This window comes from Ursus maritimus, unplaced genomic scaffold (genome assembly GCF_017311325.1).
Source record: "Ursus maritimus isolate PB19 unplaced genomic scaffold, ASM1731132v1 scaffold_41, whole genome shotgun sequence".
Taxonomy (NCBI): Eukaryota; Metazoa; Chordata; class Mammalia; order Carnivora; family Ursidae; genus Ursus; species Ursus maritimus.
This window is the reverse complement of record NW_024426564.1, coordinates 46,969-107,916: the sequence shown is the minus strand read 5'-3', so window position 1 is coordinate 107,916 and position 60,948 is coordinate 46,969. Positions and strand designations below refer to the sequence as shown.

The 60,948-nt window shown below is 41.6% G+C and overlaps 1 non-coding gene and 1 gene segment (V, D, J or C); one reads left to right on the top strand and one right to left on the bottom strand.

Moving 5' to 3' along the window:
• Window positions 1-3,662: 3,662 nt before the first annotated feature.
• LOC121100621 lies at window positions 3,663-3,767 on the bottom strand. Its single transcript, XR_005832350.1, has one exon. It is a non-coding gene; the product is annotated as a U6 spliceosomal RNA (small nuclear RNA).
• A 358-nt stretch (window positions 3,768-4,125) lies between these two features.
• On the top strand, window positions 4,126-29,583 carry LOC121100619. The segment is given in 5 exon segments: window positions 4,126-4,209; window positions 4,374-4,677; window positions 17,794-17,907; window positions 23,733-23,838; window positions 29,495-29,583. Coding segments are annotated over 5 exon segments (662 nt in total).
• The last annotated feature ends 31,365 nt before the right edge of the window (window positions 29,584-60,948 follow it).

The window sequence follows — 60,948 nt, the reverse complement described above, 5'->3', positions numbered from 1 at the left end:
GTTGCACCAGGCAGCTGTCCTGACTTTGATATATCTTGTTTCCACGGATCAGGAAAATCAATCATTCATAATGATTCTTTACAAAATTTAGTGCCAAATTTTCTGTAACTAAGATTGGATTATTGAACTTTTCCATGCTTTTGTCTTTATCTTTTTAAAGAGGTGGTTATATCAGGCTCTTAGTTGGAAATGTATATTCAGATGACTTCCCAAGCATTTTTTCTTAGCTTTTACATTGTCTTTTTACTGTGAGACATTGTATTTCTTACACTATTTTTTTTGAATTACATGAATACATCAAATACTCATGAATTTGATGTGCATTTCTAATAGGATGCAGGAGACACATGAAAGGGTTAAGAAAAGTTAGAAAGTTAAGAGACCTCATCTTCTTTATAGTATTTGGAAGTTGTGACCAACATTAAAAACATATTGACCGACACTGACCTCATAATTTTTTTGTAAAATTACATATATATGAGATTTTCATTAATTCATCTTCTTGAATTAATGTAGCTTCTCCAAGGTTTGGATTTTATAAAGGGGTCTGGAGTAGCAATTGCATGCCCAGCCTCATGTTGTCTCTCAGTGTTTTAAGGACTCTGGCCAACATGCACTATTTCAGTCCCTGTCCACCAGGGGGCGCAGCTTCCCAGCACAATCCCATTTCCTGTGTGAAATGTGGGCTTGCATTGATCATTTCTCTGTCCCTCCAATGTTTCTTCATGGTACGAATGAAGAATATTATTTAGGTGACACTCGAAGATGAAATGTTCTGCAGGCTTCATGACTGTCGCACTCTTAATGCTTGGTGAGTAAATGTCTTTTAAAATTTGGATTCTTCCTTCTTTTGTATCAGCAAAAGCTTTGACTATAATTTTATCCAAGAGCTTTATGCCCAAGGTGACACAGGTCTCTTTTCTTTTTCCTCATGACAAACCCATGGAGACTCAGGGACCCAGACAGAAGGCCAAGTGTCCCTCTCAGAAGAGGCTTCCGTGACTATAAACTGTACCTATACCACAACTTTGTACCCCACTCTTTTGTGGTATGTCCAGTATCCGGAAGAAGACCCACAGCTCCTCCTGAGTGTGTCGAGGGACCAGGAGAAGGGAAGCAATAAAGGATTTGAAGCCACCTTGGACAGCAAATCCAAATCCTTCCACCTGGAGAAAGGTTCAGTGCAAGCATCAGATTCCGCTGTGTACTACTGTGCCCTGAGTGACACAGTGACGGGGACTGCAGGGGGAGCTGAGCACAAACTCTGAGCAGAACAGGGACCTGGATGCTGAGCATCTCTGACTGAGCCACTCTCGTTCCAGCTCAGTCTGTGCTTGTCTGTCCTCCAGTGTCTGCTTGTTATAAAATCATAGAGATGTCGAGAGTATAGGAACCAGAAGTCACATTCCCACCCCAGCTGTTCCTTAGTGACACTGAGGACAGTTTGATGCCAGGAGTCCCTCAGCCAGGGCGTAAGCGATTTCATGGTAAAACCACGTAACAATGAAGGGGTCTCTTGCTCATCCTTGCAGTGAACGTCCAGCCCCACAAGTTGTTCAGGGCACCCTGGTGGGTGTTGCTGTGTCTGTGACACTTTTAGAGACACACGGTGTCTGAGAAGGTGGTGATGTCCAGTGCCTTCCTGACAGAGTGTGGCAGGAGAGGTGATGGGAGAGCTTCAGCCCCAAACCAGGTTTCAGTAGAGAAAGAGGGGAAGGGAAGAAAGGATGAGGAACACATGTACCCGAGCAAGGAAAAGAGAGTCCGGGGACCTCTGCCCTGCTTTCTTTTCTAGTAAATCACCTGGCCAACACAGACTGATATTCACCATGAAGGGGTGGGGGCAGAAACAGATTTGAAGAAATAGGTCATATCCTGACCAGTTAAATAGGTCAGTTGGCTTTCTGACAGTAAGTACTCAAGTGAGATAATTCTCAGTGTCCAGAAAATACGGTGAGAGAAATGCTCTTGCACTGATGTTTCCCAACAATATAGATCGATACGTGACACTGGGAGGGAAATCCTATAGATTTCTCTACCTCCTGTTTTACAGCCTCTCACAGAGAGCCACAAATCATGGGTTTGGGAGACTGTATGGGAGTCAGTGAAGTTGTATAAAGAATAATAGAAAAGCAATATCTGTGTTGCAGTGCAAGACTTTGTCATTATTGTTCAATCTTCCTTAATTATTATCTCCTTATCTGCAGATTTTATGAATGAGCTATGATCAGAATACTAATATATTCCCTATTATGTTAGTTATATATTCTTGGTTTAAAGTAATTTTTTATTTACTTGGTTTAAAATGTAATTTTTATTTTCCAACCTGTGTAAATATAAATGCATGTGAAAAATATACTTTAAACAATTGGAAGGATATATAATAAGAGTTTTCTCAGACATTTGAATAAACATGGTAGACCTGGGTCCCTGGCTGGCTCTGTGGGTAGACCTGGGACTCTGCATCTCAAGCCTTTGAGTTCGAGCCCATGCTGGGTGTAAAGATTACTTAAAAATAAAATCTTTAAAAAAAACCATGGTAGATTAATAATACACCTTTATCTCTTGATTTCTCTTGTATTGTTTTTTTAAAGGATTCTTTATTTATTTATTTATTTATTTATTTATTTATTTATTTATTTATTTTTGAGAGAGAGTGTATGAACAGAAGCAGGGGGAGGGGCAGAAGGAGAGGGAGAAGCAGAGTCCCCGCTGAGCAGGGAGCAGGAGACAGGGCTCAATCCCAGGACCCTGAGATCCTGACCTGAACTTAACTCAGAAGCTTAACTGACTGAGCCACCCAGGCGCCTCTTTAAAAAATTTAGGAAAGACATTCCAAAGGGCAGAAAACCATAGGCACAAACAGAAACATGAAAGAAGCTATCAGCAGACAGTGATGCCAACCAATTCCAGAAAATGAGCTGTATGTGGAGAGGGGCAAACTTGCATGGAAGACTAGATGAGGGGAAACCCGGGGCTGGTGTGGAAGCCCCTCCATGTGTGCTGTGCCCTCGGGAAAGGGTCAGGGAAAAGAAGCACCACACATTTTTGGAGAATTGAGGGAGATGTCATTGCCCACACTGGTGCACGCCTGTGTGTGCACGGGTGTGCATGTGTGTGCATGTGTTGAGGGTACTGGGGGGGAGAGAAGGTATATAAGAAGACCGGGTGGTCCCCTAGAGGGCTCAGAACTGAGCGTACGAACCATGGAAGCTTACTAGGTTCAACTGATGTAATCGGAAAAATATAAATTCAAAAGATTGATAACCTAATGACCAAACTCTGCTGTCTATTCTGGCCTTTCTGAGCAGAGCTGAGCTGTGGCGACGAAAACAGTGAGGAGAAGGAGACTTCGGTGACAGGATGTATGGTCTGAGGGCTGCAGCCCGAACTCTTCGGCAAAGAGTGATTTGATTTTTCTGTCTTTGGGTCCAACATAGGCATCTGAGCAGACATGGGTCTTGAGGAGGAACGCTGGCGTAACAATATGCTACATTGAAAGAGCGACAGTGATTAGTCTAAACACTTTACCTTCTTATCATAAAGTGATTTATCTCTACCCTGGGTGAAATCACATGGTGTGAACATACATGACGCTTACATCTTTTTTCATAATTCTTAAATCTTATGTGGTTTCCATAATTCATTACATGTAGTATTTAAAAGTTATAGAGTGCTTCGTGACTTTGCATGTCATTCTTGCACCTGGGCCATGTTAATTTTCTCTGGATCATTCTAATTTTAGTATATGTGCTCCCAAAGGGAGCCCCACCTGTCGTATTTTTGGTAAGTGCCACGCACCCACTTTATCACACATGTAATGAATGAACATCACAGTTAAACCATCAATCCTCAAATCCTCATTTCAATATAAATTTTGCTCATACTTATTTTCAGATGTAAGGTTTTCAATTAAAGTTGCTTAATGGAAAAGAATTTTCGGTAGTGAGACTTTCAGCTGGAACATAATTACGACAGGACCCACACACTTGCTCCACCAGGAAACCCCTGATTCCTGTTCCGGGGCCACAGCAGCACATACCCAGCAATCCTTCCCTCACACTGTCAGGCTCCCCTCACTGTGCCAAGCCCTGAAATTGAAGAAGAAGAAGAAGGAGGAGAAGAAGAAGACATTTTCCATCTAGTGGGAGAACTCAAACATGTTGCTCTCCAGGCTTCTGAGGGTGCTCGTGGCTTCCGTGTGGCTAGGTAAGACGGTCCCTGTGGGAATATGCCTCCTCTATGACCTAAAATCTTGAGAGATAGGATCTTGCGGATACCTTGGGAAGGAGGGATGACAGTGAGTAAAATAGAAAGTTCTTTGTGCACATCACATATTCCTGAAGTCTCTGATTCTGTGCTTTTTCCTTCAGGATCCAGTATTGCCCAGAAGGTAACTCAAGCCCAACCGACAATGTTAGTGCAGGAGAAGGGGGCTGTCGCTCTGGAATGCACACTTAGTACAAGTGACCCAAGTTACAGTCTACTGTGGTACAAGCAGCCCAGCAGTGGGGTGATGATTTTCCTGATTCGTCAGGATTCTTACAGCAGCAAAATGCCACTGATGGTTGCTACTCACTGAATTTCCAGAAGACAAGAAAATCCATCCAACTTGTCATCTCAGCTTCAGAGCTGGAGGATTCCGCAGTGTATCTCTGTGCACTGAGGGAGGCCACAGTGAGTGGCTTGATGGAGGGAGGTGTACCCAAACCCAGGGCTCTTCCTGATGCCCCTCCCTGCTGTTGGGCCCGAGGGGGGGCATTGCCATCCCAGACAGGAAGTGGCTAGGGCTGTGGCAGCACACGTGTAGGCTTGGAGGGAAACCTCACTCTAGGAAAATACCTCTCTGGATAAGAGTTATCATGCATCAAACACTTCCTCATCCCTGAAAATTTATGTTGTAATTGTTTACTGAAGACTAGAATCGTCACAAAAAATAATTTGCCCTTTTGTAATTAGATTCAGCTACAATGATTGGCTAAGGAAATTTAGAAACCCTTGACTCAAAACTCAGTAACAATGTGTGGGAATTGCAGGATTTTTCAGATCAATTTGTTCAGTACATATTTATGTGTATATTATGTTACAGGCATTGTTTGAGTAAGAAAGGCCATGAATGTCTGTGTGATTTTCCTTTTCTTGTTTTATATCATGATGTTTTATACCATTTAATGACTTAGTTTAATTCGGTTTGTTTGCTGTGAGTCATCATATTCACATTCAGTTTCTCACGTGCCTGCTCTGTGACGTAGTTCGTACTGGTGTTCATTCCATCTTACTAACGCCTCCAGTGCAGATGTGCTCAGTCTGCATCCTGGACGTTTTCCTGCTTCTCACCAGTCTTATTTCCAAATGCTCATAACTAGGGGCTCTTAGGGGGACAGTGTGAAGGTGCAGAGGGTGAGTTTTCCTCTTTGTTCCTGCCCTTGACTTCAACACTCCTTCAAAAGCACTTTTGCCTGGTATTTCCCAAAGAGGCAGACGTAGTGAAGAGAAGGGCCGTATGCACCCTAATGTTCATAGCAGCATTGTCCACAATAGCTAAATCGTGGAAGGAGCCGAGGTGCCCTTCAACAGATGACTGGATTAAGAAGATGTGGTCCATATATACAATGGAATATTACTCAGCCATCAGAAAGAACGATTTCTCAACATTTGCTGCAACATGGACGGCACTGGAGGAGATAATGCTAAGTGAAATAAGTCAAGCAGAGAAAGACAATTATCATATTATTTCTCTCATCTATGGAACATAAGAACTAGGGAGATCGGTAGGAGAAGAAAGGGATAAAGAAAGGGGGGTAATCAGAGAGGGAATGAAGCAGGAGAGACTATGGACTCTGAGAAACAAACTGAGGGCTTCAGAGGGGAGGGGGGTGGGTGAATGGGAGAGACCGGTGATGGGTAGTAAGGAGGGCACGTATTGCATGGTGCACTGGGTGTTATACGCAACTAATGAATCATGGAACTTTACAACAAAAACCAAGGATGTACTCTATGGTGAATAACATAATATAATAAAATATTATTATGAAAAGAAAAAAAAGCACTTTTGCCAACATGTGGCTCAGTTTGCCCACTTCTGGGCACTGCCTGTTTGATCAATGCTCCACACTCCAAAATCCTCATTCTCTCCATTTTCCTACTTCCATCTCCAACCCCATTTCTCCAGTGTCTTAAAATTCGATGGTAATGGATGGTTGATAATTGGTCTTGCATTGCAACACTCTCTTATATTTGCTAGAAAGGCAGATGTGTAAAATAGAAATCTTTAGAATCTCTTCAAACATTTTTAATTATAAACTTGTACCATTTTAACATATATTTTTACCATTTAAAAAATTTTTCAGTGTAGAGTTCGGTGGTATTAAATACATTTATATTGTCGTTCAACCAGCAACACCATCCATTTCCAGAATTCTTTTCATCTTGAAAAACTAGGGGTGCCTGGGTGGCTCAGTTGTTAAGCGTCTGCCTTCGGCTCAGGGCGTGATCCCGGCATTCTGAGATCGAGCCCCACATCAGGCTTCTCTGCTGGGAGCCTGCTTCTTCCTCTCCCACTCCCCCTGCTGTATTCCCTCTCTAGCTGGCTGTCTCTCTCTGTCAAATAAATAAATAAAAATCTTTTTTTTAAAAAAAGAAAGAAAAACTAAATACTTGTACTCATTAATCAATCACTCTCCATCGCTCCATCCCTCCAGTCCTTGAGAACTACCGTTCTGTTTTCTCTTTCCATAAGTTTGATGACTTCAGATACCTCATAGAAGTGGAATTCTGCAATATTGGTCATTTTGTGACATTTCATTTGACACAATGTCCTCAGGGTTCATCCATGTTGCAGCATGTGACAGAGTTTATTTCCTTTGTAAGGTTGAGTAATATTACAGTGTATGTACCTACCACATCTTGTTTATCTATATGTATCTGTGGATGGACTTTTGGGTTGCTTCTACCTTTTGGTGGAAAGAAGAATCCATAAATATCTCAATATTGTGGGTATATAGCCAAATTCTTTCCATTTTTTAGTAGAATCCTGAAGTTGAATGTGGTTATTCTTAGAAAACATATTGGAAGCCCTAACGTGTGACTGTGGAAGCAGCTAAAATGTCAGCAGTGTTCCTGTTCTCAGGCTATTAAATGCAATGGCCCAGTAGGAGCAGGATCCCATGATCCCCAGGGGCAGGACATAAGCTAAAAGCTCATGTAATCCTCAGTCCCCCCTTTCTGCACCTGGCTACTGCTTGCCCAGACATCCCGCTCCTCCTTTATCCCATGACTGACTCACTGCGTGCCTACATGTAGGAAACAGTGCAAGCCTGCTTCAAGATACTTGCCATCCCCTTCTTCTCCTTTCCTATGCTTGGAGGCATCTGTCCCTGCTTTTCTGATAAAAAAACAAAATAAGAGCTATCTGCAGGATTCAGCTACTGCAGCTCTCCCTTGCAGAGGCAGCCCTGCACAGCCGCTCAGACGGGTGTCTGAGAACTTTGTTTCAGTGCGCGACAACAGTTGAGTTTCTGGATCATAAGGCCATTCTATTTCCAAATGTTTTGGAAACGTTTATAGTAGTTAATTGGAGCAACTATGCTCTGGACTGCATTATCACAAGCAGGTTTCAAGGAACAGAGAAAGAGAGTGACCACTAGTCATGGATGGGGCTCCAACATATTGGTGCATCAAAAACCCTGGAAGAGTTTGTCACTCTTGCTACCGTGCATTGCTTAAATCAGGTGTCTACTAACGGGTCTAAATGGAATGGTGAAGCCACTATCCAGTGGTCAGCTCCTGAGTATCAGGTTGGGTATCCATTATGCTACGTTTTCTTTCCTCTTTTGGTAAAAGAGACAAACTTGCAATTATTTAATTCTTCTCATCACTTCCATTTGCATAAATAAAGAACCTGCTAAAGGGCGTCTTAAAATATTTCAAGGGCTTGGGAAAAAGTCATTAGCGACCATCTGGTCTCTCTCTCAATCCTTCTCTGACAATAGTCTATATTGATCAAAACAGGGAACAGGCTTTTGCTATCATCCAGTTCTTTTTTCTAAACTATTAGCTCTGCCATGAACTTTCTTGATACTTTTGAGCTTTGTTTCATTATTTTTAAAATGGAGAGTGATATCTTCTTCAGTATTTTTTGTGACAATGTATCAATAATATATCCAAAGAGTTTGACGAGGTTACAACTAATGAGCAATTTAGGTGGGTAATCTTAACAGGTACAGAAAAAGTATTGGACAAATCCAGATTCATTCCTGAGAGGAAGTCCCAACAAATTAGATAGAATTAAAGGGAATCCTCACCTTTAAAAAGGGCTCAACAAAAAGCCTGCATCAAATGTCATACTTGATGGTGAAAGCTTAAATGCTTTCTCCTTAGTTTTGAATGTAAGAGAAGAATTTTCATCCTCACTTGTATATAATATTGAAGCAGAGTTTCCAGCCAATGCAATAAGACACGTGGAAGAGACAAAAGCCATACAGTTTGGAAAGGGTGAAGTGAACTTATATTTATCAATAGCAACATCACTGAGCAGAAAATGCAAGGGATTCTACAGAGCATCTACCAGAACAAATTGGTTTAGCAAAGTCAATTGTACACCTGCCATATGATCCAGCCATTCTCCCAGATATGGACCCAAGAGAAATGAAAGCTTATTTCTAGAGAATATCTTAAACACAACTGTTCACAGCAGTTTTATTTGTAACAGCGCCATGGGACTAATTGATAAGGTCATCAATTGGTGAATAGACAAATTGTTTTATAAGCACGTGACGGGATGCTACACAGCAACAGAAGAACCTGCCTTGATAATTATAACCCGTGAAGAATTTAAAGATAAATATGTTGAGAAGAAGCCAGACAAGAGTGCAATTTGTACAAAATTTATACAAAATGATGAAATATGTAGACTAATTCATGATTGGAGTGTTTCCTGGATATAGGGGCAGGAGAGGGTTGAGAGAGGGATTAAGAGACATGAAGAAACATTTGGGGTGATGCATGTGTTCGTTATCTTGATTGTGGTGATGGTTTTATAAATATATACATGTGTCAAATAATATAGAATTGTTTAATTTTGTGCAGTTTATTGTATGTAAATTATGCATTAAAAAGCCATTAAATATCCAAATTTACCATGCAGCATCTTCCCTCAACATTGTCCAAGGCTTCTTGTGTGACCTAAAAAAGCAAAATATTTCTCCTGTAGGCTTTCATTGGCCGGAAACTATGTTTTTTCTTTAAGGTATGTCTTTTGCATCCATGTGCTATATACTGTTTATTTTCTTTCTTTTTTTTAATGATTATTTATTTATTTGTTTATTTATTTATTTAAGAGAGGGAGCTAGACGGAGTGCAAGCATGGGTGGGGGAGGGGCAGAGGGAGAGGAAGACAGGGAGGGCGAGAATCTGGAGCAGACTCCTGGTGAGCCTGGAGGCCCATGGGGGCTCCATCCCAACATCCAGATCATGACCCCAGTCAAAACCAAGAGCCTGAAGCCCAACTGACTGCCTGTTTATTTTCAACCAGCATCATCCAACCTCTTTGGGATTCTTCCTTTGTACCTGAATACAGGTTTGTAGGGGCTTGTCCCAAATTCCCTTCTAGCATAGTTTTGTGGCAGGTTCTGACAATGTGATTTGGAAGGCGGAGGGGAAGGGAAGAGATACATGAACTGAAAGTGTTTCCAGGCCTGAGTTTTGTACTTCACTCTGCATCTGGGAAACCGTTCCCATGTTGGCTCTGGACTCATGAAGCCCCTTGACCTGATTCTCTGGAGAGTGGCCTCCAGGAAACAGCCTGAGCTAAGCTTCCATTTATATGTCTGGAGATAACTGTTTACAGGGCTTTACAGAAGATGTGCCCCTCTCCAGAACGTTATCCTCATAATCCTGATTTCTTACCTTGTAGGGAAATCTTTCTTTTTTAAATCTTGGCAACAATGTGACAGAGCCATGGTAATGGAAAGCATCCTTGAGGCTAAAACCTGTTAAGAGTGCAGCATTAGTATTTGCTGCCTGATTCCCATACACTAGTCACCTTATGTTGGAGTCAACAAAACAGTGAGAACATAAGTAAGAATTTCAGATCATTCTATGCAGATCTGACAACTTCATGTATGATGTTTCTTCTGTCTAGAACTCTTATTTTTCACTTTTTAATGATTCTGAAATTTAGGAATAGTTGACTATTAAAAATTTGGTTATAAAATACTGTTGATGTTTCTTCTAAAAAGCTTTTATTAAAAAGATAGTATTCCTTATGATTGGTATTATTTTAGGACCCAGTAAATACTGTATTTCAAGTAAACACCATTTGTTCATTATTTCTGTTAAATAACAAAGATTTAGCGAGTACTTAAAAACTGACAGTCACAGTTTTAAATATTAAGGCACAATGCCAAAAACACAGATTCTCTCAGCAATGACCTGACTTCCTATTACTTTCTCTGTATTCAACCCCATCCCCTTTCCTGGCAGTCGGGATTATACGCTGGCCCACATGACACATGAGAATATTGTGGAATATTGTAGTAAGATGCTTTAGAAGATTGCTACCCTCCAGCTACAGAAACACCCTGGGATGCTGTGTTAATGAACTTCCATATCGGGTAATGTCTTAAGAACAATTAGACCTGAGAGGACAGAACTGCTGTTGTTCAGACTTCCAAGGGCACCCAAAGACTGACATGTGCCTCATGAAGTCAGGGATGAAACACACGGCCATTTCCCAGAGTCCATAGTCTCTCCTGATTCATTTCCTCTTCTGTTTACTACCCCCCCTCATTCTTCCCTTGAGGGGGATGGAGGATTGGGACAGCCCAGTGATGGATATTAAGGAGGGCGCATATTGCGTGGAGCACTGGGTGTTATACGCAAATAATGAATCATGGAACACTACATCAAAAACTAAGGATGTACTGTATGGCGACTAACATAACATAATAAAAAATTATTATTGAAAAAAAAAGAAACACATGGCTGACTTGGGGAGGATTCTGGCCAACACGCACGCACTTCAGTCCCCGTCCACCAGGGGGCGCAGCTTCCCACCACAATCCCATTTCCTGTGTGAAATGTGGGCTTGCACTCATCATTTCTCTGTCCCTCCAACGTTTCTTCATGGTAAGAATGAAGAACATTATTTAGGTGACACTGCAGAGATGAAGTGTTCTCCAGGCTTCGTGACTGTGGTACTCGTAATGCTTGGTAAGTAAAATGCCTCTGAAAAATTGGATTCTTTCTTCCATTGTGTCTGCAAAACTTTTGACTATAATTTTATTCGAGAGTTTTATGCCCAAGGTGACACGGGTCTCTTCTTTTTCCTCAGGACAGACCCATGGAAACTCAGTGACCCAGACGGAAGGCCAGTGACCCTCTCAGAGGAGGCTTCCGTGACTATGAACTGTACTTACTCAACAACTGGGTATCCCACTCTTTTCTGGTATGTCCAGTATCCGGGAGAAGGTCTATAGCTCCTCCTGAAAGCCTCGAGGGACCAGGAGAAGGGAAGAAATAAAGGATTTGAAGCCACGTATGGCAAAGATTCCAAATCCTTCCACCTGGAGAAAGGCTCAGTGCAAGCGTCAGATTCCGCTGTGTACTACTGTGTCCTGGGTGACACAGTGACGGGGACTGCAGGGGGAGCTGAGCGCAAACTCTGAGCAGAACAGGGGCCTGGATGCTGAGCATCTCTGACTGACCCACTCTGGTTCCAGCACAGTCTGTGGTTGTCTGTCCCTCAGTGTCTGCTTGATAACAAAAATCATACAAAGGACTAGAGCACAGAAACCAGAAGTCACATCCCCACCCCAGCTGTTCCTTAGTGACACTGAGGACAGTTTGATGCCAAGAGTCCCTCAGCCAGGGCGTAAGCGATTTCAAGGTAAAACCACTAACAATGAAGGGGTCTCTTGCTCATCCTTGTAGTGAACGTCCAGCCCCACAAGTTGTTCAGGGCACCCTGGTGGGTGTTGCTGTGTCTGTGACACTTTTAGAGACACACGGTGTGTCTGAGAAGGTGGCCTCTGCCCGGTGTCTTCCTGACAGAGTGTGGCAGGAGAGGTGATGGGAGAGCTTCAGCCCCAAACCAGGTTTCAGTAGAGAAAGAGGGGAAGGGAAGAAAGGATGAGGAACACATGTACCCGAGCAAGGAAAAGAGAGTCCGGGGACCTCTTCCCTGCTTTCTTTTCTAGTAAATCACCTGACCAACACAGACTGATATTCAACATGAAGCCTTGGGGGCAGAAACAGAATGGAGGAAGTGGTCATATTTATATCACCCACTGTGCCCCTACTATTATTCTTGGTAAGTACATGGATCATTAACCTTCTAACAAGTAGGTCTTGAATGAGGAGGTTTTTCAGTGCCAAGGAAAGCTGCACCGTACGTGTTCCCCCTACACCCTCTGAAGCCCTATGAAAAAGATGGTAAGAAAATTATAAAGGGCATAAACCCACAAAGAGAACAGACAAAAATGACGGTGGACCGTGATGTTAGAGACATTTTAGAGGGTGAGCTGCATGTATAGGGAGCAATGCAAACTTGCTCAGCGGACCAAATAAAGAAGAAACCGAGGAGCACTTAGGAGAGAAGCGTGTCAGTGTGTGCTGTAGCCTCTGGAAGGGGTTAGGGAACAGAGGCACCAATTCCATTTTAATAATTATGGTAGGTGGTGTGTGTGTGTGTGTGTGTGTGTGTGTGTGTGTGTGTGTGTGTGTGTTTGGGGGACATTTAGAAGGTCATAGGAGGACAGAAGAGAGAATATGTAAGTAATGGACACCCCATGTTCTTTACAGAGCCTATATAACTGGCAGGGATCACTTTTCAAATTCTGCAGAAGAATGGAAGGTAGTCATTATGGACTGAGGAACACACATCAAAAAGTCCAAAACCCAAGAGCACCTGGGTGGCTCAGTTGGTTAAGCATCCGCCTTTGGCCTCAGGTCTTAGTCTCACCGTCCTGGGATGGAGCCAGGCATGGGGGCTCCTGCCCATGGGAGCCTGCTTCTCCCTCCTCCCCTCTGCCCCTCCCCTGCTTGTGCTTGTGCACTCAGGCGTGCCCTTTTTAAAATGCTTATTATTATCCTTTTGACTTTATGGGGTTTTTTTTGCCATCCAGAATTTTAAAAATAATATATAGTAAATTTAATGAATTTTTTAATGGATTCTGAATCATGTGTCCTGCTTAACAATCCATATTTTCTTTAGCTTCTCCCAAAGTATTTTTATCTTTAAAATTTTAATTTGGATGTGTGTGTGTAAGAAGTGAACTTGAGGTTCAAGGCTTTCTATTTTCTTTGATTTTGTTTCTTTATTTTGAAGCCACTAACCAGGCTCGACATCCATTCTTGAATGACTAATTAATTAATTATTCTTCATTGATATTAAATATTCTCTTTGGGTTTTTTTTCCACTTTTAAAATCTTCCTTATTAAGGTTTTCAACCTAGCCACTGCGTTTTCATCCACAATTTATACTTGAATATTTTGGTGCTTCATGCCAATAGCTTACTGGATATGCAAAGAATATATATGTCCACTCAGCCTGGAGCCCATTCTAGAACTTAATACAGAGAAAACGATGTGAATGGAAGAAATGCCATTAGAGAAGGAGGGAGAGGTAAACCCAGCCCATGACTTGACAAGATGTATAGCGAGAGGTCATTTCAGGCCATGTGCACAATCTGTCTGTTTTTCTGACTCTGTCAGTTGTTTTGGGTTGAGGGGACCCGAAGTAGCTGGTGTCATGCTCGCAAGTGATAAACCCAAGAACGGGAAGGGGCACCAGATTTGGAGAATAAATGCAACTTTGTATCTCGCGTTCTTCTCTAAGAGGAGGAATTAAATAACCGAGACTTGGGGTTGGAGTTGAGAAGAGGCCCAGCTACTTGAAATGCCTTGAAATCTGCTGCCGCCTCAGTGTTTTGGATCCTGGCGTTGTTTTGCAGGGAATTTCCTGACTTTTCCCCCATGACTGCATAAGCTTCTTGATGAAGTTTATGGAAATTCATTGTAGTGACTACCATTGCCTCTCTTGAGGGTGCTGCTTTAGATGGACTCTATTTCAGGCATCGTGCCCTTATTTTAAGCAGAATGGGTATGGACTGTTCTGTTGTTTGAGGTTCTCTCTTTCTCCCTCTCCCCCTATCCTCTCCTCTCTTCCCTCAGCCTTCTCCCTCCTGAGTTTGCTGGAGCGATTCTGTGTTTCAGTTCTTCCCTGAAGTGAGTGTCTCCGAAGGATCAACCATTTCTTGGGGCTGCAATATCTTCACCATCAATACTTTAAAAACCATTTTATTGTGAAATCCAGCAAATGTTTACAAAAGTACACAATGCAAGCAAACCATCTGCATTATTTAAGTGTATACAAATTAAAGACTGATTTTTTGAATATGAAATTTCTTCATTAATTTTTAAAAATACTCTCTGTATTAGTGAACATTCTCCAGAGAGACAGAATCAATAAGATCAACAGGGTGTGTGTGTGTGTGTGTGTGTGTGCATGTGTGTGCATGTGTGTGTAAAGAGAGACAGACACAGAGAGACAGAGATTTTAGGAATTGGCTTATGTGATTGTGGAGACTGGCAAGTCCAAATTCCATAGGGCAGGTGGGCAGGCCGGAGACCCAGGGAAGAGCTGATGTTGCAGCTTGTGTCCAAAGGCAGTCTGGAGGCAGAATTCCTTCTACATCCAGGACCTCCATATTTTTCTCTTAAGATCTTCAACTGATGGCATGAGCCCTACTCACGTTATGGGGAGTAGTCTTCTTTACTCAGTCTATTGACTTAAATGTTAATCTCATCTAAAAAATACCTTCACAGGGGCACCTGGGTGGCTCAGTCGGTTAAGCTCTTGATTTCGGCTGGGGTCATGATCTCTGGGTCGTGGGATGGAGCCCAGGGTGGTGTGGAGCCTGCTTGGAATTCTCTTTCTCCCTCTCCTCTGCCTCTCTCAAAACAAAACAAAGCAAAGATGAAAAAAACTTCACAGTGACTTCTAAACTGATGTTTGACCAAATATCTGGGTACCATGACCTAGTCAAGTAGACACATAAAATTAACCATTGCACCTTCTTTACCTCCAATAATTCTATTCCTAAAGCCTAGTTTGTTTTCTATGCATACAGTATGCCAGGTTTCTTTTGATAAGTGTTTCCACGGTATACCTCTTTCCATCTTTTGTATCCGGCCACTCTGTATACTATACTTCAACCTTGCAATGAGGCCTCATACATCTACATTCTCAACTATTCATTGAGAAAATAGAAGCGATAAGAAGAGAATTTTCACAAGCTTCTAAACTTACCACTTACCGGTATCTATGCTCAAATATTCTGCCTTTCCTCTTACTAGACTGTAATTCCATGAAAGCAGAGACTTTGCTTATTCTCAACACATACAAGCATACCTGACAAACAGCAGGCCTACAAAAAATTTGTTGAATTACAAATGAGTAATAAAAAATACCATCGGTACTGAAGAAAAAATTATTAATTCATTCAATAAAACTTTGTTATGTGCCCATTTCTACAAACTGAGGATATAGGAGCGAACAGAACAGATATCCTAAGGAGTTTATATTTTAGTTGAGCTCCAAATCCAAACTATTCCCTGCTGTAGGCACTTTATATGCATCTTCTCTTTCATTTAAAAATTTTTCCAGTTTTATTGATGTATAATTTGCCAAATAAAAATTGTCTTCATTTAGAGTATACCACATAATGGTTTTTATTTTTTTTAAGATTTTATTTATTTATTTGACAGAGAGAGAGGCAACGAGAGAGGGAACACAAGCAGGGGGAGCGGGAGAGGGAGAAGCAGGCTTCCCGCCAAGCAGGGAGCCCATGCAGGGCTTGATGCAGGGCTGGATGCGGGGCTCGATCCCAGGACTCTGGGATCATGACCTGAGCCGAAGGCAGACGCTTAACGACTGAGCCACCCAGGCGCCCCTCACATAATGTTTCGATATAGTATACGTTATGAAATGATTACAACAAAGCTAATTAATGTACCCACTACCTCACATAGTTACTGGGATGTGTGTGTGTGTGTGTGTGTGTGTGTGTGTGTGTTGAGAACGCTTATGATCTACTCTCTTGGCTAATTTCAAGTATGCAATACTAACAACTTTAGTCGCCATCTTGTATATTAAATCTTCAGAACTTTCTCAGCTGGCATGGCTGAAACTTTACATTCTGTGAATACATCTCCCCATTTTTGCCCACACCCAAGCCACCTTAACACCACCATTCTACTCTCTGCTTCTGTGAGTTTAACTTTTTAAGATTCCTCATACGGTTTGATTATTACAGTATTTGTCTTCCTGTGTTTTGCTTATTTCATTTACTATGTGTCCGTCAGGGACATCCATGTGGTCACAAATGGCAGGACTTCATCTGTTGGTGGACATGTAGGCTGTTCTCCATACCTTGGCTATTGTGAATAAAGCTGCAATGAACATGGGAGCACAGAGACATTTTGAGTTACTGATTTCATTTCTTCTGGATTTATACCCAGAAGTGGGACTGCTGGATTGCATGGTAATTCTATTTTTAATTTTTTGTGGGACTTCTGTACTATTATCCATAGTGACTATACCAATTTACATTCCCACCAACAGTGCCCCAGGGCTCCCTGCTTTCCTCTCTCTCTCTCTTTTTTTTTAAAGATTTTATTTATATATTTGACAGAGAGCACAAGTAAGGGGGAGTGACAGAGGGAGAGGGAGAAGCAGGCTCCCTGCTGAGCAAGGAGCCTGACTTGGGCTCAATCCCAGGACCCCGGGATCACGACCTGAGCTGATGGCAGATGCATAACCGACCGAGCCACCCAGATACCTGGCTCCCTGTTTCCTACATCTCACCAACATTTGTTGTCTCTTGCCTTTTTGACAAGAGCCATTCTAACAGGTGTAATGTGATATCTCATTGTGGGTGTGATTTGCATTTCCCTCATGATCTGTTATTCTGAACACCTTTCTATATACCTGCTGGCCATTTGTATGTCTTCTTTGGAGAAATTTCTATTTCGGTTCTCTGCCCATTTTTGAATTGTGTTATTTGTTTTCTCGCTGTTGAGTTGTTTGAGTTCCTTATATATTTTGGATATTAGTCTCTTATCAGATGCGTGGTTCATGAATATTTTCTACAATCCCATACATTATCTTTTCACTCAGTTGACTGTTCCCTTTGCCATGGAGAAGCTTTTTAGTTGGATGCTCCCACTTGGTTATTTTTGTTTTTTTTTGTCTGCGCCTTTGGGGTCATACCTTAAAAAAATTAGCTAGCTGGAGGATCAAGCTCCGTCCATTGCTCAGTGCTCTCTGTGAGATAGAAACTGGCTTATGGAGCATGGTTTGAATTATTGGGCATAAGGCCTCCTTCCCTTCCTTTTCCTCTTTGTGGGGGTAAAACCTCAGTTCTGCACTTATTCCCAATCTTCCAAGCAGTACCAGTTGTAGGATGATGCCCTTCCTTTACTTTTGTTCCCAGCTGTCCCAAGGGATCAGGCTCTGCCTGTTGTTCAGCATTCGTATGAGGCAAGATAGAACTCAGCCCCATGGAGGGGCCTGAGAGGCTAGGAAGCCAGGTTCATGCTCCATTCTCACTCCCCACCCTCCAAACACCTACCTCTCCGTGGGAGCAGTCACAGGCCCAGGCAATCTTCTTGGTACTGAGCTAACTTGATGCGGTGGAGGGGCAGACCTGGGTGAAGTGGAAGTGTTCTTCTTCCCTGTATCAGTGTAAACACTCTCAGTCTGTGCTCTTCTGGGCTGCTTTTACTTCTTAGCTAGATTCTGAATTTGTCTTCAAGGTACTAGTATCATTGTTCAGTCAGTGTAGTGGTTCTATACAGGAAGAGATGGCCTGCGTCATGTCTTCTAAATCTTTCCGAAATTGTCAGGTATGTGTTACTACACTTATTTTCAGACAAGAGAGCTGACGCTTAACTCTTCTATCCAAAATCACCTTTAGCCTGAACTCAGACTGAAGGGTTCAAACATGTTTTCAGCACTAGTCTACTGTGCTTGTACAGGGCTTATATCCTCTAATATTGCAAATGGCATGGAGAAAACCCAGCAAGAAGGTTCATCAGAGCTTCTGAGCAGCTGTAGCCACAGCCCCAAGATGGCAGTGTTCTCAGTGACCTTGCCTGTGGAAAGATGGTTTTTGGAGGGGCATGTGGTCTCTGATTGGCTGATCACACCCTTGAGAATCCCTTTGTTTAGTGTTAAAAAGACGTTGAATAGACAAGTCAGCCTTTGTGGGCAGCCCAGTGCAGAAGAAGGATGGAGAAGCACCTGAGAACGTCCTTGGTGGTTTTGTGGCTTCGTTTTTGGTGTAAGTGAACACAGAGTTTTAGCCGGGTTGATGTGGGAAGTTCAGGGAGCATGTTCTTAGGATTTTCAGCAAAAATGTATGGCATTGGGGTAAGAGAAGGGAAGAAAATGGGGCCATTTTATAGTTTACCTGGGATTCATTGTGGAGAGAAGGAAGGGCTGTAGATCAGGAAGCATTCAAATGGATGATTTGTTTCTTAAATCTCACTTTGCTTTCTGAATATGTGTGAGTGCAAAAACCAAGTGGAACAGAATCCTCCATACCTGATGGTCCTGGAGGGGGCGAACTGCACAATGCAATGCAACTATACAGTGAGCCCCTTTAGCAACTTAAGGTGGTACAAGCAGAGCACCGGGAGAGGTCCTGCTTCTCTGGCAGTCATGACTTATGGTGACAGCAAAAAGTCAGATGGAAGGTATACAGTGACTCTGGATGCAACCACCAAGCACAGCTCCCTGCACATCACAGCCATGCAGCTCAGTGACTCAGCTGTCTACATCTGTGTGGTGAGTGCACTGTGTTCCCTGGGCACTTGCAGCCCGTACCCAAACCGCACCTGCAGGTTGTGACGGCCGCCTAGGAGGTGAAGCAGAGCCTTGCTTTTTATGTCATATACACTTTCACAAGTGAGCTGGTCCTTCTTGCTGCCATATGACTGAGTTCGAACTTCAGCTGGATGTCTACATAGCATAAGGTTATCTTCACCCAACACATAAGGTTAACTGCCACATCCAGCTATTCCCCAAAGTAAGACTCATGTTGCATTACTGCTATTGAAGTAAATAATAATTTTGCTGTAAATGGAGAGATCAGCTCTGTCTGGGGTCCAGCGACTACTAGAATGTCAACCAAGTGGAAAAGCAACATGTTGATGGGGCTGAGGACAATATCTGATAAGCTTCCTTCCCCCTGACAGATTTTTATTCCTCACTTAATGGCTGTTCAAGTTCTTAGGAAGCGTTCTGTGGAGAGAGGTCTGCTTTACCAATTTATCCATGCTCCACATCCAGCCACCTTTCTAGATGGGGCACCAACTCATTTATTGTCTTCCACAGCTGCTCCTTTGGAGAACTTCACCGCTCATACTATCATGCCAGCATGATGCTGGCAGGCACAGTCGCTCCCAGGCAGCAGGGCAGCTGTCCCAGGCTCTTCAACTAATAGTGTTCTAGAAAAGAAACTTAGGGGACAGAATGTCTTCATGCTATGGGTAGTCTCAGATTGCACAAATTAGCTGTGATGTTCTTTTTTGAGACAGAGAAATTTGAATATGGTTTGAGAGTTAGATGAGACAAATATTTCTTTTATTTGAAAGGTACTGAGAAATAACTGAGAAAAACAAGAAGGATATATAATAAGATATTCAAAAAGGTCATCTCTGAGTGGTAGGAATACTTCATTTTTATTTTTGCATCTTTCCTTGTCTATATTTCTAATTTCCTATAGTTCACAGGTTCTGCTATGTCAAAATAAATGTTATTACAAAACGAAAACCAGGGACTTCCAGTTGGTTGTTCTGCATATAAGGGAGCTTTATTTATTTTTTGTCAAGATTTATTTATTTATTTATTTATTTATTTATTTATTTATTCCTTTATTTAAGAGAGAGAGAGAGCACAAGCAGGAGGGGCAGACGGAGAGGGAGAAAAAATCTTAAGCAGACTCCACGATGAGTGTAGAGCCCGACCTAGGGATCAAACACAAGACCCTGAGATCAGGACCTGAGCCGAAACCGAGAGTCAGATGTTTAACTGACCTGTACCACCCAGACACCCCTTCACGTAAGGAGCTTTAAAGTTACCACTTGTCCTAACAAGTAAAGAGCTGACAAGCCGAAAAATCAACAACTGTTCTTAGATCTGTAGAGGAGGAGAACACAGGACAAACTGCTGCCCCCATGACTGGAGAGACAGACAGTGAAAACAGGGAGTTGCAGCTTATTGGAGCAAAGACTCATGAGCACAAACTGCAGTAGGAACCAGTGCTGGACACGAAACCCCAAACTGTAATTGATGAATTGCTGGAGGCTTAGTGTGGACAAATTAAAAACTTCAGGGCACTCAGTCATAGGGGAACCCCACAATATTGTGATATTATGTCTAGGAGCTCATCAGGTACCTACAGTAAATACTGGAGAAAAATCCCCCAAATGCTAAAAGGGGTGGGGGAAGAACTACTTTGAAATGCACGAGGGAAATCTCTTCTTCCTTAGGGGAATAGTTAACCAGCACTTAACCTGCTGGGATACTATCAGAGCCTAACTAACCTAGGTTAAAGGGAATTCCCAACTCCAGCCAGTTTAGCCATCTTGCCCCTCCTAATGGGGGAGAAACAAATAGAAACAGAAAACTAGAGAAGTTCAAAATCCAGAAGTACAGGCTCACTGGAAGACTGAGCTCCTTTAACAGGACCACGGACACTTCCCTCTTTCCCCATCTCACCACCATATTCCCAACAGCTTACTTCAGCAGCTCCTTTTGCCCAGTACATCCTGTCTGGCTATTAAGGAGAAATGACAGGGCAGACAAAAAAAGAGCATACTTTGGAGAGACATAGCAAGCATCAACCAGACGTTGCAGAGATGCTGGAATTATAAGACCAGGAGTTTAAAACAACTACAATTAATATGCTAAGCCCTCTAATGGATGAAGCAGACAGCATGCAAGAACAAATGACCCATGTCAGCAGAGAGATGGAACCCCAAGAAAGAATCAAAACAAAATGTGGGAGATCAGAAGCACTTAGACCAGAAACAGCTGAAGGAAAAAATCTCTGACTGTGATGGTATCTGAACAGAAACCTCTAAAACTGAAAAGCAAAGAAAACAAAGATTGAAAAGAAAAAAAAAAAAACAAAACAACCCCAGAACAGGATATCCTAAAGCTACAAAAGTTGTAACATATGCTTAATGGAAATATCAGAAGGAGAAGAAACAGAGAGAGGAACAGAAGAAATAATTGTAACAATAATGGCTACTTATGTTCCCAGTTTAATGTCAGACACAGATTCGGGGAACTCAGAGAACACCAAGCAGGATAAATGCCAAAAAACAAAAACAAACACATTTTAAAAAACCACACTTAGGCATATCATTGTCATACATAGAAAATCAAAGATAACAACAACAACAAATCCCAAAAGAAGCCAGGCAAAAAAACGCCCTCCCTTAGAGGAACAAAGATAGGAAATACATCCGACTTCTTTCAGAAACCATACAAGCAAGAAGAGAGGGAAGTGAAATATTTAAAGTCTTGAGAGGAAAAAAAAAAAACCCACAAACCTAGAATTCTGTACCCTGTGAAATTATCTTTAGAAAGTGAAATAGAAATAGACTTCCTCAGACAAACAAAAATTGAGGGATTCTTTTTTCTGCTAGACGTGCCTTGCAACAGACATTAAAAATTCTTTAGAGAAAAGGAAAAGAATATAGGTCAGAAACTGAAATTGGCGTAAAGCAGGGAAAAGCATCAAAAAAAGAATAAGTGAATGTTAAATAGAAACTTTCATTTTTTTAGTCTTAATCTATCTAACAGACACACATTGAGTTTATTCATTATACAATTATTTATTGAACATAGAATAAGTGACAGATATTTTTGTAGATTTACAATGTAGAGTACCAAACAAAACAGACAAATGCAGACACCAAAAGACCTTCCCTAATGAGGCGTGAATCTAGATTGGTCTATGGTGTTCACTTTCTTTTAAGGAATATACTATTAAGTTAATTTTCCAATGTAGGCATTTTCCTTGCTTGCTTTCAGTGACTGGCACATTTCATGTGGTGATGAAAGGCATAGACATTGAAATCTTGTGCTTACTAAATGATGTGATGACAAAATTACTAAACTTAGAGCACCTATATTTCATCATCTATAATAACATATACCTCATCACATAGTTGTAAGAATTCAATTCAATTCAATTCAATTCAATTCAATTCACTGAATTAAATGAATGGGATTAGCAGAAAATGATTTTTCAACTAATGGTGGCTATTCTTGGACATAGATGGGATGAGGCAGGGAAGATAATTTAAGAAAAAACAACAAGAAAATATCAAATACAGATTAAGGCTTAGGTCTTCATCATTCCACCATTGATTATGTTACTTTACTATGGTGATGGCTGGGAGTCTCCATTTATTTCACATTGGACTTATCCCATCCAATTATCTGAAGCGACTGTAATGGCTTTCTTGTTCTTCTTCTTCTTTTTTAATCTCATAGGTGTAAGGCACAGCACAATCACCATTTCTTGCTTCTAGTGTATTTTTTTTTAAGTAGGCTCCACGTCCAGTGTGGAACCCAAAGTGGGGCTTGAACTCACAACCCTGAGATCAAGACCTGAGCTGAAATCAAGAGTTGGATGCTCAGCTGACTGAGCCACCCAGGTGCCCTACTGCTAGTGTATTTAATGTAACGTGTAGGATGGATCCACACAAGCTTTACGAAGCAGGGCTCGGATAATATGAGGTCATTGCACTGGGCTCCAGTGCCACCAGCTAGATTCCCACGTAGGGGCTCATCTAGCAGATTTCTTCACTGAGAAGAGAAAAAAGAACCTCTCTAGGTTTTCCTTGGGGGAGGGATGATTTTTCATTTTTCAATTTATAACTTGTACATGATAGATGCTGAAGAATTTTGTAAAAGAAAAAAGGAAAGCGAAGCATCTAGGGGACGAACGATAGATGTAGCTCTCCAACGAATCTGCACTTGGTCTTGACATGATGCTCTTTCCATACGATCTCTTCAGAGGTCAGGAATAGCTGAGTGAGTATGTGCACAGGGGAACGGATCTAATCCCTGGTTACCTGAGGAATCTCTCAGCTTCCTGTGATGACAGAAGTATAAATAAGGCTTGTAGTGTCTGAGAGCTCTCAGACTCCAGGCTGAGTCCTCAAGAGTCCAATGATAGGAAAATGGGGAAGTCCTTGGGAGCTTCATTTTGCTACTTTCTTTGGCAGCTGTGTTTTGAGTTTGGGGGCTTTGGAGATTATGAACAAAAAGAGCAGATCCTAGTCATCTTGGCCATAAACCTGAGAGTTATAGAAGGGTGGTTAGAGCTACCCTGTTCAGCTGGGGGGATTGTGAAAAGACACTCTATTCTTGCACAAAATAATCAGCCATTAATAAATCTTTGTCTGTGGTTCTGTTTAAACAGTTGAACAGCCCATATACATTTGAGCAGAGTCCTTCACTCCTGAGTATCTAGGAGAGAGCACACACCATTCTTAATTGTACACCTTCCATTGGTTCAAGCAGGATTCTGGGAAAGGATTTGCATCTTTAACTTTAATTCAATCAAGCTGGAAAGAGCATGCAGACAACAAAAATTTTAAAGAACTGCTTGGAAAAGAGAAGTTGTATAAAGTTTTGCATATTCCAGCCTGTCATCCTGGAAATTCGACCATCTACTTCTGTGTTTCGTGGCCCAGGGCTCTCCGAGCTCCTGCAGTCATACCGCAACCCAAGAGCTGGGCCTCTTGACACAGGTGGGTGGGAGCGAACCTGGTTTCCTTATTTATAGAGGCAATTTTCTGTATAATTTTTGTCTCCATGCAGAAGTGAAGGATAATATACCATCTCCCTTAGGTGATGAATCTGAATTTGTATTGACTTGAATTTCCTTTGGTTGCTATTGAAATTTCATTGCTCACTGCAGACTGTACTGATCCTGAACCTGCGTACCCAGAGTGCCTTCCACTGCTGTCCCTGAAAGAGGGCAGATCCCTCTGTGGCTCAGGCTGTCAGTCCTCAAAGCAATTTTTCACTAAGTGCTACCCTCACTAGCAGCATTTTATTCATTTGTTTATAATCTCCATGACACTTTCTATATCATGTACCATTTATACCATTGTCTAATAATTTAATATTAAATTGACTTTTATATTAAATAGTCTTTAAAAATAACTACATAGAAGTTATGCTTGTTTTAACTGACACCCTCTGTGAAACCTTATATTTGATGTGCTGGTTGTATTTTTTCTATTACAAATTACAACAATGTGATATATGTAACAAATAAAAATGTATTGCCTAACCAACTTCTAGTATCAATCACACTTTAGGAAGCACTGATTCAGCCACGCCCCTTATTTAACAGATGGAAGAATTAGGATCTACAGGCACTGCGTGACTCAAAGCATGACTTACAGCAAAATGGAGGCTAGAGGTAGAACCCAGACGTTCTGACCCATCATCAATTGCTTCTTCCGCTAAAGATGCAAAGTAAGATCTAGACTTTGAAGGAATGAGTTATGTGTTTTAAATTCAAATTAAGTTTAAAATTGTATTACTTAATTTACATGTTAACTTCAGATTAGTTAGGAGGTATAGACACCCCTTCCAAAATAGAACAGTCCCATAATTTCATGATATAGAAATGATGACTATTACTATTCCTCAATTTTTTGTGAGTGCGCACATACAGCTATATCTTTCTATGAAAGGGACTTACAATGTACCTGGTATTTATTAGCATGCTTCTTTCTCTCAGCATTATAATCCAGGTATTTCCATGCCAGGAAATATATATATATATATACACACACACACACACATACACATACAAACACACATATATATTACATATATACATATATATATCTACACACACATACACATACACACACATATGTTACATATGTACATATATATCTACACACATACACATACATACACACACATATATATTACATATATACATATATAAAATATATACATATATATTTTTAATATATCTAAAATACACACACACATTATATATATATATATATATATTTATTTATTTATTTATTTATAAGTAATCTCTATGCCCAATGTGGGGCTTGACCTCATGATCCCAAGATCAAGAATCACATGCTCCACTGACTGAGCCAGCCAGACACACCCAGGAAACACAGGAAACATATATTGAGGGCATAATTTTAAGTGACTGCTGGGTTTCCATTATATAGATGTATTTTTAAAATTAATCACTTTGTTTTCTCTTTTAAAAATTTAACTTAATTTAATTTAGTTATAATTCTAGTTTGGGTTAACATACAGAGTTATATTAATTTCAGGTGTATGATATGATGATTCGACAGTTCCATACATCACCCAGTGCTCATCACAAGTGCATCCCTTAATCCCCATCACTTATTTCACCCTAAATTAACCACTTTTTGGCATTATTTCCAACTATCCAGTATTACAGATAATGCTTTTATGAACATCATTAAAGCTGTAGCTTTAATGGAAATGAAATTGCTTGAATAAGGGAAAAGACAAGACACTGAATATCTGATTTCCCTGAAGAATTTTGTAACTAGCTATGACTTCAATAGGAGAACATGAGGCTGCTGATTTTCCAACACTTTGCCAGATATGGATATTATTATTTTAAAGTCCCTTCCATTTTATTAAGTGAACATTTTCCATGTTCACTTTAATTTGCTTTTCTTTTAACCTGTGGGTTTATACATTTTGTCATTAAAAAATAAACAAAATAAGATTAGAAGACACCGGGGTACACTATACAGAGTTAGAATAAATATCCCTTCATAAAATAAGACCTATTAAACAGAGTTTGAAAAACACTCTTCTGGCCCAAGCTACCTTCTAACTGGTTTCTTTTCTCTAAAGGCAGTGTATTTCCCACATCTTTGCTGCTCAAAATGTGGACCAGCAGCATCGGAACTTGTGCAGCTCTCAGCTCCACCTTAGATGGACTGAATTTAAGTCTGTGTTTCACCGAGATCCCCAGATGATTCTATCACTAAAAGTTTGAGAAGCAGCAGCCTGACTAGTACTCAGAGTGGTCATTTATTCTTTTATTTTAGTGTTTTTTTTATTATATTATGTTAGTCACCATACAGTACATCCCTGGTTTCTGATGCAAAGTTCGATGATTCATTAGTTGCGTATAACACCCAGTGCACCATGCAATACGTGCCCTCCTTACTAAAGCAGAAGTCAAAAGTTGTCTCTACTTGCCTAAAATGCTCCCATGGTTTTCTATTGCCCCTACAGTAAGATACAAACTCCAGGTTGTAATATACAAAGTTCGGCATAATTTGAATCTCTCCTGACCCCTCAATCTCAGCTCTTAACTCTCTGTCCTTGGCTCTCTGTGCCGCAACAACACTGATCTCCTCTCAGTTTTCTGAACTTGCCATATCCTTTCCCACATTTGGTCTTACTCTTTCATCCATCCGAGACACTCTTCCCCTAAATCTCAGCAACCTGACTCATTTTCATCTTTCATCTTTCAGCTCAAATATCATTACTGTGGAAAAAGCCTTCTGACTTCTGCTGGTCTCTCTGCCTAAGGCAGCCCCCCGCAGATCTCCTCCTAGCTCTCTGTCACAACACCCTGGTTATTTCCTTGATGGTAGTAATCAGGGCATGCAGTTATATTGTTGACTTATGTGTCGATATGTTCATTGCCTATACCTCTGATCAGAATACAAGCTCTATGAGGCCAGAGGTATTATTTATTTTGTTCATGGCTTTGTCCTTAGTGCACAGAATAGTGACTGACCCACAGTACTCAGTTATATGAGGTTAAAGGAACTCAGGGATTTTACTGCTCTATCATTCTAGCAAATGAATGAATGAAGGAATGGAGGAATGAATGAATGTTGGCCCTCCTTTCTGTCTCCCTTTTTCGTTCTTCTCATCCCCACCCTAGCAATTCTCAACACTGTATATTCTCTTTGCTTAAGTATGTGGTACAATTTAGTTCTCTCTGGCTCTTATTCTCCAGACTCAGATCCTGGCCTTTCTTTGCTCAGTGCAGTCTGTCAAATAATTATATCCACTCAGGGTTTCAGCCTGTGTCCACTCAACTGACCTCACTTTATCAGGTATAATCTGAAAGAGCTGGGCCAACTCGAAGGCTAGCAACCCCATAGTGAAATACCTAAAAGAAAAAAGAAAAAAAGACATATCCAAAAGGCTTTAGAAAGTGGAAAAGTAACTTCAAGTCAAATAATCATGAGCTCATGTCAAAGTTTTATTTCAAATTATTGCAAGAGAAAAGCTCCTCAGGAAACAAATTCAAATAATTAGCCTTGTTAGAGACATGTCATAGGAGACTAGATTTTTTTGAAAGTCTGATTAAAGATCATTAGTATGGTCAGAGGACTGGTTCATAATGATCTACTTTTGAATATCTGTGCACTGGCTATTAGGTACCTCAAATTATTATTAATCATTTGAGTAACACTATTTTCCCAGAAGGAGATTTTATTTCATTTAAGTATATCAGAGAATTATTCTAGCATTTTATCAGAAATGATAATAAGTCCCATATGGGGCTATACATTACATCCTTCAAAAAAAAGTCCATTCTAGAACAGTTTGGGGAAACTTATCTTTCTCAAAGGAATTAAAATCTTTACTATAGTATTTATAAATGTGGGAGAGGGGGTTTGGCAGGACTTGGATCTTAACCTTCTCACAAGCTAATAAGCTTATTGTTTCTTTGCTGCTGTTGTTGAAGACACAGGGCTCTTAGGTCAGAGACAACGCATTTTATCTTTGCAAATCAATAACATTGGCATATTCGCTTCAGTTGCCTTTGCTTTTAATTCTCACAGGGTGATATAATGGGTGCACAGGGATGCTATGCATGCAGTGGGATTGTGTCATAGCCTAGGAGCACTGAGCTTGGGGGATTTACTGCTTTTTTAGCAAGCAGTAAGCAAGCTTGCTCTTTGTCTCAAGGAAGACATTACCTCATTGCTCAAGGTTCAGGTTGAGTGGTTCAGGTCGAGTGACCACGGCCTTACATTATTGGCACACCCAGCAAGCTATGCAGAAGTATGAAAGATTCAGAGTGGATTGTCTTTCAACAATAACCACTCCATGGTCTTACACTGTGTGCTTCTGGAAATGTTTCATGAATATGCCAGTCCATCAGCCATCCTGATTAATCCGACTGACAGAGACCAAGACTAAATCCATTCAATTTGTCTTAAACAGCAAGTTAATTAAAGCTGCTATTAGCAGAGCTCTAAGCAGCAGGATGACACCAATTTGCAGTATTAACCTCATCCATGCCTCCTAGGATCCCAGATTCAGTCCACTGTGAATAAGTCCCAGGATACAGAAGCTCGGATATGGGTAATATTGGTTATGTTCCATGCGAGAGAGTTTAGACTGACACACTGAGCTTTGGTTTAATTGTAAAAAAAAAAAAAAAGAAGAGAGAGAGAAAGAAAAAAAAAAGACGAAGAAGCAACCACATTCCAATGGAAAGATGTTCTCTGGCCCTTTTCTCCCCAGACATAAACATATAACCCAAAGGGACACAAGTTAATCAGTTTGGGATTTATTGTTAGACTTGATTACAGTCAACGTTACATCACTTTGGTTAAGCTGTCTGAGCCTCGTTCCTGAGGATTTGCAACGTCTATAGCAAGTCAGGGGGCGTAGCTCAAGGCCGTCTGGACATCAGAAGCATATATGTTGGTCCCAGTCAGACTGAAAAAAGGCTGTGCTGGTTTATGTTTGTCTACACATACGGTGATGGGAATCCATATTGGGAAGCTTCCATTGATGGTGTCAGGCACAGCAGAATAGTTCAGACCAGGCCATATTCATATCAGTTTTTCTGTTTTGGTAGAATGTGGAAGAGAGGGGCGCCTGGATGGTTCAGCTGTTTAGCGTCTGCCTTCGGCTCAGGTCATGATCCCAGAGTCCTGGGATCAAGCCCCGCATTGGGCTCCCTGCTCAGCGGGAAGCCTGCTTCTCCCTCTACCCCTCCTCCCTGCTTGTGTTCCCTCTCTCACAGGCTGTCTCTCTCTCTGTGTCAAATAAATAAGTAAAATCTTAGAAGAAAAAGAAAAAGAATGTGGAAGAGGATGACAAACGAGAGGAGGTCAAATTGCCAACCACAGCTGTTGGTTGGCCCCAGCAGACCATAGGGTTGTTTTGCTAGGCCGCAGTGCTAGGTCTGGCACACAGAGACACCATTCATCCCTCACCCTTCCCTGCCTCTCAGGGTCTAAGGTTTTCCTTTCCCGGGTGCCTAGGTTGTTGCTCTTTCTCCATCACCAAATAATTGGAGATTTTTATATACATGGAAACACACACATCTTTACCCATTGTGTGCTCATTAACATTACTGTGTTGTTTAAGCATTTGATTTTTAACTCGTAGAGGAAAAAGAAGGAGATACAAACAATGTATGGCACTGCCATGTCATCAGCACCCAGAACGTGGACCTGAAGCACGTTAGAAATACGTGAGCTCAAACGGACACAAAATCACTAGCATTTGCAATATGAGATGAGTTCCCTTTGAATGGGAGCCTGTCCTGCAGTACTTCGAGGTTCACAAGACATGTCTAAGAAACGCACTGGTGTGGAAAACGAAGACTACCTAAATCGAATGAGAGAGGGGACTGTGGGGTTTCCTTTTGATTGATCGCCTCAGCATCGTCCTTCCATCATCTGAAGGAGTTCCATATGTTCTTTAGACAGCATTAGGCACGGACGCTTCTGCAGGCAGGACCGTGGTGATGCTCTGTGGATTCTGTCACCTTGCCAGCACGGATAAGGCTTTGTATCCCCCACAGTATTGGGTCGATTAGCCATTTATATTCATTTTTGTGACGAATCTTAAAAAAGGGTGTGGTGCTTCATACAAAGACTGTGCTTCAGGTCGACATTCTATTTTTAAGGCTTTATATTTGGGGTTCATAAGTTCCCTAAGACCGTGGTGCTTAGCATCTTCTGTGGCCGTTGCATCTCCTTCGGTTTTTACCTTTACTGAGCAATGGCTGTATGGTTTCTGTCAAATGGAATGTCCTCTCAGAGAAAGGGATTCCAATATTAGCATCTTTTCCCTCATGCTGTTTCCAACACAGTTTTCAGTGGGAATGGGAAGGGCCTGACTGCCCCCTCTTGTCTGGATCCTGATTACATGGGTCCTGACCAGAAGAGAGCCGAGCCACTGCTGGTCCGTAGCCACCAGCTTCTGCGAGGACACGAGGTTGGTTGTGGAACAGGGAGGACAGCTGTTGTCTGTGCTTCTCTGTAGTCCCAGAGAAGCTTCTGGCATAGATTGCCCTCTGACAAATCTGGTTTGCTGGCTAGGGTAGGATGGAGATGTAGAGGGCGCAAGACCAGATCTGTAACTTTTGGAGTTGAATCCCTAAATACGGGCGCTTTATGCAAGAAAAGGAAATAAGAATTAGACACACGAACCGGTACACTAGGTTTTCTCTATAGCCTAGATATTGAAGTCAAGTCCATCTCTACAGTAGTAGTAATAATAATGATAATAGTAATAGCTCTAGTAAGCACTATTTTGGTGCAAAATGGTATGAAAAATCCCAAATTCCTCCAGTCCTTGGCCTTTCTAAAAAAAAATTGCCCAAGTTTTGAGCTGGAAACATGTTTATTTGGTCAGATTTTAGGCCACCTGTCTTGAAAGGATTCTTTTGAGTTAGAATAAATTTCTTTAAAAATTGGAGGTGAGGGAATGAGATAGGAAGAGTCTGGCCTGATGTGGAGAAGAGCTACACATTATGAAATGCTCCTCGAATCGCAAGAATCTCGCTGGGCTTCTAAGCTAGAATACTCTATGACGGCTTTTTCGGCGCAGGAAAGTGGCTGTTTTCTATAACAGCTTTTGCTCAGACAAGCATTGCCATTTCATGTAAAACACGTTCACATCTCCCTCTCCCCACACACATTGACTTGGACGATCTGCTTCTTAAATTTTTAATTTTACTGAAGTGGCGGATTTTTACTGCTGTCAGTTCATACAATAAGGGTCTGCATTTTGAACATTTCTTTGATCTCTATCATGAGTCCACAAGATGGCAGTGTTTTCTCAGAGAGTGAGGAAAGCTCTGGTGTGTGTGTGTGTGTGTGTGTGTGTGTGAGAGAGAGAGAGAGAGAGAGAGAGAGAAAGAGAGAGAGAGAGAGGGAAAGGGAGAGGGAGAGGGAGAGAGAGGGAAAAGGAGATGAGAGGAGGGGCTTGGTGTAGCAGGGGTGGTGACAAGATCTCTTTTTTCCTAGTTGGTAGAATAGATTCTATGATTCCTAAAGCAGAAGAATTTGAAATGTCTGAGCTAGACTCATTTTTTTAGGACTTAAAATCTGAATCCTCAGTGCACCAGAGGAGGAAAGAACGATGAAGTCAAGAGTTTTACTAGTGATCCTGTGGCTTCAGTTAACCTGTGAGTTTGGGGCATCTCTCTGGGAATAGAAAGTACAATGTTTGGAGTTATCACCTATTCTGGGGCTGTGGGTAGAAGCATGAACGTTTTTCCCCCACTAAGAGAGGGTCAGGGTAGGAGGCCTGTGAAAATTCATTTAATTCTGGAGAGTAAGCATTCCCTACCCAACGAATATCCTTTGACTGACCGCTATCTTTTTGCATAGGGATGAAGAGTCACCAGAAGGGAGTGGAGCAGAGTCTTGGATCTCTGAGCGTTCTGGAGGGAGCCACTGCGTCTCTCAACTACAATTATAGTGACAGTGCTTCCCAGTACTTCGTGTGGTACAGACAGTACTCCGAGAAGGGCCCTGAGCTGCTGGTGTACCTGTACTCCCAAGGTGACAAAAAGGAAGGAAGATTTTCAGCGCAGGTCGATGCAGCAAAACAATATGTCTCCCTGCTCATCAGCAACTCCCAGTCCAGCGACTCAGCCACCTACCTCTGTGCAATGAGCACACAGTGCTCCCCTGACACCTGCTGACTGTACCCAAACCCTTTGGGGCCCCAGCAATACCTGATATAGAGACTAGGCTGCAGGGTAGAAAATTTCTGTTTGCTGTCTAGACGCACATGGGAATTAAGAGCATTAGCCATAGCCCTAGAATGCCTTATACCCCAGGCAGAACACGGGAGCTCAGAATGACTTCACATTTCCTGAGAAGGGTCTCTAAGTAAGTACCTAAAAGAATTCCAGACACCGAGGAGCTTTGTTATGGTGATTAAAGACCTGAGTGGATCAATTATCCAAACCATATGGTATTGAAGATGTCTTAGAAAATGTTGGTGAGGGGCGCCTGGGTGGCACAGCGGTTAAGCGTCTGCCTTCGGCTCAGGGCGTGATCCCGGTGATCTGGGATCGAGCCCCACATCAGGCTCTTCTGCTATGAGCCTGCTTCTTCCTCTCCCACTCCCCCTGCTTGTGTTCCCTCTCTCGCTGGCTGTCTCTATCTCTTTCGAATAAATAAATACAAAATCTTAAAAGAAAAGAAAAGAAAAGAAAATGTTGGTGAGGGAAGTTGATAACACCAAAGATTATACACAGCCCCCCCTTCCCTGAGTCCTTGGTACTTGGGAATTGCCCTACAACTTACGTCCAAGTCCAGGAAAAAGGTTTGTGGCTTGATAGAAATAAGGCGTTGTGATAGATGTTACAATTACAGGGGGGAAATGTAAAAGCCACATTTATTGTAAAGCCAAAGATGTGGGCTGTTAGGACATCGTTTATGTAGTCCAAAGGGTGGGAAAACCTGGAAATGGGGAGTTAAGATATCTGTTCCATTTTGTTCCCATAGTCACTGACTAGAAGGATGCAACCCAGTCGGGAACTTGCTTCAAATTCTCAGTTTGTGGACTAAAGACTATTCACAAATATTTCCAAACCATGGAAGAAAGATTTGAAAGGCAGTGAGAAAGAGCAGGACGTCGTGCTGGAATCAAGACACTTGAATTCTAGTTCTATTTGTGTTGTGTGTCTTCTGGTGTCATGGTGCACTGGGAAGAATTTGGTCTGTGGTCCCAGCTTGAATATCTTTCATGTTACCAATGGGCCATTTGATCTTAGGCCCATAATATATATATTTCTCTCTTTTCAAAAGATTTCATTTATTTATTTAGAGAGTGTGTGCAAGTCGGGGGAGGAGAAGAAGAAGAAGGAGAGAGAATTGCAAGCAGACTCCACACTGAGCTGAAAGCCTGACCTGGGGCTCCATCTCATGACCCTGCAATCATGACCTGAGCTGAAATCAAGAGTCGGACGCTTCACCAACTGAGCCATCTAGGCTTCCCCAGCCCATGTTATATCTATTTCTACCATGTATATTTCAGGACTGATTTCAGGATTAAATGAGATTCTGTATACCCTATGCTTCTCCCATAGAAGTACAGTAGCCGGCTGGAGCATACAGAGGGAGACCAGCATAGCTAATCCACATATTGACCTTCAATTTGTCCCCTGTGTCTGTCCCTCCTACCCTCCATCAGAATCTGTCTCAGCCCAGAACCTCTTCAGGGTCCTAAGAGGTCAATTTCCTTCACTCACATTCTACCGACATCTTCTCATGCTTCATTCTGGGCTATGCTTTTCCCCTCTCCGTCTCACTCATCACTGTGCTCATATCCACGTTCCTTCTTATGGGATTGTTGATGTCTTTTATCTTTTTACTATTTTCCCATTATGGATTTAAGTTCATCCTGTTTATGCTTCTAAATTTTATTTCAGTGACAATTTGGGGGAGAAAGGAGGAGAGTACATACACTTAGATATTTTGAATCATAAACACATTCCGGTACATTTAAAATTCCAAACTGGCCATGTGATTTAGTCCCATGTGTGAAAGAAATCTATAGGCAAGAAGTAAATCAGAAGCCCGAGGGAGAACTGATTTCAGGCTGGTGCAAGTCAACAGAGGATTCAGAAAGGAGTGAGTTGTTCTGTCCTTCTGAAAAGGACTCCTGTTGACCAGATTCTCATTTCACCTGAGATTTCTCTCTTTAGTGATTTCAGTCTTAAGGTTTCAGTGGTCTCAACATAAGTCGAGGACGGAAGTCTTACTATTTTCATCTTACTGTTAGAACCTAGAGCAGACTTCCCCAGGTAGAGAGGCCCTGTGCCTGCTGTGTGGACTGTGTTGCTTCACTGCATTGAGTGTCCCTGATCATCTACTTCCATGGCTTCTACACCCACCCCCGGAAGTTCCTCTCATTTCCGTTCTGCTGGCTGCCCTCTGTCCAGCTTTACTGAGTTCATACAGATTCGCTTTTTTCTCTCTCTCCTGAATTCCTTCTAGAATCACTTATTTATATGCCTTATTTTCCTTACATTTATAATTCTGCTCACTTTTCTGCAAATGTTCCTCTGTCGATGTTCTTTCTACTGTGAGGTCCCCATCATTTGGCAAAATATATCAGTCTGTTCTGACCATCAGCAATTGTAACAGGACTCTCGCTTTCTCCACTTAAACACGGAGTGCCCAAGTTATTCTCTCATAGCCTAAACATGCATCAAATGTGTTCACCTGAAACCAAGGAATCTTCTTCACACTTTCTGCCTGACAAAGAAAATTACTGCCTTAGTAAGTTTGCACTGGTTATATAGTGTCACATGCCCCAGGCTGATCTGAAGTATCATCCAGCAGCACGAGGCCATATGAAGCTCAGCTCTGCTGAGGCAATTGATCTTAGTCATTCTGCCTGATGAACGGCTTTAAAGGTAATATAGAGCCTCTCAACGGTACTCCAAAGTCTAGAATAGTGACTCATTTCTCAGGGAAGTAAGTTGCTCTTCTATTTTTACAAAGCTCCCATTTCTCCCTTATTTTAGGATTAATACCATGTCCTGCAGAAGGTGACATCATCACAGATTCAGGGAGGAAGAAACACTTTCTGGTGACGTTCTGATGAGCACATCTCTGACATGAGAGCAGAAGACCACTAGGTCTCTTAGATCCTTGGTCCTGCCTCTGGAGACAGAGGGTGATGTTGCACAAATGAGACGTTTGTTCTGGTTGCAGGTCGTTGCCAGACACTCAGCCCCTCCTCCCTGCAGCTGGCTGGTGTCTGTGCAGAGAGGAAGCTGTGACAAGAGGAGGCCAGAAGAGGAAGACTCCTTCTAACCATCTTCAAAACTCGTCAAAGCAAGGGGCTTGTCCGGCCCAACGTCCCCACTCTTCCTATAGCTCTGAAGTCTCAGTGACCTTGGCCACTGTCCCACATGCTCCGGAGCCCACAGTGTGTTCCCTGCTCAGCCATGCTCCTGCTGCTCATCTCAGTGCTTGATGTGATTTTTAACCCAAGTAAGTACCATTTTTTCCTTTCCTTTCCTCCCAACACAAAAGTGACTGTGTTCTAATTGGATGCAGAATAAAGACACCGTCTCTTCATAGGTAAGTCTGTCCTGGTCTCACTGACTCAGCATTGATGTTTCAGGAGGAACCGGAGCCCAGTCAGTGACCCAGCCTGTTGCCCACATCACTGTCTCTGAAGGATCCCCTCTGGAGCTGAGGTGCAATTATTCCTATAGCAGAACTCCTTATCTCTACTGGTACGTGCAGTACCCCAGCCAAGGCCTCCAGCTTCTCCTCCAGTACTTTTCAGGAGACACTCTGGTTCAAGGCATCAGAGATTTCGAGGCTGAATTTAGGAAGACTGAAACCTCCTTCCACCTGAGGAAACCCTCAGCCCATGGGAGCGACGCGGCCAAGTACTTCTGTGCTGTGAGTGACACAGTGTCTGGGACTGCAGGGGGAGCTGAACACAAATCTCCTGAGACACTGGGGCTTTTTGTGACTCAAGAACTCAGGAGAGTTTTCCAAGCTCTCTTCTTCAGTGAAGGCAAATCGGGCAGGACAGGCTGGGCTCTGGGGAACGCTCACCCCCTGAGTAGTTGCCTCAACAGCCATGCTGTGCTACATTCCGACAGACTTTGCTCCAGATCGAGGTCTTCTGATGAATTTCTCCAAGACAGACGCACCCCACCAAGTCCCCACCCCACTCCCACGCTGAGTATGTCATTAAGTGTCAGAGTTCTGAAGCAAAAAAGGCAAGAGCATTTTTATTTTAAAAAAATCATTTCTAGCATTCATGAAGGTCATTAGCATGGCCTCAGGTGTTGAGCTCCATGTGGAAAACCGAAGAACGTGGTTATAATGTCAGCTGACAAGCTGTGTCACGTACATTCTCAACGAAGGGAACACAAACAACATAGATTCTTTTTTTTTTTAGATTTATTTATTTATTTATTTATTTATTCGACAGAGATAGAGACAACCAGTGAGAGAGGGAACACAAGCAGGCGGAGTGGGAGAGGAAGAAGCAGGCTCATAGCAGAGGAGCCTGATGTGGGGCTCGATCCCATAACACCGGGATCACACCCTGAGCCGAAGGCAGACGCTTAACCGCTGTGCCACCCAGGCCCCCCCACAACATAGATTCTTAATCAGTGCAATATCGAGGCTAGACCTAGATTTGAAGCTTAACTTCTAGCACATACGTAATACCCAACCGTGTGACACTCCCATGTTTTAAAGTAAAATAGACGTCACAATATCTAGATTTCCAATCTCGTGTAACACAAAACCAGTGAACCTATTTTACATGATTCTTAAGCAATATTGAGAATCTAAAAGCCACCCAGTGGTAATTGTTTTTTGAAATAGCTATCCCAGTGATTTCCAAATTAAAAATTTGAGGTTACTAACCCATAAAAAGATATCAAATATGATATCTGCTGAAAAACTCCTAGGCATTTTGTAACAAGTCACACTCATTCATGATATAGTATAAAACTGCATACTCAACAGAGGTTTCTAGACTTTCAAGGCACATTAACAAAGCTCAGAGGAAAATCAATCTTCATGACCAAAGTTCATGGTATCAAAGATTACACAAATTCTAATAGGGATATCCAAGACCAGAGAATATTTTTATGTCCTCCAAAATAACTGTATCAAAGAGCTCACATGTTTAAGATATTTTGTGTATATGATTATGGCTCTAAATTGTTGTTTGTGATTTATGTGATTAAAAAAATCACCCCCAAAACGTTATAAAAAGTTTACACACACAAAAACTAAGCCTCACGGAACAGAAATTAATTTTGAAATTAGTAGTAAAGTAAGTAATTATATTTCATGTTCCCCCAACTTCTTTCTACATCTCTGTCCATCTCCTCTTTTTTTTTTTAAGATTTTATTTTTAAGTAATCTCCACACCCAACATGGAGCTTAAAGTTACAACCCAGAGATCAAGAGTTGCGTGCTCTACCAACCAAACCAGCCGGGAACCCTTCACTCCCCCTCTTCTATTTTCATCTGGGAAACATCTCTATTCCACTCCCAAGATAATATCTCTACTTAATTTCTTGATAACATTCCTTTTTATCTTTTCTGGGGAAAGGACAAAATGATCACGTTCTTATTAAATCTTTGTCTAAGTGTCCTCTAAGAAATGTCTCCTTATTTCTGGGTTCCTGTTGTACTTTTCTGGGATGCTCTTTGGGATATGAATACGCACACCCTTCCATGTCTGTCTTTCCTGCTATACCATAGTGTTCTACGAGCAGTGATAATGTTTCATTCAGGTTTTGATCTTTTAAGACCTAGCACAAGATCTAGTTTATAGGAGACCTTCAATAAATTGATGCGGACTTATCTTGAAATAGATTGGAGAAATTACATACAAGCCTGAAGGTGCAATTTGACAAAATATTTTAAGATAGTAACCTTCATTAAATGGCATTTTGAGGAAGAAATCAGTTTACTTAAAAAAAAAAAAAAACAAAAAACAAAAAAACCTCCAGCCTGGTTTTCGCCAGTAGAGGGCACTCTAGGCATTACTCTAAATGAACAACTTTATCTCTCCAGTTCTGAGATAGTTGAACATGAGCGAAAATTTGAATGAGGGCTAGCAGCAGTTCGGAGAGCATCTGGTCTTGTCATACCCGGTCAGAACAGAGAGAGCACCATATATTCATCTGTGAGGACGGTCTGCTGACGTGAATGCGGACTCCAAGCAGACCTGAGCATCATCTAGACAAAGGGAAAGCTGGAAGCTCCAGGAGAAAATATTTACATTACATATTTACTGTTTTGGTGTTTATGACTAAAAACGCTAAAATATGAGCCCTTACCCTCACTTCAGAATTATTCCAATGATTCCTACCTTCTATTATATCTCTTCTGAGATTAGAAAAACAGGGAAAAAAGGAGAGGAGAAGATGAAATGGGAGAAAAATAATGAGTATATGTAGAGAGCGAGGAGAAAAGAGAGTGAAGAGAAGAGAAATTGGGGAGAAAGAAATAGAACATAGTTACTTGAGTTTCAAAATGTGGCCTATTCTTCATAGTCACAGAACAGAATCAGCCAGGTGTGCCTGCAAGGTATACAGAGAAACTGTTGGACAAGAGAAGAATGGAGATAGACATGAGGTCAGGGTGACCGTCATATACACGTTCTATTTCTTTCCATAAGCCAAAGTCTTGTTGGAGACATTGTATTTGTTCATAGTGACCACAAGTCTGAGGTTTACAGAATTCTCCTAATTTCATTTAATTATATTTACTCCTCTAAGGGGATTGAATAAATTAACAATGCATTCAATGATGTATTCTTTCTTTGACACAGATTTCTTATAAGTGAATTCTCAATCACTTTTCAGACTACGTGTCCTGATTTTTGGCTAAGGCAATTGAGTCACTGACCCTGATCATTTTTTCAGGCTGTACTTGACCCAGGTGACGCCTTTATTTCTCTCTGAGGTTTCTTTTTCCCTTTCTTTACTCCCCTCCTGACATGTCTGATTACTGGGGGCAGTCTATGTGGAGGCGATCCTGTGAGAATGAAGAGCCTAGATGTTTCTGTGCCCCTGGTCAGCATGGTAGCAGCCGGCAAGGCACTGATAGAGCAGATGTCAGTACCCTGCTGAAAAACTAGAAGGTAGCCTTCTTGCTCTCTGATATCCTTGTACTCCTCTGCATTAAGGACAGACTCAGCCTACTTGTTACTTCCTTTTTGGCTATTTGGGGGCTAGAGGAGAGGCTTTCTCAAGAGAATGGTTTCCTTCTTAGAGGTCCAGTAATCTCTGCAGGCCAAGCTCTCTCAATGATCCGTAGTTTCGTGCTCTTCATCCCTGAGTTCCCTGATACCTGACCCCAGATTGATATGTGACTCCCCATAGGATTCCTCACTTGAGCTCTCTTGGCATCACTGGGTGATTACCAGAGGCTCCTTGGCGAAGCACAGGGAATCAGGGGCGTTTTCAATCTATCATCTACCTAGAATTGCTTTCTTTCTAAGCCAAATGGTTGTTTCTTTGTTGGCCTGTTTTTTAAAAAACGTGTAGAACTTAAATTCTAAAAGACCACTGCCTGGTGTAGGGAAGGTCAGAATCAGTGATGATGGATGGAAAAATCACTTGATCTGGTACTGTTTAAACATTTTATTAGTGTACCCATACAGAAGTTAATATTTCTATGAAATGTGATCTATCAATAGTTTCTGTTATGCGTTCTGACTGACATGCTCAAGCAAACTATGACCATCCTCAATTTATTTAAAGAATAGCTTATCTTTTACTTAAAAATTTTAAATATTATTTCACTTAGAATTTATTTTGTAACAGATACTAAGGCAGATTTCCACATTTGTTTGTCGATCTCTAAGTAACTCCATTTATGAAGGCACATTTAATTTTTTTAACTTCTCTTTTCCCCGTTTTTGTTATAACTAATTTTCCATAAGTAATTTGTATGTTTAAACTTTCTATTCCATTCCATGGATTTCTCTATCTGCACCTTTATAGTAGCATGCTTTTTCAATTAGTATAGCATTACACTTTGCCTTATTAACTGTGAGGAAAATCCCTCTTCGTTCTGAGAATGTCCAGGCTTCCTTGAAGAGCAAGATTATCTGCAGTATCTGATTTTGCCTCTAGAGGAAGATGTTACACAAATTGAACTTCGCAGAAAGCCAGAAACCCACCACCACTTTGAGGAAGAGCCTTTGCTTTACACACCAGTAAGCTCACTTCCCGCTCTGTCAGTGTGCGTGTGGCTGAACTGTTTGCAGAAAAGAGCTTCCTGTTTCTCTGCGGCTCTGCCATGAAGGCCACCCTCCTCCTCTCAGTGTTCCTGATGATAGTCACACTCAGTGAGTATAGTCCCTTTTTATTCTCTTTCTGTGGTCTTCTGATTTAGATTAGTTGAAAGGAATATTCTCCTCAGCCCGCAAGACTCTTCCTGGTGCTCAGTTGGTGTTACAGGAGGAACGGGAGCTCAGACAGTGACCCAGCCTGAGGACCACATCTCTGTCTTTGAGGGGACTCTGTGCAGGTCAAGTGCAGCTACTCATATTCTGGGAGTCCTGTGCTCTTCTGGTATGTCCAGTACCCCAAACGAAGCCTCCAGTTACTCCTGAAACACATCTCAGGAGAAAGTATCAAAGGTTTCACAGCCAACCTTAACAGGAATGAGACATCTTTCCATCTGAAGAAACAATCAGCTCAAGAGGAAGACTCAGCCACGTATTACTGTGCTCTGAGGGACACAATAACTGGTTTCAGAAGGGAAGCAGAGCACAAACCCTTTAGGAGTTACGGAAAGTATTTCTTCATTAGTTCTTTTTTTTTTTAAGATTTATTTATTTATTTTAGAGAAAGGAAAAGAGAGTGCAAGTGAGCGGGGAGAGGAGCAGAGGGAGAGACAGAGAATACCAAACAGATTCCATGCTGAGTATGGAGCCCAACATGGGGCTCGATCACACGACCCATGAGATCATAACCTGAGCTGAAACCAAGAGTCTGATGCTTAACCAACTGAGCCACCCCGGTGCCCCTCTTCTTAGGTTTTCTATATGGCCATGGAAGGGCATTTTTTTCCTCTGCAGTCTGACATTGAGTTTACCTCCTAGGTATGAGATCATTGGTTGTCAGTTAGCTATCGATTCATCTCAAAAATCTGTCCAAGGAAATTCTCGTTACCTACTCTGTTTAATTACTTTTAAAGATATAAGTGCATGTATTCTGTCCAGTAGTACCTGGAAAAATGCTTTTGAAATAAACTATATAGCACAGCATAAAAACCATTTTTTTCTTGGCCCAGGGCAACTCTCCAGTGGTTGGGTCTCACCTCTCCCACTCCTCTGCCACCCCACCCCACCCCACATGTGTCCATCACCATATTCCTAAGCACGGCTCCTTAAAACTACTGTACTGCTTCACGGCATGTGATCGCTGGCCCCTCCGCATGATGTCTTCCCTGTCATGCACTTTATGGATGCCTACTAACTCAATCAGGAGAAAAAACAAAACAGAACACCAAAGTAATCTGAACAAGGAAAGTTTAATACAAATGATTATTAACTGATAATAGAGAATCAGCTACTAATGAATAAAAAGAACTCTAAAGAACACAGAAATAGCATATGTAGGGAGAAGCTCCTATCCTAGGACTAAGCCAGAGTTCCCAAGTAAGGGACATATTGTAATACCACACCCTCCAAGGATTCGGATCTCGCTGGGGAGTGTGTGGCTGTGGCCTGCGGAGTGGTGGAGAAGCGCACTGAGGTGCCAGAGAAAAAGGCTGGCAAGCAGAAAAACACCTACCTGGCTTCCAACAAAGTTTATAGGAAGCTAGCAAAAGAGTGCTGCTGAACTCGCTCGGCGCACTCGTGAATCTTGCCAAGAAGCTGATGGGTGGCTGTCACTGAGCCTTGCTGCAGGTGAATGCCACTGTGTGTCCCACAGGCTGGCCAAGAACTGCAGGAGCAAGAAATATGAAAATGTACCAGAGCCAGGAAGAGAAGCTTCTCCCTCCTGCAGTGCCCTTCCACATTCCTCTTATTGGCATAGCTTGATATCATGCCAGCTGGTGAAGGAGAGATGTTCCCATGGAATGGGTCCAATATCACAAATGGGGCACTGAAGGGTGGATTTGGCAATAAGAAAGGCAATAAATCAGTAACTGGCACACTTTATCCCCGTGGTTACTTATCTTTCATATGCGCTTCTGCACACACATTTGAACTTCTAAACAGCAATGAAATGACTCTATGTTACCATCCAGCAAGCTAAAGCTGTCCTTTGAACAAGAGAAGTTCTTATCCTTTCCCCAAATTAAGACCTATAGTCCCAACAGTCACTATACATCTCTTGCTCTATTAATCATTTCTAAAAATTCGAAGGAAATTCCATTGAATATGCTGTTATATACAGACTAAATCACAAAGTCAGTCCTTGAAAATGTATATATAATGGTAAGAAGGAGGGAGAAAGAAGAAAATGACAGCATATACAGAACACACATGGATAAAGAACAAGGAGAAGATAGAGAAAGCTGCTACACTCTTGGAGTCCAGATTTGGTCATGGGGCTGAGGGGCCACAGCTCACTCCTGTTGCTTTGCATTTTCTGTTTCCCTGCCCGAAGCCATGACCTCGCTGGATTTGGGTTGTTTGCCTTGTGAAGTGACCCCAAACTTCATTCTCGAAGGGTCTGAGTCCTAATGATCCTACTTTTTCATTTATTGCTCTGGTAGTCCATTAACATTTACAATGAAAAGTTTCCCTCTCAGCCCAGCTAGCTCAATTCCCAGTTCTCCTCAGAGGTCAGCAATGTCTCTGTTTCCTTTTATTTTTTTAAAAAAGGTATTACTTATTTATTTGAGAGCGAGATCATGAGTGGGGTGAGGAGGGGGCAACGGGAGAGGGAGAAGCAGACTCCCCCCTGAGTGGGGAGCCCAATGTGGGGTTTGATCCCAGGACCCTGGGGTCATGAGCTGAGCCAAAGACAGATGCTTAACCAACTGAGCCACCCAGGGGCCCCTCTGTTTCCTTTTTCTGCTTCTCATTACACTTTTTGTGTATACAGCCAAATAGATTCAAATAGTAAGGGAACTCAATTCTTATAAGGTGGTGGACAAGTCCCTTAATTTCTTAGAACCAGGGGTCATCTCCTAACCACTAGTCAAAAATTTCCTCACAAATTTGTCAAAAGTATGTAGCAGAGAGCAGACAGATTAAAATGTAAACTCCTTAAATAACATCAGTTCCTGCCTCAGAAAGCTTTACGATTTCTTTGTCTCATAGTGACAAACACCCAGGTTTGCTGTGGTAGTCACCCAACACAAACCTTCTTCTAGAAGTACCTCCTAGCAGTCTCCAATCTCCAGCCAACAACCTCTCCCCTTCTTCCTTTCTTTCCTTCCTTCCTTATGTTTCTTCCCTCCCCACTTCCCCATCTCTCTATTTTACACACAAAATATCTTAAAGTCAGGTTTTGAAACCATTTAGAAAATACTCTAGGGAATGTTTGCCATTCCTTTTGACTACTCACCATCAGAAGCCATTTTCTCGTAACAACAATAATTTTTGAGTCATTGGTAATTGTCAGGCTCTGCTCTAAATTGCATTTTCTTATCTCATCAATCATTTCTAAAACTCTAAAAAAGCAATATTATTATCACTCATCATCCACACTTCATAGTCAAGAGAATACAGACACAAATGATATAAACAGCTACTGAATGGGTAGATCTAAACTGGACCTCCCTGGCCTCACTGCAAAGCTGGTTCACTTCTTGCACCCTACTGCCTCCTGCCATAGAAACAGAAATATCAGATACTCATTGTTATGAGATGAATTTTCTCCCCACCAAAATCCGTATGTTCCTAACTCCCAACACCTCAAAACGCGACTGTATTTGGAGTAGGGTTATTAAATAGGTAATTAAGTTAAAGTGGGATTGTTAGGGTCGACTCTCCTCCAGTATGACTGGTGTCCTTATGAGAAGAGATTAGGATCGGGCCACATGCACAGAGGGAAGACAGTGAGGACATGGCGGGAAGGTGGGTATCACTGCTTTGTAATTGTTTCTGAATCGCTCTCTTCACCTTTCCAGAGTACATTCTATCGGCAAGATGATGTTGCTACCACGAGATGGCAGTGTCTGTCCTCAGACTCAGTAGGTTTGAAATCAGTTTGTACTGAAAGCAAAGGGATGCCTCTGACTGGCCAGGTGAGACTCTGGTGTGCAGAAGGAACAGATAAATACACCCCACAGAGAGAGCCAACGCTTTCGACTGAGTATCCTGGCTGCATTTCAGGCCCCAGAGCTGAGTCTTCTGCGATTCCAACAAGGAAAAAGAATGGAGAAACTTGTGGAAGCATCTTTGCTGATACTATGCCTTCAACTGGCCAGTGAGTTGGGGTTCTTGGTAATAGAGACAGGGTGACCAAATTTATGGGAACAGGGTGACCTAAGTTCGGTGCCCACAAGACTGAGTTTGGGCAAACTCTTCTTGTTAAGTTGAAAATACACCAGAAAGTTATGGAAGGAAATGTAAATACTAAAGAGGGAAAATACAATGACCAACTTCCGGTGTCTGGCCTTCTGTCTTTGCCTAGGGGTGAACAGCCAGCAGGAACAGTATTATCAGGTCCTGACCGTCCAGGAGGGCGAAAATGCCACCATGAACTGCAGTTACAAAACTTCTATAAGCTTCTTACAGTGGTATAGACAAGACTCAGTTTGAGGTTTTGTCCAACTGATTTTAATACGTTCAAACGAAAGAGAGAAACACAGCGGAAGGCTACAAGTCACACTGAACAACTCCATCAAAAGCAGTTCTTTGTCCATCATGGCTTCCCAGACCGCAGACACCGCAACTTACGTCTGTGCCACGGAAAACAGTGATCGCCAGGCAGCTGCAGCCCCCACACAAACCTTGCCCAAGCTGCTGCTGTGAAGCCCCACAGTGGGTAGCATTAGTGGTTATGACTTCCCAGGAAGGAGAGTCTACAAAGAGCGGGCAAGATGAAAGATGGACCCTCTTAAACTCATGGCTTCTTTGGAAGCACCTTGTACCAGGGCAAAGGGTATGAAGGTTAGAACGAGAAACTGCAATGCCAGGTTCGGCTCTGCCAGTCCCGGCCCTACAGCTTTGGGCACAGCATCAGCGAAGCGGCCTTCCATTTCTTCACCAGTAATGAAGGGTTTGGACCGATGAGCCCAAAAGACCCTTCAAGCTCTAATTTTATCAGGGAAAAAGCTAAGCACTGGACACATGTGGAAAGGGAAAGGACTTCTGGGTATTAGAAGGTCTCATACGTGCAAGCCCCTGGTGACCCAGATGGCTCCTTGAGATGCGTGAGATGATTTTTGCTTCCCTCCAATTCCTGTATAGGAAAAAGAATTAAAATGGATCTTAGAACTCTTTCAGCCAAATTTTTCATTTTAGAGCTGAGGAGTGGAAACTTGTGTACCCATAGAAACAAAGCTCCAAATCTCACTCTGCATTTACTAGTCTTATGATTTCCAAGCTTCAATCTCTCCATGAATCAAATGAGAACTTACGAGAAAGTCATACTTTTTCCCCATCCGTGTGAGAGATGCATGTTCTCCACTACCAGGCCCTGAAATTTTGTTTTTAAGAAGTGGGTACTTCTATTATCAAATACACCATGGTTTTCCTTTATGTCTTGTACCTAGTAGGATAAATAAATGTTGAATATAGTTTTCAAGTATAATTCAAGCTAATAAACATACAGTGCTATATTAGTTTCAGGTGTGCAATACAGCGATTCAACAATTCTATACATTTCCCAGTGCTCATCACGACAAGTGTAGTCTTAATCCCCTTGGCCTATTTCACCCATCCCCCCACCTACCTCCCTTCTGATGACCATCAGTTTTGTTCTCCATAGTTAAGCCTGGTTTTTTCCTTTGTCTATTTTTTCTGTGTTCACTTATTTTGTTTTGGAAATTCCAAATGTGAATGACATCATATTGTACTGGTCTTTCTTTGACTGGTTAATTTCGTTTAACGTTATACCCTCTAGACCCATCCACGTTGTTGCAAACAGCAAGGTTTTTTATTCTTTTTTGTGGCTGAGTAATATTCCATTGTATCTAGATCCATCTATATCTATAGATCTCTCACATCTTCTCTATCCACCCATCATCGGCAGACACTCGGGCTGCTTCTGTAGTTTGGCTATTGTATATAACGCAGCTATGAATATAGAGGTGCATGTATCTTTTCAAATTAGTGTTTCCCTTTTCTTTGGGTAAATATCCAGTAATGGAATTACTGGATCATATGGCTCGAATGTAGTTTTTTTTTTTTTTAAAGATTTTATTTATTTATTCGACAGAGATAGAGACAGCCAGTGAGAGAGGGAACACAAGCAGTGGGAGCGGGAGAGGAAGAAGCAGTCTCCTAGCGGAAGAGCCTGATGTGGGGCTCGATCCCATGAGGCCGGGATCACGCCCTGAGCCAAAGGCAGACGCTTCACTGCTGTGCCACCCAGGCGCCCCTGAATGTAGTTTTCTTAATGAAGTTTTGATACTACTGAAAATGTGTGGACAAAATTGGGGCATTTGTATTTATGTACATGTTTGGTGAAACAGGTGGGGGGAGGGTAGAGGAAACATCCTACAGGGCAGTGGTTGCCAAATGCCAGACTTCAACCACCAGCAGCACCTGTATCAGAATCACCCAGAGCACCTTGGAAGATCTGGATTATTGGCTCTCTCCCAGCTTACTCCCTCAGTCTCTGTTGGAAACAATGGATTTGTGTTCTTAACGAACACCATCTGTATGAGTTTAGAGATTGGTTCAGCTTCACGTTACAGAAAACTCAAATGATGATATTTTTAACAGGGTGGAATTTATTTTTCTCTCACATAAAGAAGCTCTCTCATGTGCAGGGCTGGTATGCTAGCTTCCTCATTGTAGGAAGGATCTAGGGTCTTTCTAGCTCACTGTCTTAAGTGACATCCTTAAGACATCACTGTTGGTTTTATACTTTAAAGAAACTGCTAGAGATCTGTCCACTTTAAACACCCTCCAGGCAGAAAGAAAGAGAAAGTCAGAGGGCAAATGGGCACATGATGGCCGAGTCAATCTTTTCCAGAAACTACCCCCAGTGGTTTCTATTTCCATTTCATTTACCTGAGTGTTATTTAATGTCTCCACCTCTCTCCCATCTGCAAGCGAGGCCGAGATATCAGGGCTATTTTTTATCTTAACATGTTGCCACCCATGTTAAAATTGGGATTCTGTTAGTAAGCAACAGGACACAATGGGCATCGTAGAGGGAACTAGCCATTTCTGCCACAGCCCCACACCAGGGTGTATTAGGACTCATATGCTTTTTACTTATTCATAATTATTTATTTTTGAAATACTGAATCCAATCTCACTCCCAGTTCTGTCGAATTTCTCCTAAGAGTCTTCCAGAAGACATCACGACCCCCCAAACCCAGTTCAACTCCACCATCTTAATTAAAAATCCACCTTAAACCCTTGCTTCCCTACTCAGCATGTTTAACATTTAACCTCACGACTCCTCAATGTACTCCTTTGTAGTCTCTTGTCAGAGTGAACATTTGACCAGGTCAATCACCTGAATCCCCATCTGCTCTTAAAATAAAGAAAAAAACTTCTTAATGACCTACAAAACCTTGCATAATTTAGGCTCTTGCTATGCGACCCTGTCAGCCTCATCCCACGGTATGCTCTGTCTCTCCCTTCCTCCCACTCTCTGTCTGCCTGTCTCTGTCTTCACAAATACTGGTGTTATTTAAGTTCCTTAAAAGCACTTTGTTCCTCCTATACAACCCTTTCATAGCAACTGTAGGTGATTTTCTCACATTCTCCCTTTCATAAAATTCTTTTCCCTTCCTTCAAAAGAGTAAAAACCACCAAATGCCTGCTCTTTCTCGTACACCTGGCGAAGGATAACTGAAGAAAGGTCAATGTATACTCTTAGAATCATAGACCCCTGCCTTTCTAAACTTGCAGTTTTTCCTTTATTTCTTTGATTATTTGATTAAAAGCTATTTCCACTACTACTCCGTGAGCTCCCTAATGGCAGGGACAATATCTGCCTTTTTACTCCAGAATTCTCAGCACCAAAATATCTTAGGCATTAAGATCATCAAATCTCCTTCTTTCTCCTTTGTATCCTTTGCTTATTTAATATCCTTCCTTTATTTTAAGCCCCCTCGAGGCTAATATTGATAATATTGCAGTGACAGGACAAAAAGAACAACACATGGCTGAGTCTGTCAGACTGTAATCTGTGGGACTTTGGAGGTTTATGGGTAAATTCCTGGGGCTTAGCAGGGGTTGGCAAACTACAGCCCACAGGTCAAAGCTGGCTACCACCTGTCTTTGTAAATGAAGTTTTATTGTAAAAACAGCCATGCCCATTTATCTGTGCATTGACTAAGACTGCTTGTACTGTAACAGCAGAGCTGGGCAGTTGCTTGGAGATAATGACTTCAAAGCCTAACGTATTTACTATTTGACCCTTCGCAGAAAAAAGCTTGCCAACCCCTGGGAGACAGGAATTACCTGAGAATTTTTAGATTTGGAGTTTTCTGTTTGATGACAACAAAATAAAAAAATAACAGCGTATTTCTAATTATCTATATGAACAACTTCGAATACTCCCCTTGGTTTTGATACTTTTGTGTTCTTTATGCCACTTTTACTGAAGACAAATGGAATAATGGCATTCTACAAATAAAGACATCACAGTTGTTTAAATGGAGAAAATGGCTTAGGAAATTTTGGTTATGCTATGGCATGTGGTACTACACACAGGCCAAACTCCCAAGAACCTATGTTGCCATGGTTACCACAATGTTTCCATTGAAAGCGGGTGAGTCACTAACATTCATTGTTTGGACATATCAACATGCAATTCAGTAGATGGAAGAGTAGCAGTAGATACATAATATGTTTTTTTTTTCAGTGCTGATTTTTGGGTGCTTTATTACATTTATTTATTTTACTTTTGTAAGGGGGCAAGTTAAATGGATATTTTTGAATAGGAAAAGTAAATGTACTCGGAACAACTAATTATATAACTCAGACAATAGTACGTGAAGCTCCAGATCGTCTCAGTCCTGTGAGTTACCAAACTACCCACATCTTTAGTATTCTTCTAATGAGACTGCGCCAACCCTTTGTTTCAGCAAAAGATCACTTTACAAGTTATTTGAATTTGGTTGATTTTGTATTTTGTTTGCGTTTTTTGTTTGCTGTGGTAACTGTGTAAGACCTGTGAGCCTAAAATGTTTACACTGAACTTCAATTTGTGTATGTTACAGCATCATAACATTTTTAAAAAATAGTATGAGAGTGGTTCCTTATACGGAGATCTGTACCTTACTCAATTTTGAGAAACACTGAATGCACCTGTATTTGAGGTCTGGGATCTGACTCTGGGAGAAGCCAGAGGCCTGAGGCATATGCTCTCATAGAGGCTGTGCTGCATAATAAGATAATCGTACCTACCAGACATAGCCACTCATTCATTTATTCACTCATTCTTCAGATATTTTTGAGCATCTCCTAATGGCCTATATATTTTGAGAAACTGGCCGCTGAGACTAATCTTTCAAGTTCCCGATCTCAGGGGCACCACGTCTAGTTTGAAAAACAGAACACAAATGATTCTACTATGAGGTAGTAATGACAGTGTAGATAGGTACGTAGAGTGGGAAAAGAGAGGGGCGCCCTTAAAGACCTGAAGGTGTCCTTCCGCAAGGAGATGCTGCATAAATTGGTTCTTAAAGAATGAATAGAAGTTACTTAGGCAAAGGCAGGGGAGAGAAGGGAGCACGTTGTCAGCAGGGGGGCTCATCCCTTGGTTCGAGGGGGATCAGTGGAGGAATATGTCAAGAAAAGGTCTCAGGTCATGCTTCTTTTTTTTTTTTTTAAAGATTTTATTTACTTATTTGACAGAGATAGAGACAGCCAGCGAGAGAGGGAACACAAGCAGGGGGAGTGGGAGAGGAAGAAGCAGGCTCCCAGCAGAGGAGCCTGATGTGGGGCTCGATCCCATAACGCCAGGATCACACCCTGAGCCGAAGGCAGACGCTTAATGACTGAGCCACCCAGGCGCCCCTCAGATCATGCCTTTTTTACACTTTCAGTATGCCCTAAGTATACCATGATAGCTTCAAACCAGCTTAATCCTCAGCGGAACAGACACTAGCTGCTGGGATGAAGGCGATTTGGGGAGCCATAGTGTCCTGCTTCTTAAAGATGGTGACAGACCCACTGTCTCAGCCTCAGGCACCACTTGAAGTCTGCAAAAACTTTTGCTGCTTCCTTCCTGGAGCCCTACCCCTCACCCCAGACACCCATTTCCCTTCTATGTCTACAACGTAGGCTCCTGCCAGGGTCAATACCAATTCAGTTGGAAAGTGGCCCGCAGGTCGGGGGGAATCACGGGAAGGCGCTGCTCCCTTCAGCTGGTGGTTTGACACAAATTCATCTTCCACTTCTGAGCATGTGTCTCTTTTTTTAGAGCCTGTGAGGTGATCTCGCAGGGTAGTTTGTCCTGCTAAACACCTGAACCAAGATTTTCTAAAAGATTGCACTGAAGGATCAAGAACCTAGAGGAACGTCCCTCTCAGCTTTGGGTGTATCCCCAGATGAAACCTCCCACCGCTTCTCCACAAGCCATGCCCTCTGCTTCCTACTCGGGACTTGTAATCTTGCTGATACTGAGTAAGTGACATTTATTCGAAAGTCCCATGATGTTCTATTGCTTGGTTTGAGGATGGTTTTTTGCCTTTACTAAACTGGAAACTATCCTTCTTACATTATCCATAAAGCAAAGTCTTTACCTTTCTTTTCCCCCAGGAGGGACCCGTGGAGACACGGTAACGGAAGGCCCCGTTACCCTCCCCGAGGGGACACCACTGACCCTGAACTGTACCTATGAGCGCAGCTGCTCGGTTTCTGTTTTCTGGTATGGGCAGCACCAGAACAAAGAGCCTGAGCTCCCCCTGAAGAGCTCATCAGAAAACCAGAGGGCTGAGCGTCACGGTTTTCAGGCCCATCATAACAGCGACAAGTCCTTCCCGCTGGAGAAACGTGGGGCGCAAACGTCGGACTGGGCCCTGTACTACTGCCCGCTGGGAGCACAGTGAGAGCACCTGCAGGGGGAGCCAGGCAAGAACCCAGAGCGGCGCAGGCGGGGCCTGGCTGTGGGCAGCCTGCAGCGCAGAGGATGCTTTCTCGAGTTAGTGTCCTGGGCTGGGCACTAGAGGGGAGGGAACAATGTCCAGCTCGGATGCCTGCGCGCTCCGGAACCCGGTGCTACTTTGAGCGAGGAATGGAGAGAAGCGATCTAGGTGAAAACTTAGATTATAGATATGCCTATAAATAGAATCTTTTAATACATGGCCTTTTGTGTCTGGCTTTTTCACATAGCATCTTCTTCTCAAGGAAAATCCACAGATCAGTACTTTGTTACTTCTATGGCTGCACAGTAATCCATTGTATGGACACCCCATACTTTATCCATTCATCCATTGATGGGCATTTTGGCCGTTTCTGCTGTTTGGCTGTTATGAATAATGCTGCTATGGACGTTCACATACAGAGCTCTGCTCTTTTAAACTCTAATATATTGTAAATTAGAGGTTTCTGAGTATTTTTGTTTTTGATTTTGCTTTTTTGGTACTAACATTTCTTTGTGGACATAAAATGAATACATATATGAGAAAATGATCCTTACAAATAATGATTTACACCAAAGTAAGATATTATTATTCTCAGTTATATCTACATTCAAGAAAAGTTTTGAGCACCTACTCATGTGCGTCAGTCATTTCAATAAGGATTGGGAATACAGTTTAGGTAACAGATCTCCGGCCTTAGAATTTTATAATGCAGTGCATTAAAATACCATATAAGTCTTAAAATAATGCTTTTTTCATAAATAATTTTATTCATGCACTGACTTCTATTTGTTCCCAAATATTTATGGTACTTACAGTTTTATGTGACTTGGGCTAAGCACTTTAAATTCCTCCCCATCCCTCTCTAGGTACTACCAAATGCTTGCTTTACACATGACAAAATTGAGGCTTAGAGATGTTAGGTGACTTACTCAAGGTTACATAACCAGCTGGGCGCAGAAGTTGGGCTAGGCCCAAATCCGACGCGTGACCAATATTCTTAAATTGGTTGAGCCTTCTTAGAAGTCCGTCTTCTTTTTTTCCCCAGAATGCAATTGTAATCTTAGATTTCATCATTGTTGATGTTTTTGTTTGGCAGAGAAGAACCCAATGCAATAGTGAAAGCTGCAGTTTACTCAATCGGCAATCACAAGAGTCTATATACATATCTGTTTACTGAAGCCCAAAACACACTCACCATCTCTCATGTTCTTGAACCGTAAGGCTGCTCATACGCTCTCCGACTGAATAGCCTGGCTATTCTAGGAGTCATCGCTGAGCCCCAGTGGCTGTTATCCGGAGACATACAGGTATTTGTCCTGGAAATGGGGGCTCTATTTTCCAAATACAAACAAAAATACTGGATATGGAAAATATGTCTACTTGTTGCGACTGCAGGACACAGTACTTTTGGTTCTGCTACAGCGTATATCTGATTAAAACAAATCCTTTTTCAAAGAATTAGTAAATGCAGGTATAATGTCAGTATCATGTGAAAGTTTTATTGGTTTCATGGATTTTCCCAAGCACATGAATAATTGTTTCAAATCAAAGAACTATCAGGGGCAAGTTTTTACTATTAAAAAAAGCCTCAACTCTACTTCAGTATCAGCCGAGTTTGTTGTAGTGGCTTCAAGAATTTCTAGGGTTTTCAAGGTAAATCTACCCGATGAAGCTGAGAGTGAGGATATAAAGACCATGGGGCTATACTCACCACTCACGTTAACAACATTGATTCATGAAGAATAATAACACTAAATTTTTTTAAAAGATTTTATTTATTTATTTGACAGAAAGAGACAGCCCGCGAGAGAGGGAACACAAGCAGGGGGAGTGGGAGAGGAAGAAGCAGGCTCCCAGCGGAGGAGCCTGATGTGGGGCTCGATCCCAGAACGCCGGGATCACGCCCTGAGCCGAAGGCAGACGTCTAACGACTGCGCTACCCAGGCGCCCCAATAACATTAAAATTTTTGATGAACCAGCTCTTATAAGAGACACGTATGTTCTCATGGACCTATATCTAGAGAGGCAAAACCTAAGTCCCAGCATTTAAGGCTGCAAAGAGTTTACTGATTATAATGCAGGGGGCAAATGCCAATAGGTATTGAACTCTGCTGGCATTCTTGATAGGATTTCTATTGTTTTTGATAATGTTGTGGCTACAAAGTTGTATATTTTTAGGATTTCTCCCTCTCCCATTTTCCACCATAATTAATGTGTGTAGTTTGGAAGAGGAGGGGTATTTTGGAAATATGTGTATTGAGTTATATCAGAAATTCCTAAGCTTAGGCACAGAGGAGAATTTTCTGGACAGTAGCTCCTGTGTCTGCTCAGAGGGAGGCAGGACCACTTTATTTTCCCTAACTAAATAATTTAAGATATATTTGCTCATATTTGCTGACAGCCCAAAGAAGAAATACTCTAAGACGTGAGCAATAATCATGCCAGCTTTCAAACTGCTTTGGTTTCAACCTTGAGCGTTACCGGAACAAACAACCAGCAAAGTTCCACGAGATAAAAGCTAACAAGGAAATGGCATTTTCCCCCTGAGGAGGTATTCAACCAACAGATAAGTTGTGAGACACTAAATCATTATAGGTTATGGTGGGGTTTTTCCCCTTTTATTTTAAGAGTATGTAAATACTTTTTCAATACACCTGAAATTTGACTGATGGATGCATTTTCCCTGAAATGAGGTCATAGTTGACAGAGAAGATACCCTCATCCTGTATCCAGGTAAAATGCAAGCTGTCTTGGGAGTAGGATGAGCTTTCTAACCCGCTCCAAGAAACTAGGAGAAAGTATCATCCAGTCTTAGAGCACGACACAGCCTCTCACTTCTCTGCTCATTAACAGGAATATGGATGCTACTAGGGTCACTGACCTGCGTCTCTACTAAAATTGTTCTCATTGCACCAGACATCCTCTTTGCTTCTCTGTAGCTGACAACCTGTCTATAACTCCTGTGATCATACCTTCTGGAAGGAAAATGGGGAGCACAGCAGGTGAGAAAAGATCAGTTTTGCTGCTGAGAGATGTGGCCTAGGCACTGAAACACTGCAATTTCATAATTTCTAAGCATGATTCTTAAAATGTAGAGTGGTCCTGGAGTATGTATAGTCACTATTCTTACCTTACAAGGCCCAGGTCTCCTACCAAACACAATAGATGTAATCCCTCCTCTAAACTTTCCAATCACTTCTTAAGCCTTCTTGGTACTGGCCACTGGATACCTTGTCTTGTGGTCCTGAAAATTCATATCTATAACAACACTCTGCACAGAGTGGATAAAGTGAAGAAGACAGACAACACCAAGGGTCTACAAGAGCATGGGGCTGTGGGAGTTCTCAGGTGCCACTGGAGGCAACATGACCTGGTGCAACCTTGCAAACCATTTGACGATACCTATAAAGCTGAACATATACATACCCTGCGATCCAGCAATTACACCTGTAGGTATATACCCCCAAGAAATGTGACCTCTGTTCATTCATAAGACATGTGTGAGAAGAAGAACATGTGTGGCATCAGTAATTGTAATACCCTACAGATGTCCATCAGCAATTTCAAGGATAAGTAAATTCAGAGACTAGACTACACAGCAAGAGAATGAATAAACTTGCTATATGCTCGATGCGGAATGAGTCCCACAAATGTGACTGAGTGAAAGATGTCAGACACAGAAGAAGCTCAAAAATTGGTCAGACTAATCCATGAAATTATAAGTCAAAGAGTAGAGGTAGCGGTTATCTTTATGGGAGACAGTGACTGAGAGATTGAACAAGGGAGGTTTCTGGGATGTTGATTACATCTGTTTCAATCTGTACGCTAATAATATGAGTTCACTCAGTGAGAATTCACCAAGCTCTACACTTAAGTTTTGTGTATGTATGTATATCACACTTTGATAAAGTTTTTAAAAGTATACATTATTTAGTCCATTAGCTGAGTTCTGAGAACACGATTCATAATCCATCTATTTTCATATCCCCATTGCCCCTCACACTGTGCCCCCATTAACAGATGCTTAATAAACATTTGCTCAGTAAGACTTAGCTACTTTGGACACATATTTGCAAAGATTCTCTGCTCCCAGTTGCAGGAATACAACATGCCAGTGGACTTGAACTTCCCTCTAGTGCAAGCTTCTCTAGAGGACCGCCCCAAGTGGAAACCCTCAGCATCTCACATCCGGTTTTCTGTAACAGCCTTTGAACTAGCCTTCCTCCTAATAAGGTCTCCTCCCTGGATCCTACTCCATATGCCACAAAACAATTTATCTTTTTAAAAAACACAGCATCGATCGCATCGGTCCACTGCTTAACAACCCTCAGTGACCATCCTTTGTTGGCAGTAGTAAGGTTAAAGCTCCTGGTGTGGCTCTCAGTGGCCTCTACAGTGTTGTCAGGAACTTTCTGCTTCAGCAGATTAAGTCTGGCTCAAGGGTGAAGTTGGGGAACACTCACTGTACTCCTTAAAGAGTCCTGCCTACAATGCGTTTCTCCCATAATCACCTCTCCCTAGTGCTTGCCATTATGACTCCTCCCAATCCCAGAGACTATCTCAGACCATTCCTGCCTCATGAAGAATTTCCTGGTCATTCCAGCCCACGGTGTCTTCTCCTTTCCTGTGAAAAGCCCTGCCACTAATTATTACCTCTGATAAGTAACCTAATATGTTTTAAATATTTCAATTGCACCACCTAACTTTACAATGCACTTTCATAAGCATTAGCTCATTTGCTCCATACAATGTTGTGAGCAAGTGAAGGAACACAGGATTAATCTCATTTTATGGTTTAAAACCCTAAGGTTCAGAGAGATGAGGTGACTTAAACCAGTGTGTTCAGCCAAGGGTAGAGCCCAGGCTCATCCGAAGTCTCTATATCAAACTACCCAACTGTGAGTTTATATATTATCACCCCAGAAAGATTATACATGTTTTGAAATGTACTTGCACTTTTTTGAGGGATACTTCAAGTGCTGGACAAGGCATTTAGGGGACTCTGCAAAGCTAAGTTCTTCTATTTCCATATTGTCCCCATTCTGCTCAAGGACTGATAAAAACATACTACTTCGGCTCTATGAGACTTCTGTGGCAAAAGCTAAAGAAACACGTCACTTCGTCTTCAAAATATTTAGCTTTAGAGCGTAGGGAGAAGGGAAGAGCCCTTCTAAGGCCAAGCAGCCTTAATTTTGCCTCTGTAAATTGAAAAAAAACAAAAGTTTCAAAGGAAGCCAGCAGAGGTAGTGGCAATGAGCTTCAAAAACCTCAATGTAATCACGATAAAATAAATTTCATATTGATCACATTTCAGAGATCATTTCTCAAATAATTCAACTTTCAGGCAAAATGGAGAACTTTTCGATTTTGAAACCCAGTTTTATAAAATTTAAGATATATCAATAAAAAACTTACTTTTATTTATGCCAAGGCTAGACAATACTAAATCTTCCTGGAAGCAAGTCAGAGAATTAATGTGATGAGAAGGGAGAAGGATCTAGGCATATGTTTAGACACCCAACCCTGAAGGTAAATACTGCCTTCTTCCCTAACATCCTGGACTCCTGGGTATTAGACACCTGAGCAGTGAAGGTTGAACATCACGATAAACAGGCCTAAGAAAGGAAGAGGGAGATGGAAAAGCAAAAATAAATCTAAACATTAGAAATAAGATATTCAAACAGGTTTTATTCACCCAGTGATAAATGCATCAGCTATCTATTTCCTGTCTGATCCCTCATTCCACCTGCCTGCGCCTGGGCTCCAGGGAGTACAGGCAGGAAATTGGATTTGTTCTACTTATCTGATCCTCACCAACTGAAACCAATTTGAGATAGGAATCGTATCTTGCTTTGGTTTATATGCTTTTTATGGAGTTTTGCACATCATAGATAACTGTAAATTTCCAGAATGAATGCTTGAGCTTAGGGATTCCTGAACATGCAGAGTAGTTTAAGAGCAGCTGGGTTCTGAGCTTATCTAGAGAACCTTGCCAGCATAACTCTACTCAAGACCCTAATCTTAGTAAGAGTTAAACCAAAGTCAATTTTAATTGGTGACAAAATCTATTCAAAGTGAATATTTATCATCTGAAGAAGAAGAATCATTCTTGCGTTCACTGATTTGGTTATAGTAATTGTTATTATATCAAAGACACTATCCCTCAGAGCCTACGTAAGAAAATATCACAGCTGTCTGTCTGCAATAACAAAGTCCTGATGCCTTAAACGTATGTAAGCAGGGAACACTGTTTTGACTTCTTACTATAACACAATCATACTCTGCATAAAGCAAACCCAATCTAGAGAAATAGAGAAATAACGAGCTATGGAAATGACCCTTTTCAATCTGCTGGGTTTGTTTCAGTAGCACAAATAATTACAAAGGAAACTAAACAAACCAACCAACAGACACAGAGCCCTTAATTGACATTCCCGAATTCTCTAATAAAGCAACATAGCAGGAGGCAGCTAAATACCATATACATGCCTCTGGAATGAAGAGAACCTGGCTAAGAATATTAAACATCTAAACCTGGCTTTCTAAAATACTGGGGCGCCTGGGTGGCTCAGTCGATTAAGCGTCCAACCCAAAAAGATGACGCAGGTGTTGGAATGACCAGACATGTACTTTAAAATAATTATGGTAGGGGTGCCTGGGCGGCTCAGCTGGTTAAGTGGTTCAACTCTTGATTTCGCTCAGGTCGTGATCCCAGAATATTGGGATTAAGCCCCACATTGGGCTCCCTGATGCATGCACAGGCTGCTTCTCTCTCTCTGCTGCTTGTGCTCCCTCATGCGCTCTCTCTCCCTCTCAAATAAATAAAATCTAAAAAAAAAAAAAAAAAGATTCTGTCCCTCCCCTCATTCATGCTCGCTCTCTCTCCAAAAACAAATAAAATAAAATAATTATGGTAAAAATGCCAAAGGATTTAACAGAAAATGTAAACAATACACATGCAAAGATGTGGAAGTTTAGGAGAGATTAGAAATATGTATAAAAAAGGAAGTGATTCAAATGAGCAAAAGAGAAACTTGATGATAAAATAGGAAAAGACCTTCAGTGACCTTGAAGACAGGTCAACAGAATTATCTCAACTGGAATAAAAGAGGTAAAATGGTAATAATAAATAGAACAAACTTTTGAGATCTGAGGGACATAACAAATAGTCTAACATGTGTATAATCAAAAATTCCCGCAAGGAAGGTAAAGAATGGAGCAAAAAAATATATTTAAAGAGATAACGGCTGAGAACTTCCACATTTGAAGAAAGTTGTTAATGGACAGATTAAAGAAGGTCAGAGAATTCCAAGTGTGATAAATACAAGGGGGGCCCCATCTAGGCACATCACAGCCAAAGTTCTGGGGAAAAAAATTAAATAAAGATCAGATCTTAAAAAGCAGTCAAAGGAGAAAGACAGACACATTACCCTCATGCAGGAACAAAGATACAAATGATAACTGACTGACAGCCAAAAACAGTAGAAACAAGAAGACAATAAAACAACATTGTCCAAGTGTTGAAAGAATCAAAATAAGATCACCTAAAATATCTCACTTGCAAAAATATCCCTTAAAAATAAAGACAAAATAAATATATTTTCAGAGAGACAAAATCAAAGATTATTCATCTCCAGCTGACTTGCAGCTGAGAGATGTTGAAGGTCTTCATGTTATAGGGAAATAATATCACATGGAAACACAGATTCACAAAAAGAAACAAAGAATATCAGAAAGGGTAGATAACTAAGTAAATTTTTTTAAGTTTTGTTGGTAATTTTAATAACTTCACTTACTTAAAAATACTACAATTTCTGGGGTGCTTGTGTGACTCAGTCGGCTAAGCGTTCAACCCTTGATTTTGGCTCAGGATCGTGGTCTCAGGGTGGTGAGATCAAGCCCCTTGTGGGGCTCCATGCTGGGCGTGTAACTTGCTTAAGATTCTCTTTCTCCTTTTCCCTCCACCTCATCCTACCCCCAGCTCTCTCTATCTCTCTCTCTCTAACAAAAAAAAAAAAAAAAGCTGTTTCTTTAAAGCAACAAAAACAATGTGCTGTGGCCTTATAGCATACTCAGATGCAATCAGAGCACGTTTTTTTCCTAAAGAGAAATAATATTATTTAAAAGCAGGCTAGGATAAATTAAGATGCTTATTTTAATCTCAAATGCTGCTCCTAAAAATAGCACAAAACAGCAGAGACTCTCTTGGAGACCTCAGAGCAGACAGAGACTTCTTGGCATGGTACAAAATATGCTAACCATAAAAGAAAGTTTGAGAAGTAGGACACAAGCAAAATGTAAAATTTCTACTCATCAAACAACAATAGTAAGAAAAGCAATAAGCCATCCAAAGTCTAGACAGAAGTATTCCAGAAAGAAGTAGTTGGAAAAGAATTATTTCCAGAATATATAAAGAACTCTCATAAATCAACAATGAAAAGATAACACAATAATAATAAAGTACATAAATAGGGTGATGAATAAGAACACACAGTACGCTCAGTGTTATTAATCATCAGGGAGAGTCTAATTAATTCACACGCAGATGCTATTTACCCCCACTAGAAGGCCTAAAAACAAACCATGTGACAACCTCAAATATTGGCAAATACATGGAGCAACTGGACCTTCCACACACTGCTGATAGACGGCAAGTTGGTACCAACACTTTGGGGAACAGCTATGGCCCAACAAGTCCACAAATAGTTATTTACCGAAGGGAAGTGAAAACGCAGACCAACAAATGACCCATACGAAAATGTTTGTTGTGGGCTTATTCATATTCACCATAAACTGGAAACAACCCAAATGTCCATCAACAGGAGAATAGGTGACAATTAATGGTATGTAAGGAATATGACTGCAATAGAAAGGAATGAACCACTGACTGATACACACAACAGGATGGATCTCTAAAATCTGCAGTTGCTGACGGAAGCCAGACCCTTCCTCCCAAATGCTGTATGATTCCATTTATATGAACTTCAAGAACAGAAAAAACGAAGCTTGCTTGGAAAGTAGAAAGGCAGTTTCCTCCAGGGAGAGAGGTTTGCCTGGAGAGGGTCACAAGGGGACTTCCTGGGGTTAAGTAAATGTTCTCGATTTTGCTTGGGTGGTGATCACATGGGTATATAAAATTTTCAGGCTCATTGAAATGAACATACAGGGACTGTACATTGTTTTGCAAATAAGTTATACTTCGATAAAAAAGAACCAAAAGAAATAAAATAACCCACGCGTGGAGAAATGTGCATCTGAATAATTACAGAGCTAGAAGAATTGTCACCTATTGGAAACACCCAGGTAACCAGCACCAATATGGAAAAACAGGGCATTACCCACATGCCAGGCCACTCCTGTACCTGCCGCCTGTCTCCACCACTCTCGGTAACCACTATCCTGACAGTGACCACACAGAATAGTTTTCTCTGCCTTTGTACTCTATGCAAACAGAATCATTTAGCATACACTCTCGTAGCCGGTTTCTTTTATATGATCTTACCTTTGTAAGATTTATTCCTATAATTATGTGTAGCTGTGGGGATCTTTATTCTGAGAGCTGTATTCTATTTTGTATAATCATCTCATGTGTATATATTTAGCCTCTCAGCATGTTAATGGCCAGCTAGCCTTTGTCGCTTCCTGGTCTCCGGCGGTTGTCGGAAGGGTTGGGAGTACGCTGTAATCACAGCAGACAGACCAGAGCTGTTCTGTAACAATTAAAAAATATGAGTAAATTTCTGTAACACCTACAGAAAGCTGGACGAATTAATTTTCTCTGTACCCATTTTATTTTACTGTGGATCACTTTTTTTATTGAGGTATAATTTTTTTCTACAATGAAATGCATAGATCAGTCCAGGGTGTCTGGAGAGTTATATATATGTATATAATATATCCAAG